This window comes from Homarus americanus, unplaced genomic scaffold (genome assembly GCF_018991925.1).
Source record: "Homarus americanus isolate GMGI-L3 unplaced genomic scaffold, GMGI_Hamer_2.0 scaffold2224, whole genome shotgun sequence".
NCBI lineage: Eukaryota > Metazoa > Arthropoda > Malacostraca > Decapoda > Nephropidae > Homarus > Homarus americanus.
The window spans coordinates 130,006-190,953 of NW_024712260.1; the positions used below are offsets into that span (position 1 = coordinate 130,006).

The 60,948-nt window shown below is 36.2% G+C and overlaps 2 protein-coding genes across 15 annotated transcripts; both read left to right on the plus strand.

The window, feature by feature from the left end:
• The first annotated feature begins 1,892 nt into the window (after positions 1 to 1,892).
• LOC121859517 (serine/arginine-rich splicing factor 3-like) lies at positions 1,893 to 28,665 on the plus strand. 14 transcript variants are annotated; one of them, XR_006087662.1, is made up of 7 exons: positions 1,893 to 2,023; positions 9,174 to 9,239; positions 13,876 to 14,070; positions 15,289 to 15,390; positions 16,386 to 17,063; positions 17,838 to 17,930; positions 27,105 to 28,665. XR_006087662.1 is itself a non-coding variant. In XM_042356438.1 (7 exons), exons 2-6 carry the CDS (start codon positions 9,211 to 9,213, stop codon positions 23,013 to 23,015), a joined length of 465 nt encoding a protein of 154 aa, XP_042212372.1. In that variant the 5' UTR covers positions 1,893 to 2,023; positions 9,174 to 9,210; the 3' UTR covers positions 23,016 to 23,044; positions 27,105 to 28,665. The 14 variants fall into 14 exon arrangements, 6 of the variants coding, with proteins under 6 accessions (XP_042212372.1, XP_042212380.1, XP_042212391.1 ...); XR_006087667.1 differs by having other exon boundaries at positions 17,838 to 17,909; XR_006087668.1 differs by having other exon boundaries at positions 16,386 to 16,659.
• A 2,598-nt stretch (positions 28,666 to 31,263) lies between these two features.
• Positions 31,264 to 60,541, plus strand: LOC121859560 (RNA-binding protein 1-like). Its single transcript, XM_042356486.1, has 2 exons — positions 31,264 to 31,535; positions 60,328 to 60,541. Exons 1-2 carry the CDS (start codon positions 31,483 to 31,485, stop codon positions 60,524 to 60,526), a joined length of 252 nt encoding a protein of 83 aa, XP_042212420.1. The 5' UTR covers positions 31,264 to 31,482; the 3' UTR covers positions 60,527 to 60,541.
• Positions 60,542 to 60,948: the final 407 nt, after the last annotated feature.

Below are 60,948 nucleotides of genomic sequence, written 5' to 3' on the forward strand. Positions count from 1 at the left end.
AATAGGTCTTGTGGTATTCAATGGGTGAGGCTTGATGATCTCTTTTAGTTATGATGCTATATTATATTACAATTAAGGGAGATGAAAAATTAAAATTTAGAGATTAAGTAGAACAAGAAGAGGGAAAATAAAAGGTAAAAATAAACTATAAGATTAAGCACGTCTTCACTATAGGAACAGAAATGAAAGGGCGATGAAGAAGAAAAAAGAAAACAAGAATAGGTCAAAGGAGAAATAAAAGTCATAATGATAATAAAATTAAAATTAATAAATTAAAAGAAAATATTAATGGGGATATGATAATGAAGGAACAGCTGAAAAATATGAAGAAACGAAGCTACTAAAAAGAAGAAAAAATATGAATAAGGGGAAAAAGGAAAATAAAAACTGAAAGAATTTGAAATTAATATGAATAACAAGTAGAAAATTGTTGAGAATTAAAATAATAATAAGAATGATCCCTGGATCAAAGTAAAAAGATTTAGAGCTGGAAATAGCTAATACTGAAACTCCATTAATTGTACGTCACACTATCTTTTAATTAATTAATTACGCCCAATGGGCAGCAAATCCTCAGTAGACACGCAGTCAAACACAACTTAACCCTATAGAGAGCAGGGGTTTCTTTCAGCTGAATAAAATCGTCTAGCATTAGCCAGAATAAAATACCTAAGGGTTAAGAGGACGCCAAGAAAGTTTCTGTTAGTCAGCTAGTGGACTTTTCTTACCTCGGTCCAGGTTCAGTTTTTTTTAGTTTAACAAATTTATTGACAAAGTCTGGAGTACAGTTTGCCTTTTTTTTTCTTATTGGGCATCCCCCTCTACATTCTTGTGTAAGATGAAGCGTTTACAGCGCCCAACAGGGAAGCATGATAAGTTCATGCTTGCCTATTCTGAGTAATTCAGTCAGTTCTTGACACTGAGGGTGGTATCACTTCTCACTGCCACGCAGGACAGAGGTTCATACACAAAGAAATACATCATATTCAGTAGCAGTATATACTGTAGGTTAGTCATGTGGGTGATGTCACTGGTCACTGCCATGCAGGACAGAGGTTCGTACACAAAGAAATACATCATATTCATTAGCACTGGTCCAAAGGGCGACTACCTTAAGGGAACAGGAAACCCTTACTTAGCACCAACCAAATTGTGGGAAACGTACACACACACACACACACACACACACAAAATACATTTAGACTTACGAGCCGAGATAAGATTATGTCAGCGTTAAGTTCTGTAGATCACTGTAGGGTCCAGAAAGTGCAGCGATATAGTGACGACTGGCTTTAGAAAAATAAATTTGTGAGGTAGTAAGTCAGTGGTAAATAAGTTTTACTCGACTAGATGTAAATCAAATGATAGGCTATTAAATTAAGTACAGTACAGTAAACTAAGCCGTACACAATATCATTTGGATCGAAGTACAAAAGAGGCCATGAAAGACTGGAAGAGAAATGTGTTATCTAGATTACTATAAACAGACTAATAGATTAATATTTAGATAGAATAATCTAGTTATACTAAGTCTACCAGTCAAACAGGTAGATGAATTAATATACAGGTTAACCAAAAAGAAGAGCGCAGATAAATCGATAAATAAAAGTAAATATTTTATAAGATCATAATAAAGTATAAGTAAGTTACAGTTTGATCTAACAAATAACGAACCGAACAGAAAATGTTAAAGGAGGGTAACGGATTATACATTCCTCCATTCCACAGTGCGCAGCTCATTCCACACAAACGAGAGAATGTGAAGTTCATAGTTATCACAGAAAATAATAAATTCTTAAAACAAGCTTAATTTGGTGTAATATTTTATTGTGGAGACTTGTATACTCAATATTAATAACTTACATATAAATTTTGAGATTAATTAATTTACAGGAATTAAATGTTCAGCATCCGTATTGTATGCACTGCGCAGCTCACAAGATGACGTCATCAGTTGAAAATTCCTGATCTAGACGACTGTGGAGCTGACGCTCGTCTATTTTACCATCCAAGTCCTTCACTAGTAAGTCTCTTTTATGTCTGTACGAGTCGTACTGTCTTATGGTTTGTCATAGAGGGTGACTAATGTGTTATCTTATTAATTATACGTTCACAGTTAGTGTGAAAAGTAAGAGGAAAACTCCAGCTGGGATGGTCTGTGTTCGATCACCATCATGGCGGGGGCGACTCAGTGCCATGCCAGCTAGGAGTGTATGAGATATATTGTGCTCTGCTGTATGTTTTGCACTAAGCTAAATTACTAATTTTTGTTTTACACATTGTGGTCACGTCAGGGGGTGGAGTTGATGGGTCATGTATGTATCGAGGCTAGGCTGACATTCATTTAAAGAAGTCACTGTGATGAATGGTGTAAAATGTAGCCTTCAGAATTTATGATGTTTATTTATGTATGGGTACCATGAAATGTACTGACAGCATAAGATAAGGTTACTAGTGTTTTCCTAATGTTTATTTTTGTTGCTGTGGAACCTACCGAGTTAAAGGGCCCAGTATAACTCAGGGAGTCAACATCCTACAGATCTAGCCCAAATTTTACATCCAAGTTTATAAGAGAACACTGCAGAAATAACAGTGCATGTACTATGGTAGTCGGGGAGTAAAGACAAATTATATTTCCACATTAAATGCCATGGTCATGTAAACAAAGCCAGTTTGGATTATAAATCTTGGTAATATTGTAGTTTACTTTCTTCTCTCTCTTTTTCATTTTTTGTTGTAGAAAAGCTGGTTTGATACCATTTTATAAGACCAATGTAGATGTCAAATATTAAAATATTAATATTTTATACATAGTGGGTATTTTACTGTGACCGGCTAAGTTCCAACTACTGTAATTCTATTTTAGCATTAGTGTGCTTTGGTTGGCTTAGTACTATTTGCCCCCCAGCTAGGAAGTTGGTAAGGTTAGGTAGGTTTACAGCTACACAGCAATCGACTCGCAGCGAAATGCTAAATACTGCCAGAGTCGTGGTCTAATATACTTCTCATGTTGTTCGCCGATAATGGTTGATTAGCCAATCATAGCGCACGCACGGTAAAATAGCGTTATTAGGAACTTACCGGGCGTGGTAAAATGTCCACTGCCTATTTTATGTCAGTTTTAAACAGAAGGAAGCATCATTGATGGTCACATATGTTTTGTAAAAATTTCTTCAGAAGATTTTTTTTGTTGAAGTAATGACTGTTGGTTTAAAATATCTTGTTCATTGGCTGAAGGGTAAAGGTGGAAGAGACGGTTAACACCAGAAATAACTTATGGAATTGAACCAAAATTTGTGGAGGTACTATTTGCATGATACTGAACAGAAAATTGGAAACGAGAATGCACAGAACCTATTAGAACCTGACCTAACTTCCTAACCTGTGTATTGTCATTTCGATTTTCTTACCATCATCCAAACATCTCTAGAAAAAAATTAACGAATTCAATATAAATTGTACTAAACATGCCTGATGAGATCGTGGTTTGTTTCTTAACATGTAAACAAAGACCGCGGACACTCCCATAAGCAGACCATGTGAATCAAAATTTGGTTGCCATGGGAGATCTGACGTCACAATTGCATTATTTATTTATTTATTTATTTGCAGTGTTTTTACCCTGTTCTTTCGATCTTTTCATGCCCTGCCCCCTAACAAGTACTGTAATTTATGATCAAAGGATCGACTAAAAAGAAACAAAAATATTACAATGTTGTCGTTTTGATTTTGTTACTCGGCATCATGCAAACATCTGAAAATTTGGTGCAATTCTATAAAGTCCTTCTGGTGTTAACCATCTCCCCCTTTACTGGCTGACGTTGCAAGTGTGCACAGGTGGTGAGAACGAGAGAAAAATACTTTTTACTTTCCTGGAGGTTAATGACAAGTGAAGTAATTATAAACCCTTATCTAGAGAAAAATATTGTTAAATAAATTAATGTGACACCTAAAGAAAGGATGTTACTGGACCTTGACAAGTACTGTACCATGACAACTAGGCTTTCCTCCACTCATTTGCTGAATTTACAAAAATTATATCTGAAATTATTCCTGATTATAGCAGGAAAGAACCACAGCAATATATGCTCAAGTTTAACATTATTAAATTCTTTCTTTATGCTTAGATAATGCAGTACATAATTCAGTGATGGTTTTGACAGTTTTCTAAAGGTGTGGAAGTCACAGCCTAGTTGCTATTTCCCTATGTACAGTTTTGTTCAGAATTTCATGATACGCAGTGGAGGGCGCATAGCCCTTTGCACCTTTCCTGGATGGCAGGTCACTACACCTGGGAACCAGCAGACGAGAGGACCAGCCATCAACTACTAACAAGAATAGGTTTTTCTAGTGTATTTTGTGGTGTTTTAATTGAGTCTCCTTCATCCCTCCCCCTCTCCTATCAACACTTTTGATTACACAAAGTGGACAGGGCTTGTTGTGAAGTACTGTAGGATATTGTGGGGTAAAACACAAAACTTTTTCTTACCTAACCAAACCTAACTTACAATGATTATCAGATGCTAGAGGATAAATTGATGCTACTAGTAGCTACAGTACTGTACTTTGTTCAACCAAGTACTGTACTGCTGTGGGGAGATTTCTGTGTCTTGGTGAGTTTCCGTCTTTTAATACAAAACCAAATGTTCTTATCTTGATGATAGTGAGTCTGAAACACACTGCACACCTCACAGAAGGCAACAGAATACCATGAGCCTTAAAATGTCATTTTCAAAGACACAATGAATGGTGTGTCTCCCCCCCTCCCCTCAAGGAAGTGATTTGCCAAGCAAATTCCAAAGCTCTGAGCACGTATAGGAGTAGCATGCGTCACTGAGAGCAATGCTGATTGGTAGGACATACAGTTATGTGAGTAAGACATTAACAGTGTCTCCCACCTAAATGTAATGCCTTAAGTTGAATCAAAAACTCTAAAGTAATTGAAAAATATAAATTTGCGATGGACACGTAATATAAAAAATAATAATTATCTATATAAATACCATATCATTACTGTACTGTGTAAAGTTCCGTGGTAGACCTTTTCCGAATCTTAACCAGTTTTTGATTAATGGTCTATGGGGCCTTTAATTTTTTTCTGTGTACAGTACCACTAGAATATATTTGTTGAATAAAAGAGTGGTTAATTCAGAGCCTGTTTCAGCATACAATACATTCAATGTTGTACTCATAATTGTGGTCATATAACTTACTGGTACAGTACATCAATTTGTTGATAGTTTCTGCATGCTGTTCAGTGTTGTTCTCATTTCTGTGGTTATATAATTATATTGATTCATTGAGATAATTCTTGTACTGTATGTGTATTCAAGTTTAAAAGGTAAATTTGAATATTCAGCAAACCATGGTGGATATGGATTTTGATCGTGCCCTTGATTACCAAAGAAGAAAATCATGAACTCTTGTAGAGTTTTAAAAATAAGTACTGTACTTCATTGTTGATAACATGCAAGGTTACACATGGTACTGTAGGCTAAATGCTTTGAATCATAGATAGAGTAATTATGATGCAATATTTGTGTATTTCCCTGTCAAAGGGTTGGAAGATAAGAATTTTGTCACTTAATATATTTCCATATTGGGAAGAAATTGAAGGTCCATGAGAAATTTGTAGCTGGTAAGTTGTTCATCTATAAGGCAACACGTGCAGTATGCTCCTGAGACATGAGTGGTCACTCACAATTTTTAGTACAGTTCTGTACTGTACATGTTTACTGTGGATCAGAAGCCACTCACAAATAGTATCATTGAATGAGGTTGAATTTCAAGAGTTTGAATTTGATCTGTACAGTATGATTTATTGAATTGAAGGACACCTTCCGACACTTTATTTACAAGGGCTTTGTGTGTATATATATATATATATATATATATATATATATATATATATATATATATATATATATATATATATATATATATATATATATATATATATATATATATATATATATATATATATATATGCTGATTACCACAAGGAAAAAGAAAACACGAAAGAAAACACGAAGTTCCCAAGCGCTTTCGTGTAATTCACATCTTCACATAATCATCTTTAGTTTGTACTCACCCCTGTAGATGTGAATTACACGAAAGCGCTTGGGAACTTGGTATTTTCTTTTTCCTTGTGGTATCAGCATATACCCGGATCACATGCACCTACAGTGATTTACTTGCATATATATATAATTGGATGTGTCTATTCCCATCTAAGGTGTTCCCTTTCCAATTGAAATACTGTAGTACCATAACGTGGATCACCATTAAACACTTTTAATGATTTCATGGGATATACTGTATACAGTATTGGTCTTAACTGAGCACATATGAGTAGCCCCCAGATGTTAACAAGTGCCACCCAGCACAAGAAGTCAATTTTGGTCTCTACACATACCTCATTGCATCTTCTTTTTGTCCGTGGCTTTCGTGCCTCTCTGGCTCAGAGTTTATAGGGTCCAAAATCGTATAAGTCTAAGGTGACTTACTGCCCTTAATGACAATGAGAAAGGTTTAACTGCTTTTTCTGACGTTTTTGTTGTTTGGTGCTTGTTCCCATCTGGCTGGGGGCTACTCATATACGGTCCACATATCTCATAAGAAAATGATAAACTTTAAGCTGCACCTCATCAATTATGTGGACTAGATTTTCTGTTGGATATTAGAAAAATTTATTTCACCTTCCTACTGAGAAGTTTGGCTCATTTTTTATGGTGATTGGTTTTTATTCCTCTCAGTGAGGTTATTTAAAGACTGCGAGTGAATGGTAAGGTTTTGATGTACTGTATATAGCTCAAGTTGTGGGGCTGGGATTTTTTTGCTGGAACTGGTCAGGTAAGGTTTGACCAATCTATGAAGCCTTTAGATTTGGTGGTACCGTATCTTCTCTGCAGAAACTTTGCTGTATTGAAGTGGTGGAAGAACACAGAACACGTTGAGAATTGCCACTACATGATGGATTATCATTGTGGAAAGGTGCATCTGACTTTATTCATTTCCATTTTCAAGCAAAGGGGAAATGGCCTCCTTATAAGATGATGAAGCTTCTTTTCTTTTTCCCATAGTACTGTACTGTACATGGTCCTCATTATCTGAAGCTAATAGGGACCGGAAAATTGCCCCTTAAAGCAAGGAATTTCTGGCCATAAGAAATTAGGGGAATACAGTTTGATTGATCCCATAAAATTCTAAATGACACGCAAAATAATTTTTTTTTTATACCTTTTATCATTTATACTCGGGGATCTGAAGAGCACATGAGATGTCTATCATACTCACCACGTTTCTTCCAATGAATAACATCTAGTTTTACATTCTATCCATAGCTGCTATCCTTCCTTTTAGGGGTGACACTTAATTTAGCACTAACATTATGAGTTGAATTCATGGATAGAACAATAGCAATGATTTTTCAAGAATTTTGAAAAAAAAGAGAAACCCCTGGGGGGTTAGGCATTGCTTACACTAAGCAAAACAACTGAGAACAAGTGGGCAGCAGGGGTATGGGGGATGAGCGTCTTTACAGCAGGAAACGTTTTACGTAGTTCAGCAATAATTTTGCCCCATAAAGGCGAAACCCTGGATATTGATGACTCGGATAACGAGGACCCCTGCATTAAGGAGACTGCATTAATGAAAGGAATCTGATTTTGTGGACATTGTCTGCCTTTACCTGTTCAGCATTAACTAGTACAGTTATCTAGATCTTTTCCCTATGTCCCCTTTACAGAGAGTAATGTACAGTACTGTATAGTACTGTTGTTAAGCAGCAAGAGATTTTTGTTGCTATACCCACTAAATGTACCTTTGACAGTTTAAATAAATGCTTTGTATGGGGATGAAGTGATAGATGTGTTCCTTAGATTTATTCTCTATTAGGCGGTTGATCCCGCTAGAAAGTATCTTTGGGAGCAAGTGGGCTGCCAGTTTCTATATCACAGCTGATTGGTGATTAGGGCATCTACAGTGAACCCAGCTTTAAATTGGGGACCTAACATTTTGTTTGGGTGAGGAATATTTGGTAAATACAGAGTGTATGACCTTGTGTCCAAAAGGCTTACATAGTTCTTTAGTACAGTACAGGGTATGACATATTAAATTTGATCCCAATGAATCATTTAGTCTACAGGATCAACTATGACTTGGTGTGATCTTTTATTATTATTTATTTTATTTTATTTATTTTTTCCTAATTAACTTTTCCTCAAACCTTTTCCAATTTCCTTACTATTTTTTATTTCAGAGGTTGAGGAGAGAGATAATTCTTTCAGCTGTCTTGGCTTAGAAATTATTTTCCCAAATTTTTGAAGACATACAGTACAGAGAAATTTAAGTTTGGTTGTGGTTCATAGGGAGGGGAGTTGGTGGTGGAATGGAATCTTCTTGGGTTCCTTCTTTGAGTTACTATCAGTAATTCCAATCTTCATTTCAGACCTGCACAATACGTATACATTTCATTGTTGATTGGGCCTCTGGATTCTGACAGCATTTTATTAGGGGGTAACAGCTGATCTGTTCAGTAGGAGAGTTGTGGAGTACACTACAATATTAACTCCCTGGCAGTGTGAATACAATAGGTCAACACATATAGAAGGTGTACATCTTATCCTAGAGCTTTTGTAAGACTTCGTTGGCTTAAGATTGAGTCACCTGGGTTAAGGGCAGCAGCCAGAAATGGAGGATTGAACCTAAAATCCCCTTATTTGGGGGAGCCCATTGCCAGGTGGCTTAGAAACTCCCTCCTCTGAGTTTATAAATAGTCAGATGAAACTGAACAAACACAGATTGATCAAGAATTAAAGATCTCAGATTCACCATTTCTCTCACATTTGAGGGGGAGGGAAGGCTGATTGGTACAATACAGTACAGTATCTCCAAATGGATCAGGAGATTTATTTGACTTAGATCTTGGGGGCTTGCCTAAGAACACCAGGTTCCCTCTTGTATATTGTCCTTTGTTGTGTGAGTGGCCTGGGTACAGGCTCCACCAGTTTACTTACAGGGTAATTGGGATTTAGGTGGTTTATTTTCCCCCAATATCAAGTTCATTACTCTAAAGCTTCTTTTGACTACAGTACTGTACAGTATTTTGTTTGTTAGCATTGCTAATCTTGAGCTAAGAAGCAGTTTTCTAGCAATTATATTCCCTTCAACAGATGTTGGCATTTTGAATCTTGGAGCTTTTGATCAACAATGGAGGGAGTCAGCAACTACACACCAAAGTGAGAAATTATTGTATTGAATCATTTTAGGAAAGCTTTCTTCTCGGGTTTTGACAATGGTTCGGATTTGGGAGAACTTGATGTGTATTGTTAATTTGCATGCTAATCCTTGGGTCACATCTGCTCTCACGGGGTGGAAGGAAGATCTAGAGGGAATTTTATATATTCTATGGGCTACTGTGCTATCCCTGGATCTCACTTTTTCAGAAAGCTCTGCAAAAGTTTGCTTTAACATCCTAGTTGTAGACCAGTTGGCCTTGGTCTCCCCATGGGAGAAGGAAGGATGGTGCCCTTATTCCTGTTGATGGTTCTTTTCTTTGTTTACATTGACTCTAACATCATGTGGTGGGCTTCCACACTTCCTTGATATCAAATATGTAGACCCTTCAAGTATTGGCATATCCCCATCGTCAGCCATAGTTTTATTGTTTCCCCATACTTGTGCTTGTTTCATGCTTTTCTACACTCTTCTTTCGTGTATGCTTCCTGATGCTGTCCTCATCCTTTCCACATGTTCTTTTTCTCACTGCAAACTGGTTAAAGATATGTAATATTTGTACATCCTGTCATTATTAGGCTTGTAATAACTTGGTTTAACTACAAGTTGTTGTCTATTTGTGTTGATAATCAACCTCATGGTTAACTCTTGAGACTTATCCAGCTTGTTAAGAAAGCAAACGTTCAATATACAGTGCAGTGCAATGTAATTTATATCACCCTGATGTCTGCTTTGTACTAAGAGGTGAACAGAACCATAGACTACATTATATTACTTTTATGTTTGAGTCTCTAAATTAACTGAAGATTTGTTGATATTTTGTTCTAATGTGCTCAGTAGTTGGACCTTAATTTCCAACACAAGTTCAGTACAGGGTATTTTATTAGATCATAGTTACTGGGGACAAGTTGCAATATCATTGTCCACATTTGCTTTGTCAGCTTAATTTCCTCATACATAGACTGATTAAGCAAGAATGCTTGAAGCCAAAATTGATCACCCACAAGTAAGGGTACAGTATTGGGATGGCAGGTCAAATTTGAGAAAGTTATACAAATACAGTATGTATGCTGTGAGGTCCTTGGTGATGGTTTGTGTTTGCTTCTGTATTCCTTGCTTATTGCCCTCTCATTGTATAGTAGATCATCATTTTCAATATTGTCTCATAACTCCACTACAGTTTATGTGCCTTTATTGTTCCAATTTGTACCTGTGTTGTGCTTGCTGTTTTAACTTCTGTATGTTCCAGTCACCTTCAACGATTCAATGGAACTATTCTGTGTGTGTTTTCATGGGCTGCTCTGTATTTGTTAATCAAGCTTTGTTTTCTTTTATTTTTTGTATTACTTTTTTCTTCAGATTGTCCTGTCCCTCATTTTCTCTACCAATAGTATGCCTATTTCTCTGTGCCTCATCAGTTGTTTCTCTATACAGTACTGTTGTGTTATTTGCTTCAAAAGATTTTGCAGTAGCTGCATAGGCTTTTTGTACCTAGTGTGAAATGAGGGTGATACTCTGCTTGAAATACTGTACAGTGGTCCCTCGGTTAACGAGCACAATTCGTTCCAGAAGGTTGCTCGTCAACCGAAAAACTCATTAACCGAAACCATTGTTTCAATGGGTTTTTGGGTAATTGGTTCCACGTCACCGAAAATTGCCTAAAATCAACAAAAAGGTAGTAAAGTACACTTACTTTGAGGTGTGTATGTAGAAGGCTCCTGGATGATGATGATGATGATGATAATGGGAATTAGAATGGGGGTGGAGGAGAAGGGAGAAGAGAAGGCATTGGTGTGGAAGAGAAGTCACCCCATGGTTCCATTTCACCCATAAAATTTTAGTTTTCTTGGTGTAATACAAGATTATTTTCTTAAAATCAACACTGCACTGCATTATATATTGTCAATATGTAAAATAAATTTCAAATTGACCAATAATTTGCTTGGAAACACAGAAAAAAGGCGTTTAAGTTGAAGAGAGTCTCGAGCAAGATGTTACCTCCACTGAAAAGACACAGAGACTGACGCCTGTATGGTGTGTTGACAGGCTGTTTGGCGCGCAAAAAACTATCTTCCTATACTGTACTTCAATTATGTTCAATAATTCTTAAAATTACTAAAAAATTTAATATATAACTTTTAAAATTATTGAATAGTACAAACTTCTTGATATTTATTAAAATAGTAAGGAATTTAAGCCCTAGAACCGATTACTGTATTGGCGGGCTAATACTACAGCTGGTGGACCGCCAAATGCAAGCGAAAATATGTGGAGGGGCGCTCGTTGAAAGCTCGTTAATCGAGGGATTGCTCGTTAACCGAAGTTAAGAATCTTATGGAATGTAATTCGTTAACCGAAATCTCGTTAACCAAGGCGCTCGTTAACCGAGGGATCACTGTATAGGTGGATGATGTCAACTGTACTGAATACTATAGTATACTGTACATATACACTACACATTATGTATGTAAGCAAAAGTTTTACTTACACAACAGCAAAATGCCTTTATGGGATGCCCAGATACCTATTACAGTATGTAGGTACAGTATAGGTGTATGATGTAGATAACTGTACTGTATACTAACTCGAGCATGCAAATTTTTGTTGGTAATGTTCTATTACAGCTGCTACCTTGTAGTACTATGTTCATATTCCTGTGTTAGACATTAAAATATTTGTACGTTTATTACTGTATTGTATTATTATTACTATTATTATTATTATTATTATTATTATTATTATTATTATTATTGCTGTTGTTGTTGTTAAAATATTTGTAAGTTTAATTTTAATGTGTGGACACTTTTTAACTCATAAATATATATTTTAATAAATTAGATATACCCCAGGAGATTTCACTTATATTTTGTTGTTGTTGAGTGATCATTGTAAAAGGGAGGTTTTGATTTATATACCCAGTAGTTGTCCTAACCCTACCCTTCCTTAACCTTACTTATAACTGAAGTTTAATTTGAAGTATCCTTAGCTCATAATTTGCTCAATAACTTTATTTCCTTACTTGGAACACCAACCAAAGTTCTTAACGTGTCTCATTTTTACCATTTTGCTTCCACTTTTGTTTTTTTGTTTTAAAGTGTCCAATCTTAGGTAGAGGTAGGTACTGAGATTGAAGGAAGTGAGAACTGTAATAATGAATTGGTGTTGTAAACAAAAAATAATTTTTATTTTATATTTATTTTATTTATTTATTTATTTATTATTTTTTTTTAGGATGGAAATCTTTGGTAGTCAACTGATGCAAGTCAAGTTAAGACAGTTCAACAGTGTCGTAGCTGGATTATTTTCATGGGCTGGGAGGGGGGGTGTTCAGAGTATTAAGTACTATACAGTTGCTTGGTAAATACTGCCCTGTAAAAAAAAATGTTTTTCAGGGATGAAGATCTTTGGTACACAATTGTTACAAGTCAAATGATGAGTATCTTGGATTTGTTGTTGCTAAATTGGTATTATTTTTATAGGGAAATATCATAAGAATAATACAATGCAAAGTACTGATTGCTGTACTGTCTTGTTTGGTAGATATAAAACAGTGGTTGGTTCCTCTAGTCAGTAACTTTATTTGATGAATTTGCCCTGATTGACCTTGAAAATAACCGGATGGATACAAATAAATTTTTGGTGTGACCTTCCAAGATGTGATGGTAGAAGAAGTCAAAGCATGATGAAGGAATGTGTGCTTGGTGATGGTACAGTAATTCTTCTTCTGGGGACTTGTATTTTATAGTTATTGAATTAATGATGTAGGGAGAGAGAGTGGTCATTTAAATAGTTCTTTTCCAAAACATACATAGTTTTTACTTATTAAAAAATATCAAGTAGATTTCAGTTCTTTTTTTTATTTCTTTCTAAAACTCCATTTATAAGTAACCATGATATTGTATAGTGACATTGTCCCAGCTGCCATTCATTTTTAGTGACCTTTGGGCATGAAGTTGTTCACTGTTGTAACCTGTATATGTTGAGCTCTATTGTCAATTTTTCACTTACTCCACATGAAAGCAACTGCAGTATTTGGCCTTGGTAAAAAGAATTGTGTGCACTTTTTATGCCATTTTTATCAATATACCCTGCACTGTATTTGTGTTGTATCTGCAGCATTATGTTAGAGTTGTAGTTTTGTAATCTTTATTTATGTTGTGAATTTCAATATTATAGAAAAAATAAATACTGTATTAAATAAAAGACCACTCAATTAGCTTTTATTATAACATGACTGATCACACATTCTGTACTGTATTATAATAGCAACAGTCTGGTATTCTGTTTATGGGTCAGCTGTACTGTGCATGGTGGTTGATGAGGTGAGGGCATACAGTACATAGATAAGAGGGTTGTCAGTCTGGAGTGATGCAGGGACAGGGGTGTGAAGGAATAGAACTTTGTCATCCAACTGTGAGGGTGGAAAATAGTGGTTTGGAGACTGATACTGTAGATCTGTTTGTCATTCACCACAAAATGCAAGCATTTTATATGTTGAGGTTGTCAAGAAATGCTGTAGTTAACCCCTGTTCTGCTTCATAATGTGTGCTGTATTATCCTGACTGAGTACTAAAGAAACTTTTTTGTTTCCAGTGGCCTTCCTGGTACCAGTATATTTTTACTTACTGTATTTCACAGAAGAATGCGGATGGATTGCAAGGTCTATGTGGGCAACCTTGGCAACAACGCCGCAAAGCACGAATTGGAGTCAGCGTTCACCAAATATGGTCCTTTAGTGAATGTTTGGGTGGCACGTAATCCTCCTGGATTTGCATTTGTGGAATTTGAAGACCCAAGGGATGCTGAAGATGCTGTACGGGCCCTTGATGGAACGTAAGTTTCATAATAACAAAATACTGTAGTTGATATAAATCTCTCCAGCAGAGCTACCTATTTTGAATAATTGTACTACACATTTATAATTTTAATGTTTCACTATATAGTATTAATCCCCAGCCAAGTGATGCTTTACCCTTTAACTGCTATCATCATCGTCTTCAGATGATTTACCGAAATCGCGCTATCGTCATCTTAAGGCAATTGGCACCATGAATTTAAAGCTGTGTGCCAAAAAATCACGTTAAGAATGGAAAGTCGATGATTGGTAGACACTCTTGAGTGAGACATTAGGCTGGTGGAGCCTCAAATCAACTTATCATCATCTTGGATTGATTTGGAAATATCCTGTACAGTATATGCCTCATCACCTCCCCAACACAACCTGTCCTCAGTGGCCCCTCACCCACACCACCACAGCCTGGCTCACCACCTATGTAAGGGCTTACCACCCACTTTGCAGCACAAAAATCCTCCGCTGCTCCACCACAACCACGTCGTTTGTCACCACAGCAACAACCAGAGCTCAACAGTTGCCAGTTATTCACCGCCTCTTCATAGACTCATAACTCGCCACCCATGATGAGTACAAATTTTTTTATGGTTTTTATGGCTTTTAAATATTATATCTTCAATTTCATAAGAGAAAAGTTTATTAATTATTTATATTTTTTTCATTTATTGGGTACCGTCAACTTCACAAATGGTACAGTTATTGGGTTAACTGTAACAAATTTGGCTTCCATTCATTGACTTTCCATAGATTCAGTGAATTAATTTTAGTTTTGTGTGAAAATTTATGATGGCTCGTTATTGCTTGGGAGTGTTTGGTCTGATGTTGAACCGGTACTCAAGTGCAGACCGTGTTACTATACAAATAGTTTTGATTGGTTAAGATATGAACCCAAGGATAGGGAGAGCCTTCCATACAAGAGAAAATGTTTATTAAAGAGAAACTTGCCAAAAAATTTCCAAGTTAGCATGGCCAATACAGTATATATTGTGACAATAAGTCTATGAAGACTGAAAATTGGTGGATATTCAAAGTTGGGCTGTTAGAAGTTGACTATTTTAACTAATGTTAATTTGAAATGCATAAAATATGTTTCTTACATCCCATTTGTGAATACTATGTGTGTGTATATATATATTGTCCAGCTTTTTTAAATTTTTACCATAAAAAATTCTATCAATATATGCATTGTTTCTTCTCAGGCGACTGTGTGGTGTTCGTGTGAGAGTGGAGATGTCCACCGGCCGCTCACGCCGTGACCGTTACCGTTCTCCTTCAAGACGAGGTGGAAGCAGGCGATCCAGGTATAGACTCCATCTTTATGGTTGTTGTTTTTGTTATTATTTTCATTGTTTTGGGCCATGAGTTACATGGGATATTAAGGCATAGGTGTTTGGGTTATGGATAGGAATTTTAAAGGTTGGTTGGAATATCCTTTATTATCCATTATTTTTTTTTTATCCTCATTCGTCCATTTTTTCATAAATCTTTGCTGATTTTATTGTTAAGTATTGTGTATGGTGGTTGTAATATAGCATCGCAGTACCAGCCCTGATTTTTCTTTGATATTTTTCATCTTTATTTCATATATCTTTAACAAGTTTTGAGGTTACACTTTAATTTTTTTTGTGTGGTTATAATTTTGTTGTTATAGCTATAGAAAATATCATAAGCCTTCTCAATCGAACGTTATTGACATTAAATTGTTGATTATAATTAAGCTTATCGTAATCTTAAATTTTGTCTTACCTATGCAAAGTTTGCCATGTATATAAATAATTTATAAGAAAGCATTCTGGGACAGATGTTAATGCATCTATTTAATGATTTAGCTGATTTGACAGAGGTGTTGTTTGAAGTAGGTTGTTAGGACTAATGTACTCTTTGAAGGTGGGTAGATGCTAGACTGGAGCTCTTTGAGGTGAGGTTTGCGTTTCCGTAAATTCCTTTGACTTTTAGTTGTAGTTGATGACTTCATACGTACCTTGCTCTATTATAATGTCTATATAAAGCTTTAAATTAAGATTGCAGAAAAGATGAAGTTGTAGTTCATTCTCTCACTTTGTATTTCATTGGTTTTCTTTGTTTGGGGATGCTCCCCTACACTAGTCATAGAAATTAATTTTTTAGTTTATTTATTTATTATGATTTTTAATCTTGAAAGTTCATACACATTGATTAATGGGATATAATACTGTTTGCCTTAATTGTCAACAAAATTGCAGCTCGTTACTTTTTGAGCATAAAAATTATAATTAAAATTTTTTTTTGTTAATTGTGGTGTGTGGCCCATTTACAGGACTATCTCGCCCAAATTACTTCTTGTTCCACCACCACCATCTACTCCTCCTACTGTTGCTACCACACCACCACCACCAACTCCACCACAACCACCACCACCACCACCACAAGTACTTCCACCACCACCACCACCACCACCACCACTGCTAGCATCAGCCTGCTTGTACAGTGGGCTTCCAGTATTGGGTTGTAGGGGAGGTTGGAGCTCCCTGTGGGGGCTCCTTCCACTCATCACCTGATCCTACACTGGTGATGCAACTTGATGACATAAAGTGAGTCAAATGACACTCTTGGGTAGTGAAGCATGTTCTCCTTCATAGTGTTCATGCTTTACTGTCAGTGGGTGGTAGAGTTTACCAGTGTTGGATAAGGTGTTGGGCCCTGATCAGCCAAGGCATGGCGGCGGTGGTGGTGAGCGGCACGTTGCCTGATGGCCCTCCTACGGCGCGGCACCTCGCGGCACCCGGGCAGCCCTTATGCGCTTCACGTGTCCTCTTCTCCCCGCCCGTCTACGTCTACCCTCCGCCCACTGCCCGCCCATCGCCCGCCCGCTGCCTGCGCACCGTCAGGCCTGCCCCCCCACCCACCATCTTGGGTCTCTGACCCTCCAACGCTCGCTCCACTTTCTTACATTCATCGCGCCTCGTCTCATCATAACGACTACCCTGCTGTGACGGTACACTACTCAGTATTTGACCATTTGATCACTTTTCACAAACTTACTTGTTTGTGATTGTCAGTCAAGCGTAGGTATACATCCTATCATTAAGGATGATGATACCTTGAGGAGTGATTGTTTACCTGTAGAAGGTTCATTTGTTTTATACTTACCTGGAACATTTGAACCTCTAGCAGGGTACTCACGAGTGTCACCCAGGTGGTTTGTGGGTATGGGCTGGACAGCTTGAGGCATCATATTCTTTACAGTTCTTCATTTGTATCATTTAGGAGCATTTTCCATTATAGAAATTTTGATCATCCTAAAGTTCTTAGATCTTGTAATTGCATCTCTTAACATCCTTTTTCCTTACAAATTAATCTACATTTGGTAAAAGTGTTCACACATTCATGAGTATATTAATGTAGCCAGCATGTCCTCCTCAAGTATGATGGTATTGGGTTCCTTCTTACCTTGGCCAACTGAAACAAGTCCCATGAAAGGGCAGCACAGTTGACAGAATGTGTTGCTTTATAACCGCAGACAGAGGCAGGTCTAATCCCTGGTCACAATCATGTACTCAAGGAATCAGAATTTTGTTTAATTCAAGTCACACTCATTTTTCAGGGATTCATGTATGGTAGTGATTAGTGATATTTGAATAAAGGGAATGGAAAGTGCTCTGATTAAACCAGTATTCCAATTTCAAGGAGGTGGCCACTTCCAAGAACAATAACACTTTTGATTTTTATACTCAAAAGATTGTGAGTGTTAACTCATTCCTTATTGCAGGTCCCGCACTCCCAGAAGGTTTGGCCGTTCTCGTTCCAGGTCACCAAGACGCTCACGGTCCCGCTCCCCCAGGTCTGTTTCACGATCACCAAGGTCTGTGTCATGCGGTAACCACGCTAGCCATCTTGTGTTGTAGTGTTCTGTCATTTATAGTGAAGCTTCATGCATCTTTGGTGATGGTCTATTTGGGTCAGTCTTTTCTTGTGAATGTCATCATACTTCAGGTTCTGAATGTGTTAAATTTATCTTAAAGCACTGTAACTCTCAAACTTTCATTTTTCTTACTGATTATCTTAGCTTGTTCAGCGATGCACTTAAAATTTATACTTAAACTGTATAATTAATGCACAGTTTTTCATTTATCATTGGGAATGTACCATCTTATTGAAGTTAGGGATGCACTGGAAACGGAACTTGCAGATACTTTTAAAATGTTCCAGCCAGAAACGAAACTTTCGGTGTTTTAGTTTATCGAAGATACAGTGTAATGTATTTCAGGTTCTCTGGTTTAATGTTTTCTGTCCTTTTTGAAAGTGGACATCAGAGGTTTATCATCATTATAATTATGCATATTTGGGTTTTATTTTCTATATATTAAATGCATCAGGTGACATGTACATTACAATACAATACAATAAATATGATTTATGATGGAATGATATTTTTGCGACATCAATAGTCACTAAGCATTCAGTACTTTTTAGTTGCATTATCCATTACAAATAAGAGGCATTAACACTTAATTAAATTATACTTTATGAAACAGTAATCGGTGCTGCCACTATAAAAAGTTCCGGTTATTTTGCCAAAGTTCCGGCTGGAACCGAATCTTCATAAAAATTGAAGTTCCAACCAGAAGTAACCAGCTGGAACTAAGTTCCGGTGCATCCCTGATTGAAACGGCTCCTGAACTTTTTAACTACAGTTAGCGATAAAGAATATAAATCCTGCATTTTGATACAACATTTAAATTTTGGTTTTTAGCAAGAAAAGAAGCCTTTAAGAAATAAGGTTGCCACAGCAAGTTCATTAACTTCAGTCAAAAGAATTAAGGAAAGAATTAGTCAATTTACATTAAAATATATTATTTGGGACAGTGGCACTTAATAATTATCATCTTGGGACAAAAGAATACAGGGTTGAACATAATGCCAGGATGAATTGGTAGGGCATTATTGGTTGTGATGTGGCCGTGGTGCTATGTATTGAAAAGTGGGTGGTATTGTAATGGATGCTTGCTTCTTGTTCAACCCTTCCTTTAAGTGTAGTACGCATTTACTGATCCTCGCATTTTCTCTACATCAATATATTTTTTATCAAACGTTTTAAATGAGCACTCACTCATGCCTGAAACACTACTCCACTCCTTACCCTCCTCATATAAGATGGATATCCATGCTCCTTGATTATCAAGTTATGCATGATCTTAATTGTAGTGTACTTGCTGAAGCAGTTTCCTTGTGTTTTACTTATCTTTGTTGTTATTATATCTTTGTTGTTATTATATTATGAAAACAAATGGTTAATGATAAGGTTGCAACTTCCTAAAGTGGGAAAGTGCTTGGTAGCCAGAATATACAAAGATGGTCGATGTTTGTCCTCATCTGCATTGAGTTTTAGAAAAAGGAATATTGTAATGATAGAAAATAAATGTTGGAATTGTAGTCTATAATAATTGTATTGAGGAAAAGTTGTAAATTTTGTGAGTGAAAAACAAAGATACTTCCCATAACATTGAGGACTTAATCCAACACATGTTGAGTATTTAACTTTTATCAAGTTAATGAAAAACAAGATGTTTGGCTTGTCATACACTGCTACTTACCAAACTTCAGCATGTCTTAATCACCATCTTTATATTTAGAAATAACAATGTTAGGGAATCATGTGTTGTTGAAGCTTATCATCATGAAGCACTAACCCCTACCGGTATGTTCATGAAAAAGATAATAATGTAGCAAATTTTCCAAAACCTGCATGCAAGTTATTATTATTATGATTATTATTAATTTTGTGCAAACTTCCCCAATTGTAACTGTTCAGTAACAGAAATTTGCCCAATAAAATTTCAAGGGAAGAGGCATTTTGTGAAGTTTAATAAAAATGGCAAACAATAATAATGCACTACTGTACACTGTAGTTGTTGGTATATGTATGTTCGAAGCACTGCAAGTACATTAAATACCTTGCACAGATTCACGGTATGTATTTTATATTTAGTATTTTATTTTACGTGTAAACACAACACTATCAGTAGCATTATTATAATGAATAGAGTACTACCAATTTTTGCACTAATTAGGTAATCAAATTTGACACATTCTCAGAAATAACAAACAATCAAGACTGGCCCTCTGCTGTCAAATTAGTCTCTGCCCTCCCCATCCCAGTCAAAGTTGGGTGCTGTTTGTCTTAGTTTTGGAGGCCTGTGGCATGTTAAAGTCACATTACACACACAAAAACAGTAAAGCACAATTATGTACAGTAAATGTACTGTTTTTAAAGTAGATTTCCTTTATAATTAATATTATATTTCTCATAGGATAGTAGATTTGGTGGTTAGATAGTAATTGTTAAAGGTTAATATTTAGGCAAAGACAGCTTACAAGCTGTTATACTCATTGTGACAGAAAATTATTATCATGTATAAACTGAATAGTAATGTCATGGGATAAACTATTCAGATAGCTTATTCTTTGGGTGAGGCTTATTTGTTCTGGATGGTGAGCACACATTGCAATTTAGCTTGTATTTCAACCTGTAAATGTTTGTGTGGTCTTGGTATTTTGTTTGTATCAAAGTGTAGTATGTTTGAGAAAAATTTTGGCTTTTGGCCTTTGGGTCCAAATAGAAGCATTATACTTGCCTAATATTTTACGTTCAGTGACTCGAGGTCTGTTGCACCCATGTTATAATTCAGACTTGGTTTGCAAAATTCACATGTTTGCCCAAGAGTCAGTCTTAAAGAGGTTCTACAGTGTTTACATTGAACAGAGAACTCCAGTGACAAAGAAAAAAGAGTTAAAGTACTAATCAAGGTCTGTTGTACTCAATAAACTGATGCCTTGTAAATACCAGTGTTGCTTATTATCAGTAAATTTGCAAAAGGCAGTAAACCCATAAAACCTTTGAAGCTTATGAGTCTTTAATTGTAATGGGCAAAAAATTTACTTTGGCACAAAAAAATCAAATCAGTTATGGTGGATTCAGAAATTTTTATCCCTGCAAGTGTACCCCATGACAGTTTCCTTTTCTGTTCTAGCCTTCATCTGCACACTGTTCTTGTTAGTAGATTACTAGATGTTCACAAATCCATGACCGCAATGACCTTAATCATGTAGATTTCTGAAGTCAATTATTTAATTGTCAGTTAAAAATATTGTGCTATTTTCATTGTGAAATATCAGTATTTTGTCAGGTTTTAGGCCTGCCAAGGTCTTTTAATGCTCCGTTATTCCTATAGTGTATTTAAAGAATGCCTTTATATAGGTAACACACTACTCTTGAAACACAAGTTACAAGTTTGACTTCATTGCCAGGCATGGTTGTACGATGTTCTTTCATAGTATGTGCAGTGAGCTATTCTCTTCAAAGGAGTTCCATGGGGAACTAACCTTTCTTCCTGGAAAATGCTGCTCCCAGAAAGTGGAAGACAGTAAAGCAATATTTAAGATGTGTGTAGTTGGTCATATAGAGATGGATATATTTGTAATTTTTGGTAACAAAACATTTTTTAAGCTTATGCAAACAGTATACAAGGTGAAGCTTGCACAAAGTCTGTTTTTGCACTGTTACTTAGGACTTTTGAGTGTGGGTTTTTATTAGATGATACTGTAATGAATATTTTGTATTTGCTTTGTTACATTACAAAGTTTTTGTAATTGTTTGAAGTAATCAAGCTCAAGCTCTCTTAACCCTCATAGGCCTAACCCTTAATTTTTTGGGGTCAAATATTACAAGACTGTTTACTTGCTGGTTTGTCTAATTTAAGTTTACAAGATAGACTTAGTGAAATCCCTGTAGCATAACACAAAGGTTTGCACATTATACTCCCACAGATAATCATTTCATTTGTACTCTACCAGTACTCTGAACCCCATTCACCTTTTCCAAACAGCTGTTTTCTGGAAATCTTCTAATTTTACACACATACACCACTTAGTGGTAGTTATCTATATCTGATTTACTAATATTAGAATATACTGTAGTGTTGTCTAATTGGTTGACAATATTTATATACTGCCTCATGCAACATCCCATTAACACCAACCTCTTGCCTGTATCTCCTACATTAAATAGTATATATTATTTATCTAGTATTGTTTCGGTACAGTACTTTACTCAATTCACACATATATGACTTGCATTTTGTCACACTTCAGAGCAAGAGGATATTCTGAGTCTTACTTTTCTAGAAACATGTTCCCCTGATTTGTGTTGGCCACATGATGGTTGCCAGGATTTGGTGATATAGTACAGTAGACAGTATCACCATCTGTCATAAGGGAGTCTGGGGTTGTACTCTGCTAGGAAGGCTCTTCTGTTATAACTAGGTTGCATACTGAGCTGTGGGGTTACAATGAACTCATAACTCCTGTAATCATTTTATGGAGTAGTAATTATGCTTCTTTCTAATATTGGGGTGCTCAAATCATGATGGATATAAGTTTACACAAAGTGAAATCACCTCTTATAGTTCATCAGTACAGTATACTACTACGAAATCTCAGAAATTTGGCATAAATATTTTATATTGTTAGTGGATATGTGTAGTTTGTTATGGGTCATGTTCACACTTTTTTACCTTTATTGTTTTGTAACTTTGTAGGGACATGTTTATTTTTTGTTTATTTTTTTGTTTTTCAAACAACTCTTAACATTTCTTGCTTTTACAATGTTCAACTTTAATATACCATAAAAGCCAATTAACCATGTACTTTAAGGTGTAGAGTTCACTCTGTAGTGTTCTAACTATTCTTAGAGTATCTCTGCTGATGATTCAACATTGACGTAAGGTGATACACAATTTACATTAACGAAGATCTTTCTTTGTAAAAAAAATGAATTATCTTGTTTTAAAATTCATATAATTACCAAATACCTATTATTAGGTATGATGATTACCGCCGACGAAGTGACTCTCCAGACTTCAGAAGACGTTCCCGATCACGATCATAGGAAGGTTTGTACCCATCAGAGGATTCTTGGTAAATAGACACATGGGATTTCCTGTTAAATTCACTATTCTCTGCTCATTGAAGACTGGCATGCAACTTGTCCTCTGTTTTACATGAGGTCCTAAGATAATCATAATTACTCTTACTTGAGGTGGATTACTGATAGGAAAGACGTGATTAACTAATATGAAAGTTCAGTACTAAGATTCCAATATTATGTACAGTGTTGGAAAATTATGCTGTATAACATTAAAAACAGTAATTTATATAAGCCTGCTCCTGCTATGATGCAGCTTGGCTTAGTGGTACTGATCTTTTGAATCCTTGCATCAGCAGCTTCTGGTTTACTCCCATCCTCTTGGCAGGATACTAATCTATCCAAGGATTGCTCCATCATCAGGAAGCCCACCTGGATAATGTATCATTCTATTGCTTAATGCACTTGGCTTGTGTACGCATAGGGAACACAGTTGTTTTCTCAAGTTGGGAATCAAATTGGTGACTTGCCTGTGGGGTAAACACTATCTAGTTGAACTGCACAGCCACTTGGATATTTAAAATAATAGAAATAAACTATGGACACTAATGAAGCAAGTAATTTCCTGCTTGCATTATCATCCACTCTTACGTAGGCCTTTGATGCTTCACTGGTTGGCTCCTTCATGGTGATGCCATTGATATTGAAGATGAGGATCTTCTATTGTCTGTTTTGTGTATTATTTGTATCTGAATATGGTGGAGGTCAATTTGAGGATGTTGACTTAGGCTTAGTACATGATGAAGTACAGTACAGGATGTCAGTAGCCACGATGTTGGCGAAGGAGGCAGCGGCAACTGTAGTGGTAGGGGAGAAGGTGTCAATAGGGTTAAGAAATTTGGTAAAGGAAAAGGATTTCATTGATCCTCATATTGATATGTCTTCATGTACTGTGGAGAGATATCTTACGCACCAGTGTAAGCACTCGGTGTCATGGGAGACATCTCGCATGGTGATGTAAATAGCATCATTGGCTGGTGAAAGGATTAAGAGAATTCCTTTTTCTAATGGCTGTTTGATTGATCTTGGTTTCCTATCATACCTTTTGAAATGATTCTTGAAGGAAACAATGGTACATTTGCACACTGAAAATCATTGCTCAGATAAATTTGCTGCCATGTAAGCATTAGTACTAGCATACCAAAACACTGGATTTAACTTCATCACCTGAAGCATTTTCACAGAGAAATATATGAAGCTGTCCTTGATAGTTTTGAAGTCTGATTCTTTCATCCCACCCTTCATTATGCACAATCTCTTGGGTAACCCCTCCCAACAGTGACTAGTCTTGTCCTAATATTGACAATGCAATCATTGTGCTTCTCTATATTAAAAAGCGGCTGAATACTTGTACTGTACTGTATAGTTAAAATACTGTATGGCCGTGACAACCGTAAACTGAATTCAAGTACCACCAACAAACTGAACCAACTGCTCAGACCTTTTCTTCTTTACTAACTATTTAAGGGGAAACTTGCACAAACTCTTCAAGAAATTGTGTTCTAAATTTTATATAACGGGTTATTTGATCCCAGCTGATAAATTCATGTATAACAGAGAACTAGTTGCATTGTGTTGCGAGTGTCTGTAAACCTTACTTTGTTTCGAACACAACTCTACAAATAACTTGTCATGCATTGATGAAACCTGACTTAAGCGTGTGTTGTCACTTGATGAATCACCGAGAAACAATTTTGTGTGTCAGCGTCAAAGGTTAAATGTGACACCTGGCATGTGATACTCTGTGATGCTTTTGTTTGTAGTGAATGGTTGTAGGCCTTAAATGCTGCCAGTCATGTAAATTGCCTGGTTTTGTTTTCTTGTGTGCATCTCTATCCTTTCTTAACTTGTATCTCATTCAGAATTTACTGTATTGAGAAATATATATCCTAGAGGGTGACATTGTTCTTTAATAATAATAATCGGCATGTGTAAATTTTATAGTTTTGAAAGTAAAGTTACTCTTTCTTTCTTTCTTTCTTTCTTTCTTTCTTTCTTTCTTTGGGTTATTTTGTGTATCTGAGCATCCACTTATTAATAAATCAGTATTCTAGGAAAGGTGATTGAATAGTAATTATCATAACTTCTGTTCGGTGCTGTATTAAGCCTTTCTTCATAGCCAATATGTTGAATAATGTACCTTATACTGGTATCTGTGTGTGTGTGTGTATATATAACTTATTGTTAAGGATTTATATATATGGCGGGAACTAGCAGATTCAGAAGGTTCAATGCCTGCACTCCATTGAAGGCAGTCAAATGTACTCAAGATTCTTAAGTTATGTGGGACAACAAATTTGGGTCAACAACAGTTTATTTCCACTTGTGTTATTTTATTACTATCTTTTGTGTGTGTAATCTAGAATAGTTATAATGTAAGTACATGTCTAGCCCTGTAACCAAAATACTGAATATTACTAACCACAACATAAGAAATAGTAGAAATTGTGATAAAACATGACAACTAGTAGAACAAATAGCAGACAAAACAACACAGAAGCTAAAAGAACAAGAACTCGCACTATTTTTATTATTTTAAAATTTCTAAACATTTGCTATCATGAAATTGTAAAGAAAATGGATTCATTTAAAAAATGTGAAGATAATGAGATATTTTGACCATGTATGAAAGAAAATTATTTTATTGAATTGTTTAACCTAACTCCCATTGTTGGAATGGTGATTGAGGCTTAGAATTTTCCTAACAAAATCATCATAATTGGAAATATATTATTTCTGTGAATTTGTTTGCTTATTTTATTTATTTTATTACTTTTATACAAGTGAAGTTGTGTGAAAAAAGTAGGCCGTGAAAAGGGAAATTTTGTAACAAGGTGCATTAACAAGTCACCATGGTATCTCCTTGTTAAGTATTACATCATATTCAATTATCCAGGCATTTTTCAGGGGAGAATGTGATATGACAAAGAAACTTGCTTTATAAATTTTCTCTTATGAATCTTAATTGTTCTTTAATGCTCAAAAATAAAATGCCCCTTACTGTACAGTACAGTATTGTAGGCTTTGCTGATGACACTCCATTGTTGTATGTAAAGATCACTTCTAAGACTGGGTGTGCCCTTTACTGATTTTAATATACCTTTTTTTATCAACTCCATGTTATTAGTTTAGCACAAAATACTGCACATCAAGGTCAGATACTGCATTTGCAACAAGAAGTGTTCACATATGGCTTGTGAACAGACTAACTCTAGACACACCCTGATTGACCCATGATTGCTGTGTTAATGGCTGGTGATTGATGCTTGGGCCCTTCTGATGTTCTTGGTACACCTAACGATGCTGTGATTAAATTTTTTATGTTTTTCAGTTAAATAGCCGATTTATATACGATCATTCTTCAGTCTGTTTCTACTACATAATGATTTTGTTATGTTTTTGATACAGTATAATGTACTGTACATGTACAGGGGCACTCACTTTCTTATTGAAAGATTTAATCTTGCAAGCCTTATTCCCATTAATCTGTAGGGCGGTGGGAACTGAGTAAAACCAGCATGTACAATATTTATAAAAAATGTATTAATCATTATTTTGTAAAACAAATGATGTATGTTTCTGTTTATTACAAGATGGAAATTGAGGGCACAATGGTAAGAACTTAAGCTATTCAAAGGTTATTGGGTAATGTAAAAAGCAGTACCAGAAAACTAAATACAGTACGTACTGTAGTACGACAAGAGTTTGTTCTTCTCAAACTGTGTGTGTGGAGGTCAATAATTAATAGGGAGAGAAGTAGTGTTGCTCAACTTTTTGAATGGTGTAAATCATTAAGAGAATATAAAGTTTTTAATGTCAAGACATTAAAGTATGAAAGGTCAAGAGTATTATGATGATGGATGGCCAGATCATGCAGTTACAGTGAAGCAAGAATGAAATACTGGTAGTATGTATGAGTGGGTGAGAGGTACAGTATTTAGTTTGAGTGTCTAGTCATGGTTAGAGAGAGGGCTGTGTGGAGATGGTGGGAAAGTAATAATGTTTATTGGTAAATACTTTGGATTTAATTTACTTTTTATGATTTCATTTCAGATACAAGTGAAGATGAAGACAGTAGCTTGCCTTCAGAAAGACTTGGGAATTTATACGTAGAAGTTGCTGTGTTGGAGGAGCTCATGAAGAAGCTACCTGTGACGGAACATATTTTCTCACCATGCCTAGCTATGAGAAACTTTATGATCACTCTTCAAGATTGACAATAATTTGTTGTCAATTTACAGTTATCATAAAACCTAATTTCATTTTATAAATGTATATTTCTTTGTTTATCATTCAACACTTGACTTTTTAATAAAGGTCACTTGGATCCTTAGTATTGTGAATGTCATTTACACACATTGTACTAACTTCTAGTTCATTCAGTTCCATCTTAAGACTTAAGTAGGGTTCATATTACTTTGCATTTTACGGTTATCCAGTTTTTATAAGGTGAGAATGGATGAATGATAATAGTATGTCATACCTTTCAATTACAATTCCTTAAAGATAATAATTATAACATTTGTAAGCTTGTAAGTACAAATTAAAATGAAAGGTATGGATTGTTTTTCATAAGTTTTGTGAACAATGAAGTTCCACAATTCTTACTCTTGTTTTATTACAAACTCAGGTGTGAGTGCTGAGTAGATATTTTTTATGTGTAGTGACTGAATGGAGGTGTGCTGTATTTGAAAATTACAAATATTAATTATATAAATTTTTTACATCAAACCTTATGTAAAAACCCTACATTAACAAAGAAATTGCATGTCCATACAACAGCTATATCTACTACAATTATAGGCAGCGTGTTAACGGTTATAGTACAGTATTTTTTAAATCTTCTGGAGGGTTTACACAATCACAGAGGTCTATTAAAATGATTTTTATTTATTTAAAAATAATTTTTATTTAAAACCCATGTGGGTTAACCTTTTATTTTAAATCCATCTTCAGTACTGAAGTGGAAGAGAACCTTGCCAATGAATATGTTGTATAACCTGAGGCAAAATAACTGTAGAGATTAATTACTTGTACAGTAGTACTGTTTATGTGAAAAGAAAAATTAAATTAAAACCTGGCTCTTCGGAAGGTCCAAACTTTGCAGTGAGCCTTAGTGGCCAAGCACTAGTGATGACAAAACTTCTTGCTTGGGGACAGTTTACTGTATATTCAACACTGTTTAGAACCTTGGAGTTATTATGGATAAAGATATAAAGTGCAAATGGTGATGCCAATGATTTGCATTGGAAATAACTACAAGATTGCCAAAGAACATAAAAATATTAAATAATTATATTTAGAGGGGTATATGAAGTTTCAGGCTCTGAATATTTAGAATGGAATATGTTTTAACTGTACCAAGAGAAACTATGGTATAGACAAAGTTTTAAAATGTATATTTTACATAGAAAACAGACGAATGAGCAAGACAAGTGAAAGTATGTTGTGTGCTTTGTGCAGTGACATAAAGAAACGAGATGATTGCTGAAGCCAGCAACTAGTAGAAAAATTTAGAGGTTAGATTGCAGATATCCATATATTGTACACCTTTTTCATGTTAGGAAAGATATTCATGCATAAACATTAAATTTTCAATAAAAATTTAATTTTGTGAATATAGTTTTAATTAACTTTAGTCAAAAGAACAATGCTAAACAATTAACCCCTTATGTATGGTGCTCTTTGCTGAATGAAATTGCCTGGCATCCCCATAGTGAAGGAGTTAAAATGTAGTGGTCTCAAGTTCATCAACATTTTACAGCTATTTTTGACACATGCATTTGTTAGTCATGATCACTTACAGGTTTTCAGGCTGCATTGTCTCGCGATTATTTTGTAATAAGAAATTAAACAAATTATAGAGGTAAAGAAAATTTTGGAACAACCAGGCCAGTCCACCCAGCTGTAAATGAGTATACAGAAGTACCAAACTTTACATTTGGAGAAATGGAAGTTGTTGAGTGCGATGTTAGCCAGGCTGATAACTTAAGTACTGAAGGCTTAGTATACAGTGTGCGAAATCCACACAACCCAAATGGGCCGTCTGGCTTATAGGACCCACTTTATATAAGAGTACCATAGCTGAGCACATCTTTTACACAAATGAAAAGAATATGTTTGAATGTACTGTACTGTATCTGCTCTTGTTTCCAGTAATCTTTCATTAAAAGGAAAATTGACCTGTATGCATGAGTGGGAGTCACTAGCCCCTGGGCACAGTCTCTTGGGGGGAGGATGCAAATTCCAACTCACTATATTGAACATAAGAGAAAAGCACACCAAACTCATTCCTCCTAATTCGATGTTAAACAAGCTTCTGGAACGTTGCTATACATACAGTCGAATGTCTGCGTCCCGTCAATGGTTACACTGCAGTATAGTACAGTTTGAAGCTACATCTCTGCTATCTGTGAAGAGGAACAGGAGAGGGTTCATTTTTAAAGTTAAAAATTAGGCAATGGATTTGTTTTCAAGTGATGTGGAATGAGTATTTGGACTGTAAGCTATTGTTCAATATTTTTAGAATACAGAAAATTATATTCTAGCTGAAAATTTTTTTTTTACATCATGCATTGCATTTCGTAACGTTTCGTTAAGCAAATTGTGCCTATAGTGTATACTGTACATTAATGGTACAGTAAATGCTTATCAGTGCCTTTTCTTTTGTCTTCACTGACACCCTGTGTCCAGAGGCGGTGGCGATTTACACCAAAAAAAATTTCTCGCTTCCACAGCTTGAGCTGGTAGACTGTTCCATAGGTCTACCACCCTCTCTCTGAAGAAATATTTCCTTATATTCATTCAGTATGACACCTTAGCTTCCAAAGTGCAATGGTGGACCATGTAAATGAACAATAATGATATACTGTACACAGTATGTGCGATAAGTATATTGTAGTTGCTTTTATCAATGGCAATTATGTTCATGTGACTAAACCCCCGTTCACGTTCAGCAGGGGCCCAGGGGGGCTCCTGGAAGTCTAGACCCCCTTTTCATCAGAAAATTCCAATACTTCTTTCGTAAATGCAATATTGTACTCTGGCGTTTTTGTATAGTAAAAACTAATTACTATTGGCCTCAGAATATCTTTTAATATGAAGTGCCATAGCTTCAAAATGGCCTTAAGATGTCCAAGATATTGGTCACATTTCAAAAATAATTCTGGGAGGCTTACTGCCAACCCCCCCCCCCCAAAAAAAAAGGCCGAGAGAGCTCGCCATGTCCTCCAGCCACTCAGCTCTTGGACACCCCCTCCCTTTTTATATTCCTGGATCCGCCCCTGTACAGCACTACAGCAAGGAATTTACTTAAGACCAATGGGCTATGATTCTATGCAAACCAAAACGTTTTCCATTCAGCAGGCAAAATTTCTTCCAGACCATTGATTAGTGACAATTGGCAAGTGTTTGAATAAATCGGAATACGGTACCGTCTTCAGTCTACTTGTATAATAAAAAAAATGGAATAAGAACTGAACAATATCAAAAGATCTATTTATAGTCTAAAAAAATATTGAGAACACAGTTAAAACAAATTTATCTTGTGGTTTTCTGAATATACTGTCCTGTATAGGAAAAAAATAAAAAATAAACGAAAATGAAAGATTCCCGGTTTCTTTCATTTGTATCTGTTTTAACCAGAACTTACTTTTATCCTTTATCTTCCTTGTATCCTCTGAGTGTGTTTACAAAATTTTGATGAACACTAGTTGGACTTGGAAAACAATAACATTACATAACAATAACATTACAATAACGGTCTCTAACGTTGCTGTAAATCACCAGATAACGTTATGGTGTGATCTACGACTCCTGCGCAACACAAGTCGAATTTAGCCCTTGGGTGGTGTTACCTTCATCCTTCCCTCCCTTGCTGCTATTTTATTATGATTACAAGAAATGCTTGACTTTACTTTTTTTGGAGCACATGCTACGTATAGTGTACATTTATCCTGAATAATACATGCAAAATTTTATAATTTTTATTTGTATTTAAACTTTAGAATTTTATAGATACTACCAGAACGTAAATGCACACATATATTTTAACTATGATCGATATTACAAATAAAAGTACTTTCTTTTTACGGTATCATGTATTGGACTGTGCTCATCTCCTCAATTAATGCATTAAGTGAATAAAAGATCATTATTATCGCCATCTAGTGATAGTATTAACTGGTGACGGTTGCCAGAGGTCGGCGGTGATGAGCGTCGCCTCGCCCACCACTACGCGTCTTTGCAAGTGTGCGCTCACCAAGCAAGCTTCGTCTGTCTAGCTCTTTTGAGTCCATATACGCATTTTCTCTAAGAAGTGCATGTTTCCTTCAGGCAAGTTCCATCTCCCACCTAGTTAATTCTCATTCAAGTGTTTTTAAGTGTACGACACAGTGCTTACGTTGTTAGTTTAGTTGTTTAGGCGTGTTGAATGGCGCAGAGGCTGGGATCAAGGATGGAGGGCCAGGGGGCAGCCATTACCAAGTAAGCGCTTCTCCACCAAACTTTTAATTCTTTTGTTTTATCTATAGTTTCCTTCTGGAATAATTACTAACCATTGATATTATATTTCCATTGTGTATAATTAATGTATGTTTCAAACTTTTCAGGTTTTAATTTTAGGTTATTGATATTTGCAAACGACGCCATCCATGTTTTATACAGAATATCGTTTCCAATTTTTTAAGTCCTTTGTTGCACCCGTTAATCCAGCATGAAGTTAATTTATTTCATCACGAGATTAACTTTTATATAATTTCAAGAGTTTATAAAAGGTTTATCTCGTAGCTGTGTGGACATAAGTATAGGATTCGATATTCCTGTGGGGGAAAACAAAATGGATTCCACCACAGCTTGTTGGGTGAGAATCTCGTGTCAGACATTATGGTTCAAAAGCTGCCTTTGTCTGTCAGGGGAAGCGTTTGTTGTTGCATATTTCAAAACATTTGGATTATAATAAAAGCCGTGGATATCTAGACGTGATGAGAATTTCCAATAATATACGGTATCTAAGATGGGACCAACTGGCTTGTAGAATAAAGGCTTCATATAAATCTTAATATCTGATGGATAGCAAATTGGGCAATTCTGGGCTTTCCTTATGTAGTCTTCTATTTTCTTCAGATTTTGTTAGAGGAAATTTATTTTTAACTTTTGAAAGTCGGGTAAATATATTAGTGAAAATTAAAAAAAAAATACCTGTCATATTGTCGAGTTTTCTTAGGGATTATCTTTAAAAATGCGGAAATTTTTTACTTTAGGAGTCCCTCAGGGTTGACCAATATGTTTTTCCACTGTGTTTTAAACGAATCTGACCTTTATTTTTGGCGGAAATTGCTTGTCCCACCCATCGACAATGGAGGAGAGCCTGGGAAATCGGGGTTTTTGGGTGGGGGAGAAAACAAGAACTAGTCCTCTAACCTAACAAAACCTAACCTAACCCGGTAGTTTAAAACACTGGGCGCGCCATGTCCGAAAGTACAATGCCATAGTTAGAAGTGGAAGGACCAGGGATACGTAAGAATTGGATAGAATCGTCGTCTTTCTCGTGAAACTCTGCAATAAACTTAAAATAATAGTAGGCTCACAAAAGACAACCAACCTCCACCACGGCCATTGTGAGACTGGTCAATGAAAATAAAATCATACCCAGGATGTTTCCTTTGAAAAAAAAATCAAATGTGATTGGCCCAAAAAAATTCGCGCGATGATATCGATACATCATTGGTCACGACTGGATGACGTCGGTCAATATTGCATATGCGTGGTGTGCCGACAACATCTCCTCGCATAGACAAAGACTGAAAACTACGTAAAATCAATTAAATTCAATTGCCGCTATTATCCGTTTCCGCCATGTATATATGGGGTTCAAAATGCTCAGAATATGGAGAACTAAATGTTTCAGTAGTTTAAACTTTCGGGTGTGCTATGTCCTAAAGCAGCGGTTCCCAATTACTTTTGGCCATTACCCCAATTTTTCCAAAATCATGCTTAGCAACAAGCTCATTACCCCACAACATTTTGTTATTATTAGTTACACGCTAATGTGCAATAAATATAACTTTATTAGGTTGGACTTTCCTGTATTTTATAGAACAATAATGACATAAATGCAGGAATTACAATTACTCTTTCTGTTGGAAATAAATCAATTATTAATTTCAGGAGTGCAATGACACTTTCACTGCTATTGAAATAAATAAAACAATAATTGCAAAGTACAATAAGTACAAATACTCTCTGAAATAAATAAATCAAATAATAATAGCAGGCCTACAGTGAACCCAAGCTCCAGAAAAGCCTCGGAATACACACGCTTTCTTGAGGACAGCTGTAAAAAGAAGTACAGACTTACAGACAGAAACATATGAGGGAGAGAAAAATAAAAGGGAAATAAAATAAAATAACACATACGAATATATGTTCAAATTTCATCACAAAAAACAATAAATTCGCTTGTATAAATCAGAACATAACTTCTATGCCTGCACATAAAATTCAACCCACTTTCCCAATTATTCATCTACAGATGAATGAACAAGGTAACAGTCAAAGAGACGAATTATAAAACAAACGAGAATACTGACCTGCACACACACACACACACACACACACACACACACACACACACACACAGAGAGAGAGAGACGAATATATGTATATTGGTTTATTCTGAACTATAAATGGAATGAGACAAAAGTACAGTAAAGGCAACAGAAAAATTACTTCTTGAGTAAATATAGCATTACGTAAGATATCGTCAAAAAATGCCATATTTACCTTTTTGCTCAAAAATGCCAGACTATCATGTACGTCCGTCTTCCTCTGACAAGTTATGAATAAAAGTTATGTTTCCCTATTTCTTGCCCCGCCCTCTGTCATACCACCCCACCCCCTCCCTTCTCTGAGGCAATGGATTGGCGGTGGTGAGTGCTACTGGACATACGCGGAGATTTAAATCATTGTTAATAATGATACATGTGAATATTTGTGTGTCTGTATTTAATGTTTTTTCCTTAAACCTAAACTTTCCTAAAGGCTGTCGTTACCCCCGTTGAATGCGAAATTACCCCCAGTGGGGTAATTTACCCCTATTTGGGAATCGCTGTCCTAAAGTATAATAACAAAAATGCAAATCCAGCCCTGGAGTAAGGACAGTTGGATTTAGCCTAGAGATTAAAGCATGATACTTTGGTGAACTAAAAAAGGTTACAGTCCAACTCATACCATCTCGGACCACTTAGGTTAACCAACTCGGACTAAAAAGTAAAAGTTAAAATTTTTTAACATGAATGATAAAAAGCATCATAGATTGTAAGGGGAGGGGGGGAATGGGTTTGTACATACAGTATGTGGAAGAGGTGATCTTTTTTCTTTTATATATAATTTTATATTGTCTATTTTGTTCACAATTAAGATCACTTTACCTGGAGTCCTCACAACGACACCCTCACAAAATGACTGTTGAGGATGACCTGATCACGAGATTTGAGGTTGGCGAGTTCCACAACAATTTAAATAATGAGTTCCTTAATGCACAAAGGCTGAACATACCATACAGAAAACTCAGATCAAATAACAATGACCCCAAATGGATAAATAATTATTTTAAGAATATTATTGGCAAAAGGAAGGATAATAAATCGTGAAGTTTACCTCCGAGATTATTATAAGGTATTGGCCAGTAAGGTTAAGACCAAGATAAGAAAAGCAAAGAGGAATAATGAAGTGAAGGTAGCAAGGGAGGCAAAGTCAAACCCCAAGGGATTCTATCAAATGTATCAAACTAAAACGAGACCAGATTGGACCAATACCGGCAAGCTGACTGATAATGACGGAGAAATTAGCAATAATCTGAACAGGTATTTTTATCAGTTTTCAGCACCGAAAATTTAAACGTGATACCCGACGCTTCGACTATATACAGATAGTGAAGAAAGTAGATCAAGTGAGATAGTAGTGACTAGTAACGATGTTAGTAAGCAAATAGACCAACTAATGTCAAATAAATCACCAGGTCCCAATGAGATATTTGCCAGAGTATTAAGGAATGTAAGGAAGAGCTTACTATTCCCTTAGGGAATGTGATACCGATATTCAAGAAGGGAGATAGATCACTATCCTCTAACTCCTGTCCAATCAGTTTAACATCAATTGTACGCAAATTGCTGGAAGCAATAATTTCAAACCCTATTCGAAATCACCTGGAGAAGCACAAGTTACGAATGTGAATCATGGTTTGCTGATCAAGTTCTACTAACAAAACTCATAAAATTCGTCCTTCATGCCGATTGAACCCCTGGTATTCACTCATTCACTCTCTTCGTATTTCATTGAACCAAAAGAGACCTAAAACATATCTCTTAGACTCATTCCAGAACCTCTAGTCAGCTACTTGTTTGAAGCGTGCAAGGTGGGCCGAGTTGGAGGTACACCACTAAAAAAATAGGGTAAATTTGTATTTTCAACCAATATGGCACTACCCAAAAATGATTTCCAACAAAAATAATTTAATAATAATAAAAAAAAAATTCATGGGAAAAATACTTTGCTCAACTCAAAAACAAACCTCACCTAGAATGAGGACCTTGGTATTGTTGCATTTTCTACCAATATGCAGCCAAAGGTCTTTTACTTAACAAATGAATAGATCTTGTGGAGTTATCTTCTGAACCCTACATTTGCTTGTAATTAAATAATAAGCGACACATTGCTCAACTTGATAGCCACTTTAGTTGAAATTGCAATACTGTATACTGTACATAAAACCAAAATCTGAAAATATTGCATTTTATTTCAGCAGAAATGAATTGAGAAATGTACACTCAAATTTATTGGCAATTGGTAGTCCCATTGGGTAAAGGTGGAGGAAACGGTAATTATCAGAACGAACTTTCAGAATTTCACCAAAGCTTCTTAAGGTTATTTGCATGATCCTAAATAATAAAATTGATACCTGGTATGACAGTGCACAAAACCTGACAACCTTACCTAATTACTTTGGACCCCCATCTATATATTGTATACTTGGTTGGTACGAACTATCTCATAAATTGGGTACGAGTTATCCAGCACCCATAAAATTGAGGTGGCAACCTCAGAATATTTTTTTCGATTTTTAGCCTATTCTTCAATCATAAATTACTTATTAGTGGGCAGGGTGTGAGATAAGGGAGAAGTAACTGGGTAAAAACAATGTGGACACTGATCATATAGCAATAATTTCACATCTACGTCCTTTGTAGGTTACAAAATAAAATAATTACTGTAATTATGGCGCCGTTGGATCTCCCGTGGCGACCATGATTTGGTTCACATTGTCTGATATGTGGGAGCATCCATGGTATTCGTTTACATGTCAGGAAGGAAGGACGATCTATTTGGGCATATTTACATATACTGTATTATGATTTATATTGAGTTGAATTCATTCATTTTTTTGAGAGATGTTTGGATGATAGTAAGAGGAATCGAAACGATAATGCACAGGTTAAGTTAGGTGAGGTTTGGTAGGGGGTTAGATAGGTTAGGTAAGATGGTCAGTTTGTAATACTCCATGTAGCTTCGATGTGTTCTCACTTCCATTTTTCTGTCAGTGTCATTCATATAGTATATCCAGAAATTTTTGGTTCAATACTGGAAATTATTTCTGGTGTTCATGGTCTTCTCCACCTTTACCAGTTGTTTAACCGTATTAAGTTACTAACGTGTCCTCCCTCCTAGACCTTCTTATAACAGAAGGAACTTACCTATGAACAGTAGTAAGGTCACATGTTACACCAAAACTAATAATGTCACTTCCCTGCCACATTTTTGGACACTTAAACATTCTTTCAAGAAGTCTGTGATCACTTATTAAGTGTTAAACATGGTCTTGATCCTCAACAAGCACAGATGCCTTGCAATAACTTACGGTTTTTCCAGTACTAGACAATGCCATAATTGCATTCTGTACATGAGGCAATGAATCTCCTTTTCAAAGTTGTTTGAATAAACTTCCGGGATTTAAAATGCCACCTTAAAAAAAAATCGCTGAAATCGGCCATGGAAAAGATGCTCTCATTTTGGGGGGGGGGGGCAATAACTTTGTATTTTCCACAATACCACTGATGCCTATCCTCTCTAAAGTGACATGATACTGTAATTCACAATTAGGGCACTGCAGGATTGGTTGATTTAAATCATGATTAAATCGAGATTTTTTTTTTTAAATCGCGAAGTCTGTTTGGTTTTTCTGTACAGAATATAAAAGAAGGAAGTCAAAATTAAGCAGCTACTTATATGCTGTATTGTTATAAACTAATCAGCCAAAGAAACAAAATATCTTATGCCTGTATCACAGTAGCATACATAATTTAACATAAGAAACCTTGACTTTCATAATGTTCACTACGTGTATTTTTTTTCTCTCGCCCAAACTAGTTATTTCAGAGAGATATTTCATGAAAGACTTTCTGTATCTTGATAGTACTGTAGTTCATATCCACTGAGGAATTGCAATTCATATAGTCAGTCCTCGACTTAAGACAGGGTTAGGGACCGACGACCAGGTCGTAAGTCGAAAATAAAAAATCTAAAATGGGTCTCTTTTTCTTCTCAGCACCACGAGAACTCTCACTTTACGCTTGCCAGCCATTTTAAAGGGAATTAAAAAAAAAAATTGTCAGTACACAGTGCGATCACTAACGGCGGGTCTTGAAAATACATAATTTTAAAATATTTTATACGACTGCGGCGGTCGTATGTCCTGGTGGTCATAAGTCGAGGAGTACCTGTACTGTACTGTATAGTATTTGGATCTTTTTGGTTTCCTGTGCCACACTCAAAATTTAAATTTTTTTCCTAATAGTGCACAGGATTTTATGCCAATTCCAAGAATATGATTTTTTATTTATTTTTTTAGAAATAAATTGCAGAAAAATTATAGCCTTTTAAACTTTCAATGTTCTACATTGAAATGCTACCATTTTTAGCCAAAATTACTTTAGCCAATCTTGTTGATTGTGTAAGTAGTGACATCATCATCCTTGAGTAAATTCAAAGTAATATTAGCAGTTACAACAAAGGGTCTGTTAACTTTAAGCACACTTAAAGAACACAGCGCTCTATAAACAAACTGCTCAAGCTTGTCTGGTAGTTTAGTGGTGCCCACCACTTCATAAATTTCTTGTTTTGGTTTTTGGGTAATTTTGATTCTTAGAAATTTTAGTGTTTATTTATCTTAAATCAGGCAACCCAACCTTACCTAACATCATGAAAAATAATCCAATTACAGTATAGTACGGTACTGTACAGTGATATCTCCGTTACCTGGAACATTTGGTGCAGAGCACTTCCGAGAATGAGAAATTTCTGGGTAATGAGACGACTCTCTCAAAGCCGGGAATAAATCCATCCCCAGAATTTTCCGGGTAACGGAAAAATTTTCTCGAAGTCCCAGGAATTGCCTATTACACCATCTCTCAAACCCGGGAAAAAATCTCATCCCGAGAATTTTATGGGTAACGTAAAAATTTTCATGCAATTTCCAGAAAATGCACTTGATTTTCATGTCAAACCCGGGGAAAAAAAACTCCCTCATCCCCTGAATTTTCCGGGTACAAGTACCGGGAAAAATTTCTCTGAATTTTACGGAATATGTGCCCCTCAAAAAATTGTTCCTAAAGTCGGAAAATTCCGGCTTTGGGAACGATTTTCCGAGAAAATTTCAATTCCGGCTGTCGGAGAGTTCCGGGTTTGAGGGATTCCGGCTAACGGAGGTATTACAGTGCAGTACTAGGTTTTGTTGGTTTATGTGGACGAGTCGGTGAGTCCTCGCCTAAATCTGGAGGTGCTGAAACTTTGGCCAGCAAAATTAAAACGAGATGTAAAAAAATTGACAAAGGATTTTGCTCCACTTGCTGCCACTTTGCACATCTGCCTTCCTTACTTCATGGAAAGATGCTATTATTCATCCAACTCTGAAGAAAGGTGATAAATCCAACCCTACTGATTATCAGTTTCCCTCACTTTTGCAATAATAGATTTTGAAATGGTAATAAAGACTTTGTGTTCTCAAACACCTTGAAAGTATCACAACTATCAGTGACCATTTTCTGCTTATGTTATAGCAAACACATTTAGTCCACCAATCAATTGGTTGTGGTTACAAAACCCTGTCCAGCTTAAGGCATAGATGGATTTAATTGTGTTAATTTGTTGTGATATTCCTGTCATCAATCGAGGACAACGTGTATACTGTACAGTAATACCCCGCTTAACGCGGTTTCGCTTAGCGCGATTTCACGTATACGCGGTGCCTCGCCAGAGCCGAACTTTCACTTAACACGGGTTTTTTCCTCGTATACGCGCGGAGTGTCTGGCTCGAGACGCTATTTTTAGATTCGCCCCACCCGCCACCCACCCGCCTGCCTGCCTGCCTGTTTTAGCTCATAAAATTCATACAAATTACCCGGCCAGAATATAATTTACATTGCTGGAATTCTTACAATTTGATGATCATTTTGAATATAAACATCATAGATTTTGCATTAGACATACAAATTTTAGATATAATGTTTACTCTGAGTAAATATGTTATCTTTTGTGCAAAATATGACATTTATATTCAAAATATTCCTGGTCTTACAAGGAATCCAGCAATGTCAATTATATTATCCTAACTTTAGTTTGAGGTATTATTTATTAAAATTTAGTGGTTTTCCCCCCAAAATTTCTCAGAGGGAAGAGCCAGGGAGTGTAGTGTGAGAAGAGGGGGAGGGAGTCGAGTCCATTATTTGAATGGACATTAACTTGGCGACTGTATTTCTCTTTCTCTTAAGTATTAATTGTGTGCATGTACCATCATAAAATTAAGATGTTATTTTTACTAGAACATAGGTATTGTGTCGGAAAAAGTAGAGTTTGGGGGTCCGGCCAGTCTCTATTGGAATTAATCCCATATGTTCTGTTGTTCACTTAATGCGGTTTTTTCACTTAACACGTTACCCTGTGGGTTCAATTGACCGCGTTAAGCGGGGTCCTACTGTACATCAATTCTAGCCCCATAAATCCCTTCTACCTTTTCAATTTTTCAATACTTTGTACCCTTTCTAAATTTTCAAGGCAGAATTTTTCCATTGTATTATTTTTTCTTTGCCTTGGAATTGGTATTAAGACCTCAATTATTGTCTTTGAACATTACATCACAAAATGTCTGTATATAGCTTTGGTTTCAGGGATATGTGATTTTTTCAAACCCTATGGAAATTTTTGTCAAAATGCCAAAATAAATTTTCAACCAAAAACATGTCTTACAAAAAAAAAAAATGTTGGATGACACCATTATGTTGAAGAAAGGTTCTTCTTGTGTCAAGTTTTTGGGTTATTGCAATCAGTCAAAAACGAGCTGAGAAATTCCAATCCAGGTGTTGGAAAAGTTAATTTTAAGATACAGCTTGATAGTTTGTCAACCTTTCTCCCCTGTGTAAGTGCTCATTCCAAGCGAATTATACACAATGTGAATTTTTCATGTATTTTTACATCTCCAACTAAACTCCAGTTATATTCCTTATTCTTCATGCCCCTCCCCCCACTTAATTGAGGCAGGGTACTATTTTGGTTGATACGGTTTGAGGTGGTTACACTCCTCTTTGTTGACAGCTTTTATCAACAGGCTTCTGGTGCATAGTCTGGTGTGCTTCTCTTCCTGGTCTTTCCATTTTTAGGCCTTGTCTTCGGTGTTCTGTGCCTCTGACATTGATGCCTTGGGTTTTCGGTGAATTTTCAAGAGCTTGGTGATGATAACATGTTCATTGTTGCTGTCAGACTTGCCGTCTTTAGATTCTGCGAACAATCTAACTCAAAGAGATGAACATGATGAGTTTTGTGGAGAGGCTGTGGTGAGAGGGAGGGTTAAACTGCCTGGTGGTGTCACACTACCTTCATCGGTCTGAGCAATATTGTCTTTCTTCCTCTTGGATACCTCTGCTCTTGGCATAAGCTTTCTTAAGCTAGAACCCACTGATAACACTATGCCTCCCACCACACACCAGAGAAGAAATAAGTTGCCAAGAATCTATTTCTAGTGTCGTTTTTGTGCTGTTTCTCCCCACTTTTATTTAAAAAGTATTTTACCAAGATTATCCAATCATCTACCCAAGGCCACATGGGGGGATGGGTGGGAGAAACCATACATAAATGCATAAATATTATGAATACTGTGTTGCTATAAAACTCCATCCACATAATTATGGCCAAAGACAACCTCTTTGCTTAGGAATTTTTTCACTTGATTATTAATATTCTTTTTTTTTTTCCATCTGTATCGAAGCCAAAGCCTCCCCCCTCCCAAATCTTGTTTTCCTGTCTGGTCACAAAGTATACAGTATGTAGTTTTGGATGGTGTTTTCTCGGACTACCATTGTATCAATTTTGGTTCCTCAGGGTCCTAAACTAGTACTGTACTATATTTAACTTTGAATGCCATATCAAAGACATATCCCCCCCCCCAAAAAAAACTTAAAATGCCACACTTTTTAAATGAAACATTATGGTGTACACAATGGATATAAGCCATTTTAATAAACGTAAGTAAAATACATGCTATACTGTGTAGTATTGTACTGTACAATAATAATTGTATACAGTGGGGTATGCTATAACGAATCTAATTGGTTCTAGTACCTTGTTCGTTATAGCATTCGTTCGTTATAGGATTAATCCGTTCCATGCCCCCAAACACAACCACTTTACACTGAAAAATATAATATAAAATTGTAAAAATTGTAAAAAAGGGCATAAATATGCATCTAAACTCTTGAAATAGAGAATATCATTAATACTTGTAATAAAAAACAATAAATTAGTAAAAAAAAAAAAATACTGTTCGTTGTAGGAGTTTCGTTCGTTATAGCATTCTCAATTTTACAGGTAAAACCGTTCGTTATAGGAATATTCGTAGTAGAATCCGTTCGTTATAGCATACCTCACTGTACCTGTACTTATGAGAAATTATAAACAATAGGAACTGCTTTGCCAATATCTATAGTACAAGGGGCCCCCCAAATTCGTGGGGGGTAGGAACTCAAAATGGTGGCGAATCGGCGAATAACATTTGCAGACCGGTGGGAGGGGGGGTACATTTTTACTTGTGTACAAAGAAATGTATATTCCCTTTGTGTTTGCCCTTATGACAATTATTTCTTTTACCTGTATTGTACATACAGGGTATATGTGTGTGTGTGTAGACATGCACACAAAACACATGCAAATAAATAATAATTGGAAAATCCTCTCACAAATAATCAGAAACAAATTTATTAACAATGTGAGTCTACCCTCTTAATAAAGCACGGACTTGAGGGTAGTCTGCTATATTTTTAATTAATTTGTTTGATTATTTGTAAGAGGATTTTCCAATTTTTATTAATTTGTATGGGTTTTGTGTGTGTGTGTGTCTACACACATACATATTTACAAAACAGGTAAAGGAAATTACTGTGTCTAGAACGAATGGCTCCCTGTTCCAGTTGCAAAAGTGCTGGCAACTTTAAAACTACCCACAGACATTCTTGGGTACATCCAGGGTGTCACCCACGAATAATAGGACCGCGAACTTGGGGGGGTCTCCTGTAATTATATTCTATAGTTACTCATTATATAATGGTGTATGAGAAAAAAATCCCATGCTTGACCGCTGATGAGTTATTGTCACCGTAAATTCCTGCTGCTTTGTTTGTGTGATGCAATCATTGCTGACTAACGCAGTTTGTTCTCTAACGTTTACTAATAAACATAATTAATAAAAATGCACGTCGGAAATAATTCATAAGCTGGTGTAACCCTAACCGGTGATGGTCTTGGAACTGATGCGTCGATGTTGTTTTGCCACGGTGTGACTGCTGACATCATCAGCAGGGGGGTGTGTTACTAGGGAGAGGAGGGAAGAGGATAATCTGACACGTTACTTCTTGTAACTTTAGTTGCACTCATGGAAATAGCATTTTGTTATGACACCTTTGAACACTACAGTACTTGCCATCATCACAGATCTTGCTGTGGTAGGTGGGACAGAGAAATGTCATGCAATATCCTCCGTGGGGATTTGGTCAATTCCGTTTTGTCAATTCAAATCCAATTGTCAAATTAAAAATTTATCATTTCCAATTCATTTCATGTGCTGTTCAATTAAATTATTTGTATTTAATTTTCATAAAAAAAAAAGACGTTTCATAACCCTTTTAATTCCATACACGTTAACAGCATACTTGTATACTACAGTACTGTACTACGCACTTCACAAATTATGTTAACTGCCACACAATTGTTCATATTGTTTATATCTTGATCATTATTCACTGCTACACAGTTCAAAACTTTCATCCATGCTGACAGTTGCTAACTGTATTTCAACTTGAGTTTTGATATTAGTCCTTTTTTGATAGTTTTAATGTTTGACAGTTTGACCGATATTAGTCCAAATTTAGTCGGCAAGATATTAAATGAATTATACTGTACTGGATTCACACATTAAATAATATACTTTCTTACTTCTAAACATTCAACTGTGAAACTAGTTATGCACATTGGTCATGTTGAATAACTTTGAAATAATATCAATAATATGTTGGCCACCAAAAATACACATTATATTATTTTGATATGAAATCATAGTTTCCATTCCAATTTAGTTAATTTTAAAAATATTTCCTTAAATTTGAATTCATGCATTTTTCCAATAATTTGCTATTCATTTTATAATTGACCCCATATTAAATCCTCCAAATGTTCACCAGCCTCAAACTTTATGATTTTCATCTTTTGCTGCAGTGTCATGTTGGGAGGTACAGTATTTTATCACAAATAGAAGAGTTAGTATCAACATAACACAAACCGAACGGGGGAAGAGCAAGGTGCCACTGTGTTAAAATTTGTAATAGAGAAAATGTCTGATTCAGCGAAGTTCTGGGAAACAAATTTTACAATTTTGTGGCGATTCTCTTTACTTGTTTAAGTGGAGATATTTTTCAATATTTTATAAACGTAGTACAGTACAAAATACTGAAATTAGATATACAGTAGTAGAATTTTTTGTCGGTAAAATTTATTGATGAGTCGACGAATCCAATATTGCCACAAGGAGCAATTGCAAACTGGGCAGAACTACTGTATTGTACGCTGGACAGATAGAAATTATGTAAAATTATTGTAGAGATGGACAAATACTTATTTTTAATTAACTGTATTATTTTCTAATGCCGAATTAACGACACCACAAAGGGGGCGATGAACAACAAGGAGTCCCTGTATACAGTAAATAAACTGACCCAGACAACGTACGTTACCAAATGTAACCCAAGATAGATTGACGAAATAAACCTTTCGGTTCTAAGGTCTGGTTGATTTATCTTGTCTACAATAAATAATTTGCTGCAGGAGAAAAGTCTTTGCTGATTAAGTCTGAACTACTGTACCTTTAAAGCTAATAGTTTGAAATTTACTGCCAGATATAATTTTTTGGTGTAATATTAATATTATTGTATAATTAATATTATTGTATAATTAATATAAGCTGTTGCCTTTTTTTATGGGATTAGCCCTCCAGGGCATAGGTCATTGACTTACATTGGGGCGAAAATATAATGATAATAATAATTAATAAAAATATAAATTATAATAAATATATAAAATAATAATACCCAGTAATAGTAATAATACTGTAGAGCCATAAATAAATATGAAAAAAAAAAAATCAAGAGTGGGACATGATATACAGTATGTATGTTGTGTTGTCAAAGTAAGAGAAACAATTGAGACCCTGCAATTGTGTATAAATGAGGCAGAAAATCAGATCAGCAACCTGGAACTTGGTCTCAATTTTTGTGGTGCCATATGGCAGCAGGGTCTACCATTAGACAATACATTGTTTCCAATGTCTTCCTAGGTGGTAGCACCTCCCGGCGCATAAAAAGTAATAACGCCGTAACCGATTGTTCCCGAGTTACGGAGAAGTATATTCAGGGTGAAAACATTGGAAAGCCAAAATTTGGAAATTTTAGTTTCTTCACATTTTCATTCCTGAGGTAAGAAAGGTTTTTTTCCATCGAAAATTTATCAAAGGCAAGTTCATCTCAAGGGTCTGACCTCTAAAGTACAGTACAGGTTGTACCCCTCTAGTCTGGCAACCTCGGGACCTGACCGGTGCCGGACCATGGAAATTCACCCTTTTCCTGGATAGATAGTGACTTGTGCTTATGCTTGGAAGCACTAGCACCACTTTCTCTGCATCATGGTCTCTTTGAAGACATATTGAAGGGTTAAATGTCATATAGTAGCTTGTCAAATTTCGCGAGTTTTTAATTCAACGTATTTTATTGGAACACAAAAAATAAATAAATAAAAATTTTGACTGCGGAAACTTTAATTTCGACAGGTTTGAACGGCCCGCCAACGTGCAGACGACGTGCATAATCGTGTAAACGTCGTCATTTCTCCTATTTACAAAAGATTCATTATTGTTTATTACTGAATGTGTTTTTTATTGAATTAATGTTTGTGTGCAAAATGAGCAATACAATTCATTAAATAATACGTAGAATATTAAAACACTCGAGGAAATGACACAGCATTGTTTTCATTGATTACAAAACCAGTGACTGACTGGTTCTACATATTAAACTGTAGAAAATAAGACCTTGGTTGTAGCTGTAGTAAAATTAATATGGTTGTTTTAAGTAATGTTATTTTATGTTAATAAATGGAACAATAGAAGTAGCTAACGATAATGGTAAAGAAAAAAGAGAGATCGCGTATGTAAGTGCGCACACGTGAAAACATATCGTCATTACTTTACATAAGAATATGAAAGCAACACTTATTTACTGTTCTTATATATTTTAATTAATGTTTCTGAATTTGTTTTTATTGAATTAATGTTTGTGTGTGCAAAATTAACAATACAATTTATTAATAATACGTGGAATATTAAAACACACGAGGACGAGACGGCTGCCGGCATTGTTTATGTTAAAGCTTACAAAACCAGTGACTGATTGGTTCTACATATAAAACTGAAGAAAATAAGACCCTGATTGTAGCTGTAGTAAAATTAATGTAAGAAAATTAATATGGTTGTTTGAATTATCTGTAACGTTATTTAATGTTAATAAATGGAACAATATAAGTAGCTAACCATTAATGGTAAAAAAAAAAGTGAGACTAATAATAATAATTAACGGTTTATTGAAAGAGCTTGGCAGCCAGAAGGCTGAAAATATACAGTTACATATTTGGGGAATGGGTTACGAATTACAAATAATATACAAGTAACATAAGTGACACAAATAAGACATATAATAACTAGATGTGGAAAAGCTCAAACTACAGTTCATTTCAACATAGTGACAGTGTAAGGAGCAGTGTTTACTGGGAGTGAATACACTGATTTATTACATGTTATTGATAATTTTTACAATGGTTGGGACTGGGCTGTTCTTATAGCGATCAGTTCGTGCACGTATGGGCTGGATGCGGTTGTGGTGTCGAACAGCAATTCTCGGACAAGGGAGCTCAGGTGGTAGTAGGAGCCGGTGTCGGGGATGGTGTAGAAGCTTCTTACCAAATTTGCAGAGAGGTCGTGGTGATGGTCAGTGAGAGTCGAAAGGGTCAGTGTGTTGAGCGCTTCTTATATGTGGAGTAGGAAGGGGAGAGAATAATCTTGCATGCCCTCTTTTGCACTTTTTCTAGGTGTTTACGTTGTGTGGCATTTAGGGAGGAAGACCAGGTGGGGGAGGCATAGGTGAGCTTGGGAAGTATGAATGTTGTGTAAACACTGAGGAGCTCGTGTGCAGGAACTCCGAGGGACTTGAGTCGGCGGAGGAGGTGGAGGGAAACTGGAGGATTTGATACTTCACTGGCGTGTGGTTTCCAATTTAGTTTGTTGTCTATGGTGACGCCGAGGAGCTTGTGGAATCTACAACCTGGGTGTGTTGGGACCTAGAGTAATGGAAGGAGGTGGGACAATGTCGGAGGAGAGGTTGATGTGCATAACCATGGTCTTGGTATGGTTGATGGTGACATGGTTGTTGGTGGCCCAGTTTTGGAGACTGTTCAATAAATCCTGAAGGGCGGTATAGTTGGGAGCAGAATTGTTGACGCTGATCCCAATGGTGGAGTCGTCGACATATTTCCAGCGAGCAGGGGTTTCTCTTTGGGCATCATTGATGAGCATAAGGAAGCAGAGTGGTCCCATCTTGGTGCGTATGTAAGTGCGCACATGTGAAAACATATCGTCATTACTCTACATAGGAATATGAAAGCAACACTTATTTACTGTTCATATATATTGAAGGGTTAAATGTTGTACTCTGTATAGACAAGCAGAGAGAGAGCAGCCGAACTGCCGGATGTAAACAAACCTTAATTTCCCGCGGTTTTGTTCTTTTTTTTACTGGGATTAGCCCACCCGGGCATAGGTCACTGACCCACATTGGGGCCTGAGGGGCAAAAATTTAATACTCCTGTAATAATAGTTCAGATAAGGTAAAAAAAAAGCTGCCTATCTACTTATTGGACAAACTAAAATCGTTCCGGACCACGGGAGTTTCCGGACCACAGAATGCCGGACTAGAGAGGTACAACCTGTATTGCCAAATTAAGAAAGAAAATTAAATATTTTTTCTATAATTTACCATTGGGGTATAATTTAACAATCGGGCAACTGGCCGAGTGACTTGAGTGGAGACATGTCTATTTGTCTGCAGTGAGTGTGAAGAATAATATACTGTACTGTACCATATGGAGGTTGTTGGAAAATGATGACACCAGAAACTTACTTATTGCCTTCATTACAAAGCGAGTTTTGGAGAATACATTAGTACTGAAATGAAGTATAGTGAACAAATTGGTACTGGTAGTAAAAAACCACAACACAACATCCTGTATGAAGGGACAGAATACAATACAATGCACACTAGCTCTAACACTCAGAATATTAAATGAAATTGTGCCATGTTTAACAAGAAGTTCAGCATGTATTTTATTTTACTGGGTGAGTACTGTACAGATGTTTAGTTCAACCCATGGTGAATGTTGAGGGGAGTTGCTGTCGACTGATGAGAGCTGTATCATAATTTGCATGCTGTCTTGTCTGGGGTGTTGGGGCATAGTTGAATGACCAGCTAAACCCGAAGTTACCTTCAAGTTTGGCTGTCATGATAATTTCCTGAAAATGTCACTCTTTGTTTGACACGTACTTAAGCTTTTCTTTTATAAGCAGTACTGTACAGTACTTGAAACTTACGCACAAAATAAAGTGTCCTTCAATGACAGTTCTTTTGCTCCAATCACTAAGTTCTTCTATAAGGTTTTTACAATGGTGAGTGGATAGGTCTTCCTTGATACTATTTCCACCATCTTCATCTCCTTCATTTGCTCTTTCTGCCTAGATCTCTAAGCTCAAGGCAGATGAAAGAGAAGGTTCCACCAAAACAGAGCCCAAAACCAGAACTATTTGGGAGTTAGGAATTATAAGAATTTTTTCGTTCAAATTTGCATTATTTGTACCGTATAGATGTCTGGTCATCATGGTCCCTTAATTTAGTTATGAATACAGTACTGTACTTGATGATGCACTTGTAGTCACCGTCAGTGGTATGGTGAAAGACTACTTATCATTATGGTGGTGTTTGTGACTACATCCCACCCTACCCTTCACACTGTTGTACAATACTGTGGCCTTCAATTAAAATAAATGGTATGTGCTGTAGTTGGAAGCGCTCCCCCTGCCAGGACTTAGTGTAATTGGCAGCTCTCTTCCCAGTAGCATTTGTTGAATGAGGTTAGTTTTGTACTTTTTTCCCCCCTCTTCATACATTGTCTGTAAAAGACTGGGCCCCCAAGAATTTTTGTGTTATGTAACATAGGCATGAAAATAAATGAAGATTGCACAAAAATTCTCTAGTATTTTGTCATTTTATCCTTTGCTTTGATGACCATTTTAATCCTTTGTGGCACATTAGCTCAGTTGTTGAAGTACAATATTGTGAGTCAAGGTCTTGAGTCCAGATACGCATGATCTCATCCTGCAGGTGCTTGACGGATGAGGTGTTGCAGTTTGCCAGCTTCCTCTTGAGATAATATCAGACATTTTTAATAGGATTCAGGTCAGACTTTTCTGGTCTGTGTAGAATGTCAATGTTGTTATTCTGAAGTCATTTTGTCACTCTCTTACCCTGTGAATGTCATGGAAATGTAGCAAATGGTTTTTAAGAACATCAATGTATCGGTCAGCAGACATTGCCACATTTTGGGGGAGAAAATACAATACACCCCGACCAACTTTCCCACTAAAACAACCTCAGATCATGACTGATTGACTGTTTCACTGTGTATGCTGGTTTGTACCTGCTTACCCCAAATGGTCGTCTTGCACTACCTGGTTGCCCTGATATGCCTCTGAAGGTGCTTTCTTCTGACCACCTTACCTTACTCCGCTGTTCTGGTATCCAGTTTTTGAAGGTGCTGTTCAGTTTTGCCCAAATTGAGTTGATGTTTTGTGCATACAGGCCTCTCAGGAGAGGCTTATGTGCAGCAGTGACTAATCTTAAAGAGACTTTAAGTACTGTACTGTACTTCTCGCTGCAGTAGGTGGTTTCTGCCCTTGTTAGTCTTCTGTGGGCAACCATGGTACGTTTTGTACAGTGGGATAGCATTGGGAGGCATCCCGCAGGCAGCCGCCATAGAAATGTCTAAATAGACTTGGGTCTCACTTTAGTGTGCTTAACTTCTGAATAATTGAAATTACATTGAAAATACTGAATGCTTCCCTTAACAATTTTTTCATTTATGAAAGATTTTACAGGAACACATTCCTTTCTTAAATTGGGGTCTGCTTTTTAGCAGTGCTTGCCTACTAAAAGGACCAAATTCCTTAATTGTGTAGGAAGTTTCAAATTTATGAAATCTAGTGTCCTCAATTCGTTTCATCATTAGTGAAAAGAGAAACGGTAGATACAGTACAGTATATCAATCTGTAACTGGTAAAGTTATATTAAAGCCATGACCAAAAGTTAAAAACCCAAACCTCAGGGTCCTGACTTGTGATTTGATCTAAGAAATGAGTTAACTTCAAATTTATATTTTTCTTTACCTTAATAGTAGGTTGGGCTCACAATGAAGAAAGCTTAGGAGTTCTTCTCGATTCCAAAGCAATTTTTTTTATATTGTTGGCTATAAAAGCATTTAATCAGTAACAAAACAGCAATTTAGTCACTTAGAGGGTGTACTGCAGCTACACAGTAATAATTGATGTAGATTTGAGTAAAGTCCCACTTAATGAATTGTGGTTTTACTGTAGTTAGGAGTTCACTGAGAAACTGCCTATAGTACTTGCGAATGTTAAACTTTGGCAGTGAGTGCCCTCATGCCTCGGCAGCCATTTCTCTTAACTTGGTGCTGTTTTAAATGTTCATATTGTTCTCACATATTCCTTTGTGTGTATTCGCATCCTATATTCCTTGGAAGAGTTTGTAATGAAGACTTTTGGTATCAGATAATATAGAAGGCTTTCCTTGAAAACAAATTAATAATTCAAATTTTTGGTGTACAGTATAAGGGAGGCTGTTGAGGAATTCCAGATGGCAGTAAGTTCTACAACTTCTGGGCAAGCGCAAGTTCAGAGGTGTTGATCATAAACTCTTATAGCCACGATATATTTTTTATCTTAGTATTGATTCAGGCACATCTCCTTAGTCAAATGAAATACAAAGCTAATTTTGCATAATATAATTAGTATAGTATAGACCAGTGATTCACAAACACAGTACATAATTAGGGGTTACGTAGAGCTCATGGGATAGCTGGAGTCACCTGGTTCCTCCGTTGGTTACATGTGATTGTTTTTTAGTCGGGGATTAAGAACCGAAGGTCGTGGCTGATAGGTGTTGTCTTGTTAAGTTAGGACCATCAATTGTTCTTCTTATGTTGGGTCAGCAATTTTTTATGGGAACAATGCTTTAAAGGCTTATACAGTGGGGTATGCTATAACAAATCTAATTGGTTCTAGAACCTTGTTCGTTATAGGATTAATCCGTTCCAGGCCCCCAAATACAACCACTTAACTCTGAGAAATATAATATAAAATTGTAAAAATTTTAAAAAAGTGCATAAATATGCATCTAAACCCCTGAATGAATAAAAAAATAAAAAAACAATAAATAAGTAAAAAAAAAATTAAATAATGTTCGTTGTAGGAGTTTCGTTCGTTATAGCATTCTCAATTTTATAGGTAAAACCGTTCGTTATAGGAATATTCGTAGTAGGATCCGTTCGTTATAGCATACCCCACTATATTAATCATTATAGCATTAATAAGCAGTACAGTTCAGTATCAAGTTTATTTAATCCATATTAGAATATAATGGTATTCAATTTAGGGGAAACTGTAAGTAGTTGGTGCTTATGGTGATCAATCTATAGTAAATTTCTGCCTCTTATTTGGTGGGCTTCTAACCTGATGGCACCGATGTATTTTGTAAACAGTTGCTGATCAACTTGGTTTTTATGGTGACAAGGATAGGATAGAGACTTTCTTTGCATTTACAGTTTTATTTGTACCCACGTGGGGTATTAAAAATGTGAGTCTACCCTCAAGTAAACTCCGTGTTTTTTTATTAAAGTTATAAACAAAGCACGGATTGACTTGAGGGTAGACCCTAAGATTTTTAATATATCTTGTTATATTTTTTATTATTTGTGAGAGGATTTTTCATTACAATATTTTTTATTTGTATGTGTGTGTCTGGTATATAATGTACAGCCATCCTTTGGTTATCACGATTTTCGTTGTCACTCCTCCAAAGTCTGCACACCTGCTGTTATAGCGCATTTTTCAAGCCGAGAATTTTGTTATCACACAGTTGCCCCCTTGTTTCACCTCTATCTATTGAGGATAAAATCTTTCACCTACAAATTGGTAATAACATATTTGTTATAATCAGACATATCTAAGTTGCCTCAACAATTGCAACCCCAGTTGCAATTTCAAATTCTGTGTCATTACCAAGGAATAACGAAGTCTCGGGTGCACTCTTAGATTTAGAGAAAACGAGGGACTTGGGCGTCCCGAAGCGATGAGAAAACGGACTCCTCAGATGGGGGACTCAAATAAAGACATAATAAAACATAATAAAACAACAATAATAATAATATTGTACAGGGAATAAAATGAATAAAATTAATTAACAATTATAATAAAAGAAAATATTACTACTAATAAAAATTAATAGTAATAATAATGAGCCATAAATACAAAATAACAAAAATAATCGAGAGTGAGAAATGATTTATGTATTTATTGTTGTCAAAGTAAGAGAAACAATTGAAACCCTGCAATTGTGTGCAAATGAGGCAGAAAGTCAGATCTGCAACCTGGGACCTGGTCACAATTTTTGTGATGCCACATGGCAGCAGGGTCTACCATTAGACAAAACATTATGCTTCCAATATCTTCTCAGGCGGTAGGTGCCAACTACCTACTATGTCTAATGTATGGTATATGGATGGAATAGGTCATATGGAAGGATGCTATGTGGGTCAATGATCTGCCTAATTGGCCTATCTGCACAGTCTGGGATGGAGTTGTACTGAAAATTGGCATTTCATTTGTTTTCCTATATAAGAGATTTTGTGCAAAGCAAACTGTGATAAATGAGAGATGAGGTGAGGACAAGTGAGGAATAGAGAGAGAGAAGTGTTGTGATGGAGTGTGGGTTTGTGTGATATACAAGTAAATGAGTTTGTCCCAGAATATTTGGGATACTCAAAGCTGGTCTACCAAGGATGCTGATAACCCCCTTTTTTTTCTGTTACATATGTACTGTATAGGGAAAACAAAATGCACTGTTTAAATAATCATTGAATTTGTGGGAAAGTAATTTCATTGTGCAAGTATGCATTGTGAATAAAGGAAACACTGTACATGACTCCGCTTGTATGCATCTGACCCTCTCGATCGCCCTTACGCTTGGGTCTTGCTCTTGTGTGAGCCAACCCACCCAGAATATCTCGCTATCTCGGTGTGTTTATCTTTTGTCGGTGCTTGTTTGAAAGGAAAAACGACAAAATCATTACAATACTCTAATGTGGCTTAGAAGTAAAGAAAATACAGTATACAGTATAATGTTAAACTATAAAATAGAAAAATGAAGAGCATGGGTGTGTATGTGTGGGAAGTGAACATGTGTGTGGACTGTGGAGGCAGTAAGCAGTATCTGGGGGGTGGCTGAACTGTTACATAATACAGTACAGAGGATGATTTGAGTGTGGAAGAAGGTAATCTTTGTTCAAATACTAAAATAAAATATACTGTGCCAGTAAATGTGAGGAATAAACAAATACTCTGTATAATACTAATACAGTAAATAAAATACCACAAAAGGAAAAAATTAAACATTGTCATTTGGCAATTATTTCACTGCACATGGAACACAGGAGACCGAGAACAGCCGAGATCTCCCACGTCCTTCCCCCCTTCCCAGATATGATTTCCTTTATGATTTGACCTAATATTATTTAATTAATTTTATTTTTTTTTTTTTCACATTTTATATGAAAGATTGTGTTTGCATGTAACAGAGTAGAACAAAAATTTCATATCTACCCGAAATTACGAGTTGAAAAACAACGAACATAACTCCGGTATCCTGTCTCGTGCTGGTTCTGTGAACATCTCCCAGTCATTCTAGCTGGTGAAGCTTTTCTCTACTCGTGAATTTTTCAACATTCATGGCCCCCAAGAGGAAAATTAGTGGTGGTGCTCTTGGTGTGACCTACTGGTCTCTTGGAAGACATATTGTAGGGCTGAAATATAGTCAGAATATAAGGAAAGACAAGAGTGTACTGTACAGTCTCTCCTCGACTGGCAAAAATAATACATAGAAATTCTAAAATGGGTGTCTCTTTTTCTTCTCAGCACCACGAGAACTCTCACTTTTACGCTTGCCATCCATTTTAAAGTGAATTACAAACGAAAATTTTGTCCGTACACAGAGCGATCACTAAAGTCGGGGCTCGAAAATACGTTATGTGAAAAATATTTTATACGACCATGGCTCGTATGTCCGGGTTGTCGTAAGTCAGGGAGAGACTGTATAACCAAAATACTGTACTTGGCTGGAGATACTGTATAAAGAAACCTGGTGGCATGGTGCTGCTAATACTTCCGCCCTGCAAACTAATGGCGCCATATTCAAAACATGCTGGGGCAGAGTTACAACTTGTATTACCAGTTGATTCTGTTGTACAAGTATTGTAAAGGACAAAAGGACGTCCCATTTTGAGAATATTGTATCCGATATTGAGAAGTCGCTTACTGAGAGGGTTTACCGGTACTTATAAATGATTATATTTCTTCAAAACTGACCCATCAGATCTTAAAATATTTAGATCTAAAAGCTCTTGGTAACCCGAGTGTTTTGTTTTAGACACGTGCATAGACACTCTGGAAATTATATAAGGTACCCAAATTGATATTCCCCCCAGTGCGTTTGTCAGGACAGTACATGTATTAATGTGTGTTGTATATTACTACGGTATTTTTTTTTATAAATCGGTGGAATATTTAGTCTGGTTATAACTCGGTGGAAGGAGCTTGGACGTGTGGGTGGCAGGCTGTGTAGGTCTTGGTGTGTGCCAAATTTTAAATGTCAGTCAAATGACAAGTCACCCCAACTTGTATGTAGACCTTTGCTATGGGCAGATTAGTGGCCTCAAGTAATTTTACACAGACAGTATACCGTAGGCAAATTCACATTGTATAGACTCGCATCTGATGAACAATTTGTCTTTTGGTTCAAGAAGTGGTGTAGAACATGATTCCGTATGCATTGAATTTATCTTCTACAGTACTGTATATTGAATTTATCTTCCACAGTACTGTATTGAATTTCTGGTAGAAAAGGGCCCTTACCTGTACAGTAAACAAATTCACATACAGTATGCAGAACTTGTAATATTGAGAAGGTTACAGAAACTTTTATTTTGTTATATAAAGTACTAAATGCCATAATTAGGAGTGCAAAGAAGGTAAATTACCTCGCCTAACCTACCTTAATGGCTTAATTACCTGCATAAACAATTGATAAAATGTAAGAAGCCTGGACAACTCATTTATTCTACATTATTGGTCTGTACAAATCGTTGCTGTGAAATGCTAATACAGTACTGTATGCAAAAATAATTGACGAAAATACAACTACAGAAAATACGTTCATTGGCTTGTCAGCGGTGTTCTACACTATTGATCATAATTTGGAATTGAATTTTTGTCAGCCAGGGTGAAGCTATGTTTGAAATTATAGTTCTTTTTTTGTGTTCAGTACTCGCCTAGTTTTGTGAAATACCACCCTGTGGTGTCTTGGGTTTCCCATCTGACATCACAATGAATAGTGTAAGCTGGCAGGGTTATTTGGGGTAAGGTTCATCTGTGTAAGGTCTTACTGGGTGATAGAAAATGACAAAACAGTATTGATTGATAGTTGCAAGAAAGGAAAGATGAAATTAGTAAGGAGAATAGTGAAGAAAGTGAAAGAACAGATGTTGGTGAATGAGTGAGAAGAATGGGGACTAAGAATGCAAGTGGGGAAAAAAAGAGCATATTGATCAACACAGAGAAGTTGGGTGGGAAAATATTGTTATTCGATTGGGAGAAAATATTATGTTTTAGGTATGTAGGAGTGGTTATGGCAGCAGAAGAAAGGGTTGATGAATTGTACTAAAGATTTGTGGAGGCAGGGGATGCAGTAGATGCATTGAGAAATTCATTGGTAAGGTTAGTCGGTGGCAAGAAGCCGTTAATGTAAGGTTAGTCGGTGGTAAGAAGCCGTTAATGTAAGGTTAGTCGGTGGTAAGAAGCCGTTCATGTAAGGTTAGTCAGTGGTAAGAAGCTGTTAATGTAAGGTTAGTCAGTGGTAAGAAGCCGTTAATGTAAGGTTAGTCAGTGGTAAGAAGCCGTTAATGTAAGGTTAGTCAGTGGTAAGAAGCCGTTAATGTAAGGTTAGTCAGTGGTAAGAAGCCGTTAATGTAAGGTTAGTCGGTGGTAAGAAGCCGTTATTGTAATCAGTGAGAGTAGTGAGAGTACAGATAAGAATATCATTTAGGTGTAAAGGACAGGCTGAGGTTCACTTGGTTATTCCCGGGTACTGATAACAACACATCCATTTTTATATAGCTATGCGTAAAATAAAGGGGCATTGTATGTAATTGAAACTTGACTGTCTGAACCCTGTCTCGACAAAAGTACATTACTGTATTATTATACATCTTGAATCATAAAAGTTAGATCACAAAGATTTTGGTGTATTCAGGGGTAAGAGAAAGTGATTTTGTCATATGTTTAATACCCTGGTCCTGTGCTTGTTCCCCCCTCTCCCCCTTCAAATCGAGAAAAATTAAAACTTCTCCGAAAATAATTTTTAGCCCTTTTAAACGATAAAACAAAACAAAATATATATAATTTTAAAAATTACATTGCCGAGTAAGCTGAGTGAAAGGGATTTATTTTATACAATTGATGATACAAAATGTATTAAGATTTCAAAATGTTAGCATAGCCTTGGAATTTAAAAGAATTTTATAATTAATTCAGAATAATGCAAATTGAGATTGTACAGTATGTGATAGTTAAGCAATTTAAGAAATACAGGTACAGTATATTTTTGATGAATTCTTGAACTTCCAGTTATGAAACTGGTTAACAAAAGATTAAGTTGTGTGTAAAGAATACAGTACTGTTCTGTTCTTTTCTATTTTGATTCATATTTGTTTTCTAAAATATTGTACGTATCTATTTGCCCAGCTTTATACTGTACTACGAAAGCATTTATAAGCCCACATTTGTCCAAGGTGGTTCTTGTGTAGTCACCAACAAGTTAAGCTTAGTGTTGAAGTCCCGGGTAAACCATCTGCAGTACATTGATGGTTGAGACTGGTTCATTGATTACTGTATGTTGTAGCCACATCCCTTAACCCTTGGGGAAGGAGTGCTAAAAATACTTGAATCAAAATGTTGGGACCAGGATGTGACTTGCTATATTGTACTTTCCTTTGTTTCACACATTTACTTTGAAATTTTTGCATGCCCCCATTAAGTGTTGCTTGTTACTACTATACTAATAATCCTTCTTGGTATTTCCACCTGGGGCCTCAGTGCCATGTATCACCTCACATCATGCACCCTACACTCACACCTTTGTTGATTTCCATGTCTTGGTCATCTACCAAGGTCCCAATCATTTTCCCGTAATTCTTTTTGTGTACTGCATTATTTATAACGTGTACTGTCTTATTTATAATGTGTACTGTTTATATATATATATATATATATATATATATATATATATATATATATATATATATATATATATATATATATATATATATATATATATATATATATATATATATATATATATATATATATAATATAATATAATTATATACACACACATGGGTGCTCCTCTACTTACGAACGAGTTACGTTCCTGGGGCTTGTTTGTAAGTCCAACTCTACTCTTGTAGATACCAAACATATTGTAAAAAATTAAAAGATATGGATATTTAGTACAGCTATACCCTTTAATACAGCCTTAAAACCTGGCTCACTCTTCTCCTCTTAGGTAATGTTTGTTCTATCTGGAATTTTCTTCAAAATAATCCAGTTTCATCCACATTAAACATCTGTTCTGGCAGGTAACCCCCCTCAGTAATGATGTTTGTATCTCAAAGTTTGTAAGTTGTGTGTTCTTAAGTAGAGGAGCACCTGTATATATGTATATATATATATAATTTTTTTTTCTCTCTCAATAGGAGGGCACATACATTGTTACATATGTCCTAATGGGTTTATGATTTACATTCGGTAACAAGGGTTACCACAGAAGGGTGATGAGACGTCTCAAAAGCTGTACACTCTTTGCCTTTCTATAGCCATGTGTGGAGCTCTAGGACCATACCAATTCAGTACAGTACAGGCATTATGCCAGTCCAGTGCAGGTTTACTCTTGTCACTATTGGATAGTTTATTAATCCGTTGAGGATGGTGATGGCAACTCGTGGTCATTACCCACTGTATGGGGGAATGTCATAGGGTTGAAAAAATTATAAGAATGGTTTGGTTCTCACCAGAAACTCTTGATTACACCATAAAAGTTCAGGGGTTGAGGATGATTAACAAAAATTGCTCCAATCCCATGTGGGGACCTCATGGGTGGACAGGTAGCATGTAGAAGCTGCCACATCACCACCAGGTTCACTAGATTTTTGTCTCAAATCTTGAAGGTTGTGATCTTCACTTACATCACTATCTCCATGCATGAAAGGCCTTGTCTCTGGAGTCATGTATAAAGGAGTCCATTTCCTCCTACTTGGGACGCTACACACGAGCGGATGTGGTAAGTCTCGACTTGGCCATGGTTACCATTACTGATGGGTGAGAGGTCTTCACATGCCTCAAGGCAGTTGCTAGAAGCCTCCACAAAAAATGATCGTCAAATTCAAAGTACAGTACTGTACATGTATGGGAAACTTTAATTTGGCTCGTGAGAAATATATTGCAACAGTTGCGGGCAGAGATGGGGTCAATTCATTTTTGTCAGTTCAATTCAATTCCAATTTAGAATAAAATTTGAATTAATCCATTCCAATTCAATTCATTCAAAAAAAGAAATTTCAATTCAATTCACAAGCTTTTCAATTTCAATTCAATTCATTATGGCCGATATTTCATTCAATTCAAATTCTTTTCAATTAAAAATCAATTATAATCTACCGTTAATGTAATGGAAAGAAATAAAAGTTTGAGGTTTCATGTTATCTTTATTTTTTATCAAAAATGCTCTACCACACAAACTAATCACATTCTTTACCAACTAAAAGTTCAAATGGTTTAATTCTCTGTATTAGTACACAAAATATGAATGATTCCAAGTTACTGAGGATTGCATCTGATCATCATAAGTTTCTCAAATATTTTTATCACTTAAATTGCATCTCTCTGGCCTGAAGAGCTTGCCAGCAATGGAGAACAGTGCTCCACAGGAGCCTATGTACCAGGAATAGCCAGGTACTTTGCTGCAAGTCTGGTGAGGACAGGAAACCCAGGTTGCTTGGCCTTCCAGTAGCCAAGGGGATCACCATCTTCCTGTAGACATGGTTGGTTGAGGTAGAGTGAGACCTCAGTGATGGAGTTGGTCTTGGTGTAGATGACCTGTTGGGGCAAAGAACTTGTTCCTCTTCATCGGTGGTCGTTCAGCAGGGAAAGTGTCTGTTGTTGTAGGATCAACACTGCGTGCCATATTGTATTTCACAGCCAGGTCACAAATGTCTTGCACTTCATTGTCATAGTCATGACAGTATAATATATTATTTTATCAATTCACATCAATTCAATTAATTTTAATTTTGTATTTTTTTAATTCCAATTCATGGATTTTTTTAATCAATTCCAATTCAATTCATAATTGACCCCCATATCTGGTACTAGGGATATGTCCAGAATGGCGAGACCCTCCGTACACCAACTGTTGCAGGATATATCCACAAATGTTTAAGGTTGAACTACAGTCCTGTATAGTATCACAGTTGGGCAAATTCATGCCTTAATTTATACTGGGTTGCAAGGGTTGTTCATTCAGTTATTAATCACTTCTATAGTTACTATAGTAAGTTGATTTGTGGACTGCTACCCAAACTATGTCAAGGGGAGAACCTGATTTTACATTCAAGTATCACAGCTTTTCTTTTTAAGTTCATTTTGTTAATCTGATGTGAATATTAGGTGTGTAGGAATGACTTGTGTGATGCTGAAATATGATTTGAAGACTCCTTGTATACTGGAACGAGTCTTTAACTGAAATACCACCCATGGGTTTGTGATTTCTTGGTGGTCTGATGTAGGGCATGGGAGGAGTTCTTTTAGTTGGTTGGATTGCATTGGGCTGTTTTATTTACATAGGGTTTATGGTGGTCTGCAGAGTACCATAACCACCAGTTTGAGCCGGTAACTTGAGACTTGGGTTACTGACCTGACCAGATGATGGCCTGGTTAAAGGATGGTCTAGTGGGGTTGTCACAGGTCACTATGTGTGGCTCTTTTTTGCCATAAAATGAGTGTTCATACTTTAATCCTTGTTCTTTTGTCCGATAAACCACAGCTGGGGGGATATGTCATCTTTGGGTGACATACTGTTGTTATATAAGGATTATGATGATGTCATTTTGGTTTCCTTCTATTTTACAGAAGGATGAGGACGGATTGCAAGGTCTACGTCGGCAATCTTGGTAACACTAGGGCCAAACATGAACTAGAGTCTGCTTTTTCAAAGTATGGACCACTAGTAAATGTTTGGGTTGCCCGTAACCCTCCAGGATTTGCATTTGTGGAATTTGAAGACCCACGGGATGCCGAAGACTCAATTGCGAGCACTTGGAGAACGTAAGTACCAATGTTAAAGTTGTTATTTTATGGAAGGAGTGTTATTCTTGTACTGAATCTCTGTAACTCTTTTCTCAAGGCAAACGATGCACCTTGGCAAAACACAGTTATACCCAGTAAACCCAACAGTAACCCATCTACACCTTCAAACACAAGATTTACAGACATTTGCTCCAACAACTTAACAACCTCCACCTTGCAAGGACTCTTAAACAAAAATATACTGTATACACCTTGCCAGATATCTACACCTTAGAAGCCACTCTTCACAGAGAAATGAGCGTACAGTAATATACCAATACATCTAGACAGAATAGCTTTGATCATCACCGTTCAATAAACTGATGTCCTCACAATATCCAACACCCAGAATCCACTTTATCCATATTAGTGTCACCTGAAACACTACATTTCATGTATTCCCTA

Bases quoted from the DNA above. Each gene is read 5' to 3' on its own strand.
- LOC121859517 (XM_042356420.1), top strand. From the start codon at position 9,211: ATGGAGGGAGTCAGCAACTACACACCAAA. The intron at 14,071-15,288 runs GTAAGTTTCATA...GTTTCTTCTCAG, and splicing joins GTACGGGCCCTTGATGGAAC to GCGACTGTGTGGTGTTCGTG. The intron at 17,931-22,948 runs GTCTGTGTCATG...ACCTATTATTAG, and splicing joins TCTGTTTCACGATCACCAAG to GTATGATGATTACCGCCGAC.
- LOC121859560 (XM_042356486.1), top strand. From the start codon at position 31,483: ATGGCGCAGAGGCTGGGATCAAGGATGGAGGGCCAGGGGGCAGCCATT. The intron at 31,536-60,327 runs GTAAGCGCTTCT...TCTATTTTACAG, and splicing joins CAGGGGGCAGCCATTACCAA to AAGGATGAGGACGGATTGCA.